Consider the following 72089-nt stretch of genomic DNA (forward strand, 5'->3'; position numbering starts at 1 on the left):
ATAGACATGTCTATTTTAGCCTACATCTCTCCAATCATTGGTTTTTTGACCAATAAACAACTGACACATCACCGAAGCCGGCTAAGCATTAGCCTCAACTTTATGGACCCGGAATTTTATGAAAAGTAAACGGGTCCCACCTTTAACCAATAAAAATTCGACACATGTCAAAGGCGGCTAAACTTAGCCTACATCTATGGTTATTTAGCTGGCATCTTTGACTCTTAGCCGGCTTTGAGATACGTGTCTATTTAGTTAGCCGGCTCCAAATATTCCTTCTTAGCCGGCTCCAACTCGGCTTGTAGGCTAAGGCTTCACTTAGCCACCTTCTTTTTTTCATTTAGCCGTCTAGTTTTAACCGCCAAAATTGAATATTTTACCAACCTTATTAAATATTTAGCCGGCTTCATGTAACACCCCGACCGATGGCGGATTATACATCGGGGCGCCACGTATTGTTTCATTACTCGCGACACTATTTGGGTGTCAATATTTAATAAATACATTTCATTGCGCACGCGCAGAACATGACATAAAGTAACATAAATCATATAATAACTTAAAATATTCAAATAACATAATATATCTTGTTACATTTTAATCTAGGTCCAAAGAAAAAGAAAACATCCTACGCGTCCAAGTGATTCCCAAAAGCAGCTACAGCGAACCTGAACATGTGTTAAAATAAAACGTCAACACTTGCGTGTCGGTGAGAAATCAAGTTTAATAGATATAAATAGATAATAATAAACACTGCGCGCAACATGTGCTTAACTGGTGTTTAACATAGGGTGTAATCAGATTGTGATCAAGCCTTAGATCATAGCTCATAGTTCAATCCGTGCTCCCAATTGAGCACAAAAACGAGAAAACATTCGTGCATGAGTAATAAAACAAGAAAACCGTAAACGATAGGTCTCCCGTGTTCATCTAATAGATCCATGAAAACTTCGGAATAGGCCGAACAAAGCGGTTAATGATTCACACATACAAATAAACAGCCAAGTAAACGTCCTTAACACATGGGGTTTTGCGCACATAAATTTCATAAACAAGTTTAAGACTCAAGTTGTACGAACACATGAACATCCCAAAACGTTAAAAATAAAAAGGGATTAAGTACGAGATTACTCACCTGAAAAAGGTATGTTGAAAGATAATGCAAGAATCAACTTTTAAACAAGCACAAGTTAACCTATAAATAAGAGGTTATTGGTTTAACGATTGATTTTATGTCTTTAATATATGCAGTAAGTATCGATTTCTGTTAGTTAAACAAATTAAAATATATATATATATTTATAATTACCGAGATCTGGGCAGAACAGAAGAGAAGATAGAGGCAAAGAGAGTGGTGGCGGCAGAGGAACTAGGGCAGAGAGCAAAGGGAGAGATTTAGGGAGTGTTTAAGTGTAGTGTGTGTAGTGTTAAGAAAACAAGAAAATAGTTTAATTTATAGGAAAACCCTAGGGAACACAATCCCTTAAAAGGAGGAAAAGATCTTATCAAATCAAGCAAAAGATATAAAAAGTACAAGAAAACAAAAGCAAAAGATATTAAAAGATATGCCGGCAGCTGCAGGGAAAGGGGAAAAGCTGACAGATTATAGGTCAAAGCATGGAAGGAGTCAGGGAAAACACTGTTCAAGACATGCAAAAGAAGATTTCAAAAGATAATGTCAGTCACTTTTTCTGTCAACCAATAGGATTGGTGCGCATGCTGCGCCGAAAGTGGCTTTTCGGACAGATGTCGGAACTGACCTAAAGCTCAAACAAAAGATAAGATATCTCAAAAGCATACGCTGACCTAAACAGAAGAAAAGACTTAAGGTCTAGCGCGAGAATATTCGAGCGCACGCGCGAGGGCGAAGGCAGACAGAGAACAGTCCACAGCGCGCCGCGGGAAGAACTAAAATCCTTAGCGCGCCGCGGGAAGAACTACCATTCTTAGCGCGCCGCGGGAAGAACTACAAATCCTTAGCGCGTCGCGGGAAGAACTACCATTCTTAGCGCGCTGCGAGAAGAACTACAATTCTTAGCGCGTCGCGGGAAGAACTACCGTTCTTAGCGCGCTGCGAGAAGAACTACAATTCTTAGCGCGCTGCGAGAACAGTTCGCCTCGCGTATCGCAGGAACAACTGGTCTTCACGCAGGCTTCCTTGTAAGGAGTCTGGCGCGTGGAGCTGCGCAGACATCCTTAGGCGGGAAGAACCAAAGGACAAGCAAAGAGTTAAGAGGAAAAGGGGGTTCAGAGTTAAGGGTTAGGCAGAGGGGCGGGACGGCGACAAGAGAGAGAAAAAGGGCGGGACGGCGACAAGAGAGAAAAGAGGCGGGATGGCGGAAAGGAAAATTATTATTATTAATAAGTAATATAAAAAAATATATATATATAATTTATTTAATGTTAAATTTACAAAGATTAATAATCAAATTTTTTAAATCATAAAAAGAATCGGATTCGAAAACGGGTACCTGGGTCGGGTCGGATAGGGCAGTTGTCACAGTCTCCCCTACTTTAAGAAATTTCGTCCCGAAATTTATCTCGAAGTAGGTTGCGCAGAGAAAAGGTGCGGGTACTTGATCTTCATCTGATCTTCCCTTTCCCAAGTGAACTCGGCTCCGCGCTTGGACTGCCAACGAACTTTAACAATAGGGATGCGACTGCGCTTGGTTTGCTTTACCTCGCGATCCATAATCTCAACAGGCTTCTCAACGAAGTGCATAGACTCATCAACTTGAACTTCATCAAGTGGTATGTGAAGGTTCTCGTCAGCTAAACATTTCTTGAGATTGGATACATGGAAAGTTGGGTGCACATTGTTGAGCGCGGGCGGCAGGTCAAGCTTGTAGGCAACTTTTCCCACCCTCGCACGAATCTTGAACGGTCCAACATAACGAGGTGCAAGCTTACCTTTCTTCCCAAAGCGGACAACACCCTTCCAGGGCGACACTTTGAGGAGAACAAGATCACCAACTAGAAATTCGAGAGGCTTCCGCCTGCGATCTGCGTAACTCTTCTGTCGGCTTCTGGCAGTCAGCAGATGATCACGGATCTTGGCGATTTTATCGGTTGTCTCTTGAACTAGTTCGGGTCCTGTGATTTGAACTTCACCCACTTCGTTCCAACAAATCGGGGAACGGCACTTTCGACCGTAAAGTGCTTCAAATGGGGCCATACCGATGCTGGAATGATAGCTGTTATTATAAGAGAACTCGATCAGAGGTAGGTGTGAATCCCAATTACCTCCAAAATCAAGAACACAAGATCGAAGCATATCCTCAAGGGTTTGGATGGTTCGCTCAGACTGTCCGTCAGTCTGAGGATGATATGCAGTACTCATGTCCAAACGAGTTCCTAACGCAGATTGGAGAGATTTCCAAAAGCGAGATATAAAACGGCCATCGCGATCGGATATGATGCTCAAGGGAGTACCATGACGGCAGACAATTTCCTTGACATAAAGATGCGCAAGTTGTTCAACACGGTAGGTTTCACGAATGGGCAGAAAGTGAGCAGACTTGGTCAATCGATCCACTATTACCCAAATGCTATCATGTTTGCTTGCGGTCAAGGGTAACTTGGTGATAAAGTCCATTGCTATACTTTCCCATTTCCACGTAGGAATTTCAGGTTGTTCGAGCAAACCAGATGGGCGTTGATGTTCAGCTTTTACCTTAGAACAAGTTAGGCACTTAGCTACGAACACAGCAATATCCTTTTTCATACCAGGCCACCAATAAGAAAGGCGCAAATCTTTGTACATTTTGTCAGCACCAGGATGAACGGAATACCGGGTTTTGTGCGCTTCACTCAGTATGACAGAGCGAAGATTCTCATCATTGGGAATCCAGATACGATTGAGATAACAAAGAATTTCATTCAGGTTAGGGACTAGATGTACTTCTGCACCACACGCTAACTCGGCGCGTAGGTTGCCTTTGCTGATCGCCGCGCGCTGCGCGTCGCGAATGCGCGATTCAAGATCGTTTTGGATCGGCGCGAAGCGAAGCTGCGTGCGTGGCAAGATACAGTTAAGCTGGCTGGGTTTACGGCTGAGCGCATCGGCTACCACATTAGCCTTACCAGGGTGATACCGGATCTCACAATCGTAATCGCTGATGAGTTCCCATCGGCGTTGTCTCATGTTAAGTTCCTTTTGATCAAAAATGTGCTGAAGGCTTTTATGGTCGGTGTAAATGATGCACTTAGTCCCATAGAGGTAGTGTCTCCAGATTTTTAAGGCAAATACAACTGCACCAAGTTCGAGGTCGTGAGTCGTATAATTCTTTTCATGAATTTTGAGTTGCCTAGACGCGTAAGCGATAACCTTGCCTCGTTGCATAAGTACACAACCGAGACCTTGGTTGGAGGCATCGCAATAAACGACAAAGTCGTCAGTACCCTCAGGTAACGCTAGAACAGGAGCTTCGCACAACAATTGCTTGAGCGTTTGAAAAGCTTCTTCTTGCTTAGAGCCCCAAATATACGGTTTGCCTTTGTGCGTTAAAGCTGTTAAAGGCAGGGCGATTTTCGAGAAGTTCGCAATGAATCGCCGGTAGTAACCAGCTAAGCCCAGAAAGGAACGGATTTCGGTAGGAGTAGACGGCGTAACCCAGTTCTTGATTGCTTCAATTTTGGATGGGTCGACATGAATACCCATCTTGTTTACAACATGACCAAGAAACTGTACTTCATCCGACCAGAATTCACACTTGGAGAGTTTGGCATAGAGTTGCTTGGTTCGAAGCTTTTGCAACACCAACTGAAGATGTTGCTCATGCTCGGCCTTGGTTTTGGAATACACCAGAACATCATCGATAAACACGATCACGAATCGGTCCAAGAAAGGCCTACACACCCGGTTCATTAGATCCATGAAGACAGCGGGTGCGTTGGTTAAACCGAAGGGCATGACCAAGAATTCAAAATGACCATAGCGGGTTCGAAAAGCAGTCTTGGGAATATCCTCTTCGCGGATACGCAACTGGTGATAGCCCGAACGGAGATCGATTTTGGAGAAACAAGAGGCACCTTGGAGTTGGTCAAAGAGGTCGTCAATACGCGGTAAGGGATACCGGTTCTTAATGGTGAGCTTGTTCAGCTCGCGGTAATCGATACACATGCGAAACGAACCGTCTTTCTTTTTAACGAACAACACCGGAGCACCCCATGGCGAAGAGCTAGGGCGAATGAATCCTTTATCGGTCAACTCTTGAAGTTGACTTGTCAATTCTTGCATTTCAGCGGGTGCAAGTCGATAAGGAGATTTGGCTACGGGGGATGCACCAGGGACAAGATCAACACGAAACTCGACTTCCCGAGCGGGAGGTAAACCAGAAAGATCATCGGGAAAAACTTCAGGAAAGTCACGCACGATGGGGATTTCAGAAAGTTTCTTCTTTCCTTCATCGGGTTTGACCACATGAGCTAGGAATGCGACACATTTCTTCCGCAAAAGTCTCCGGGCTTCAGAGCACGACATCAGTTTAAGACCGTTAGATGGTTTCTCGCCGTAGATATGAAGATTTTCACCATTTTCCCGAGGAATGCGAATCAACTTCTTGGCGCAGATTACTTCGGCGCGATTATGCGAGAGCCAGTCCATTCCAATAATCACATCAAAACTTCCAAGAGGCATGGGAATGAGGTCGATTAGAAAATCATGTTCATTAAGATTAAGCGTGCAATCTTTGATCACGGAGTTTATTAAAATAGTTTCACCATTAGCCAATTCAACTGAAAAGTTTTCGTTTAAGTTTACTCGCGGTCGCGCGAGTTTTTGTTCAAATGCGCGAGAAATAAAACTTCTATCGGCGCCAGTATCAAAAAGTATAGATGCATATTGTCCGTTAAGTAAAAATGTACCATTAACCACATCATTATTCGCTTGCGCTTGGTGCGCGGTTATATTAAAAGCTCGGCCACGCGCCACTTGGTTCGAAATTTGGTTAACCGGATTAGCTTGCGTAATTTGTACTTGCAGTCTCGGGCACGCGTTCCGGAAATGACTGGGGTCACCGCAGTTATAGCACGACCTGGGTCGTGGATTAGGGTATGTTGGTTGTGGGTTTAGCGGGTAAGCTGGTGGTGTTTGCGCGATTGGGTTGGCGGGAAGGACTCTACAGTACTCAGCAGTGTGACCATTACGGCCACATCGGTTGCATTGTCGACACGGGGTTTGAGTTGGGTGATGAAGTCTACAGGTTGGGCAAAAAGGTTGGTTTCCTGTGTAAGGTTTCTTAGTTGACGGGGCAGGGAGTGCGGGATTGGTCAAGGCATAGTTATGGACTACAGGGGGTGTTGGGTAAGTTGACAGTGGGTTAGGAGCGTGTACTGGAGGTTGGTAGGCGGGTTGCTGGACAACAAGCGGGTTGGTAAGCGCGTAGGCTTTGCGCTTGCGCTTGAGGTTGTTACGGTTTGAGGGTTCTGGCTTGGTTTCTGTTGGTTCTGGGACAGTCTTGGTGAGTTTGGTCTTTTCGGTTCCCCGCAGGAACAGGGTTCCGGCCCTGACATGGTTGTCGCTGAGCACAGCGGCCAACTCGATGGCGTCAGAGAGGGTTGCTGGGTTCCTGGCCCATACAGAGTCTTGAATTTCTATGGGGAGACCCCCAAGAAACTTCTCGATGGCTCGGCGGGAAGGGGTAACTAGGTGTGGGACAAGCAAACTAAGTTCGTGGAAGCGCATAGCGTACTCGCGCGCTTCGCCACTGTATTGCTTCAAGTTCCAAAATTCCTCCTCAAGGCGCTTTATTTCGTTGGGAGGGCAGAATTCTCTAGTCAAAAGTTCTTTGAATTCCTCCCAGAGCATGCTAGAAGCAGCCTCTGCGCCACGCGCATGAGCTACTCCGTTCCACCAAGTAAGCGCCCTTGATTCTAGGACACTTGAGGCGTATAAGGTTCGTCGGTCTGGAGGGCATTGGGTATGGAGGAAGGTGTTCTCAATTTTCTCGAGCCATTGGAGCATTACGGTGGCTCCTTCAAGTCCTGTGAATTTCGGAGGGTTACCCGCATTAAAGGATTTAATATTGTATCCGGAGGGGTTGGGATTATTTTGGTTTAAGGCTTGGGCTATCGCGGCGGCCATTTCCTGGGAACGTTGCTGCCTACGTCTGCGCGAGGCTTCTCTCCTCTGATGACGGCGAGATAGCGGAGGCATTCTATAAAAGTTTTAATTTTTGTTAATATCTTGGTATGGGAAATCGTTTTAGCGCAAAGTATATCGTCGTAAAGCTTGTTTCGCGGAGTTAAATGCTATCAAATTTTGAAGTAAAATATGAATTTAAATGCAAACTTATCACAGGTAAAGAATTCGAATTGAAAATCGACAATTCATGTATCACCATGACTTTTCGAATTCTCAATTCAAAATATCGAGTAAATGAGCATTGAAGGTTGACAATTCATGTATCACCATGACTTTTCAAATCTTCAATTTAAAACATAAAGTTAATGGTAATTGAAAATCAACTATTCATGTACCACCATGACTTCTCGGATTTTCAATCCCCACAACAAACGAATATGTAAGTAAAGAAATAAAATTGAAATTTAACAATGAAAATCGAAAGATCGCGAAATAAACATGAAATCAAGTGCTGCGTAAGCGCAAGCATATTTTATAAATATCGAGTAATTAACAATTAGCGCGCAAACATGAGATATTTCTCATGCGCGAGAAGGGACTCTTAGGTATTCTAGGTCGTTACGTCTAACCACCTATCCTAAAGTCACGGAGCTCTGATACCAATCTGTAACACCCCGACCGATGGCGGATTATACATCGGGGCGCCACGTATTGTTTCATTACTCGCGACACTATTTGGGTGTCAATATTTAATAAATACATTTCATTGCGCACGCGCAGAACATGACATAAAGTAACATAAATCATATAATAACTTAAAATATTCAAATAACATAATATATCTTGTTACATTTTAATCTAGGTCCAAAGAAAAAGAAAACATCCTACGCGTCCAAGTGATTCCCAAAAGCAGCTACAGCGAACCTGAACATGTGTTAAAATAAAACGTCAACACTTGCGTGTCGGTGAGAAATCAAGTTTAATAGATATAAATAGATAATAATAAACACTGCGCGCAACATGTGCTTAACTGGGGTTTAACATAGGGTGTAATCAGATTGTGATCAAGCCTTAGATCATAGCTCATAGTTCAATCCGTGCTCCCAATTGAGCACAAAAACGAGAAAACATTCGTGCATGAGTAATAAAACAAGAAAACCGTAAACGATAGGTCTCCCGTGTTCATCTAATGGATCCATGAAAACTTCGGAATAGGCCGAACAAAGCGGTTAATGATTCACACATACAAATAAACAGCCAAGTAAACGTCCTTAACACATGGGGTTTTGCGCACATAAATTTCATAAACAAGTTTAAGACTCAAGTTGTACGAACACATGAACATCCCAAAACGTTAAAAATAAAAGGGGATTAAGTACGAGATTACTCACCTGAAAAAGGTATGTTGAAAGATAATGCAAGAATCAACTTTTAAACAAGCACAAGTTAACCTATAAATAAGAGGTTATTGGTTTAACGATTGATTTTATGTCTTTAATATATGCAGTAAGTATCGATTTCTGTTAGTTAAACAAATTAAAATATATATATATATTTATAATTACCGAGATCTGGGCAGAACAGAAGAGAAGATAGAGGCAAAGAGAGTGGTGGCGGCAGAGGAACTAGGGCAGAGAGCAAAGGGAGAGATTTGGGGAGTGTTTAAGTGTAGTGTGTGTAGTGTTAAGAAAACAAGAAAATAGTTTAATTTATAGGAAAACCCTAGGGAACACAATCCCTTAAAAGGAGGAAAAGATCTTATCAAATCAAGCAAAAGATATAAAAAGTACAAGAAAACAAAAGCAAAAGATATTAAAAGATATGCCGGCAGCTGCAGGGAAAGGGGAAAAGCTGACAGATTATAGGTCAAAGCATGGAAGGAGTCAGGGAAAACACTGTTCAAGACATGCAAAAGAAGATTTCAAAAGATAATGTCAGTCACTTTTTCTGTCAACCAATAGGATTGGTGCGCATGCTGCGCCGAAAGTGGCTTTTCGGACAGATGTCGGAACTGACCTAAAGCTCAAACAAAAGATAAGATATCTCAAAAGCATACGCTGACCTAAACAGAAGAAAAGACTTAAGGTCTAGCGCGAGAATATTCGAGCGCACGCGCGAGGGCGAAGGCAGACAGAGAACAGTCCACAGCGCGCCGCGGGAAGAACTAAAATCCTTAGCGCGCCGCGGGAAGAACTACCATTCTTAGCGCGCCGCGGGAAGAACTACAAATCCTTAGCGCGTCGCGGGAAGAACTACCATTCTTAGCGCGCTGCGAGAAGAACTACAATTCTTAGCGCGTCGCGGGAAGAACTACCGTTCTTAGCGCGCTGCGAGAAGAACTACAATTCTTAGCGCGCTGCGAGAACAGTTCGCCTCGCGTATCGCAGGAACAACTGGTCTTCACGCAGGCTTCCTTGTAAGGAGTCTGGCGCGTGGAGCTGCGCAGACATCCTTAGGCGGGAAGAACCAAAGGACAAGCAAAGAGTTAAGAGGAGAAGGGGGTTCAGAGTTAAGGGTTAGGCAGAGGGGCGGGACGGCGACAAGAGAGAGAAAAAGGGCGGGACGGCGACAAGAGAGAAAAGAGGCGGGATGGCGGAAAGGAAAATTATTATTATTAATAAGTAATATAAAAAAATATATATATATAATTTATTTAATGTTAAATTTACAAAGATTAATAATCAAATTTTTTAAATCATAAAAAGAATCGGATTCGAAAACGGGTACCTGGGTCGGGTCGGATAGGGCAGTTGTCACAGTCTCCCCTACTTTAAGAAATTTCGTCCCGAAATTTATCTCGAAGTAGGTTGCGCAGAGAAAAGGTGCGGGTACTTGATCTTCATCTGATCTTCCCTTTCCCAAGTGAACTCGGCTCCGCGCTTGGACTGCCAACGAACTTTAACAATAGGGATGCGACTGCGCTTGGTTTGCTTTACCTCGCGATCCATAATCTCAACAGGCTTCTCAACGAAGTGCATAGACTCATCAACTTGAACTTCATCAAGTGGTATGTGAAGGTTCTCGTCAGCTAAACATTTCTTGAGATTGGATACATGGAAAGTTGGGTGCACATTGTTGAGCGCGGGCGGCAGGTCAAGCTTGTAGGCAACTTTTCCCACCCTCGCACGAATCTTGAACGGTCCAACATAACGAGGTGCAAGCTTACCTTTCTTCCCAAAGCGGACAACACCCTTCCAGGGCGACACTTTGAGGAGAACAAGATCACCAACTAGAAATTCGAGAGGCTTCCGCCTGCGATCTGCGTAACTCTTCTGTCGGCTTCTGGCAGTCAGCAGATGATCACGGATCTTGGCGATTTTATCGGTTGTCTCTTGAACTAGTTCGGGTCCTGTGATTTGAACTTCACCCACTTCGTTCCAACAAATCGGGGAACGGCACTTTCGACCGTAAAGTGCTTCAAATGGGGCCATACCGATGCTGGAATGATAGCTGTTATTATAAGAGAACTCGATCAGAGGTAGGTGTGAATCCCAATTACCTCCAAAATCAAGAACACAAGATCGAAGCATATCCTCAAGGGTTTGGATGGTTCGCTCAGACTGTCCGTCAGTCTGAGGATGATATGCAGTACTCATGTCCAAACGAGTTCCTAACGCAGATTGGAGAGATTTCCAAAAGCGAGATATAAAACGGCCATCGCGATCGGATATGATGCTCAAGGGAGTACCATGACGGCAGACAATTTCCTTGACATAAAGATGCGCAAGTTGTTCAACACGGTAGGTTTCACGAATGGGCAGAAAGTGAGCAGACTTGGTCAATCGATCCACTATTACCCAAATGCTATCATGTTTGCTTGCGGTCAAGGGTAACTTGGTGATAAAGTCCATTGCTATACTTTCCCATTTCCACGTAGGAATTTCAGGTTGTTCGAGCAAACCAGATGGGCGTTGATGTTCAGCTTTTACCTTAGAACAAGTTAGGCACTTAGCTACGAACACAGCAATATCCTTTTTCATACCAGGCCACCAATAAGAAAGGCGCAAATCTTTGTACATTTTGTCAGCACCAGGATGAACGGAATACCGGGTTTTGTGCGCTTCACTCAGTATGACAGAGCGAAGATTCTCATCATTGGGAATCCAGATACGATTGAGATAACAAAGAATTTCATTCAGGTTAGGGACTAGATGTACTTCTGCACCACACGCTAACTCGGCGCGTAGGTTGCCTTTGCTGATCGCCGCGCGCTGCGCGTCGCGAATGCGCGATTCAAGATCGTTTTGGATCGGCGCGAAGCGAAGCTGCGTGCGCGGCAAGATACAGTTAAGCTGGCTGGGTTTACGGCTGAGCGCATCGGCTACCACATTAGCCTTACCAGGGTGATACCGGATCTCACAATCGTAATCGCTGATGAGTTCCCATCGGCGTTGTCTCATGTTAAGTTCCTTTTGATCAAAAATGTGCTGAAGGCTTTTATGGTCGGTGTAAATGATGCACTTAGTCCCATAGAGGTAGTGTCTCCAGATTTTTAAGGCAAATACAACTGCACCAAGTTCGAGGTCGTGAGTCGTATAATTCTTTTCATGAATTTTGAGTTGCCTAGACGCGTAAGCGATAACCTTGCCTCGTTGCATAAGTACACAACCGAGACCTTGGTTGGAGGCATCGCAATAAACGACAAAGTCGTCAGTACCCTCAGGTAACGCTAGAACAGGAGCTTCGCACAACAATTGCTTGAGCGTTTGAAAAGCTTCTTCTTGCTTAGAGCCCCAAATATACGGTTTGCCTTTGTGCGTTAAAGCTGTTAAAGGCAGGGCGATTTTCGAGAAGTTCGCAATGAATCGCCGGTAGTAACCAGCTAAGCCCAGAAAGGAACGGATTTCGGTAGGAGTAGACGGCGTAACCCAGTTCTTGATTGCTTCAATTTTGGATGGGTCGACATGAATACCCATCTTGTTTACAACATGACCAAGAAACTGTACTTCATCCGACCAGAATTCACACTTGGAGAGTTTGGCATAGAGTTGCTTGGTTCGAAGCTTTTGCAACACCAACTGAAGATGTTGCTCATGCTCGGCCTTGGTTTTGGAATACACCAGAACGTCATCGATAAACACGATCACGAATCGGTCCAAGAAAGGCCTACACACCCGGTTCATTAGATCCATGAAGACAGCGGGTGCGTTGGTTAAACCGAAGGGCATGACCAAGAATTCAAAATGACCATAGCGGGTTCGAAAAGCAGTCTTGGGAATATCCTCTTCGCGGATACGCAACTGGTGATAGCCCGAACGGAGATCGATTTTGGAGAAACAAGAGGCACCTTGGAGTTGGTCAAAGAGGTCGTCAATACGCGGTAAGGGATACCGGTTCTTAATGGTGAGCTTGTTCAGCTCGCGGTAATCGATACACATGCGAAACGAACCGTCTTTCTTTTTAACGAACAACACCGGAGCACCCCATGGCGAAGAGCTAGGGCGAATGAATCCTTTATCGGTCAACTCTTGAAGTTGACTTGTCAATTCTTGCATTTCAGCGGGTGCAAGTCGATAAGGAGATTTGGCTACGGGGGATGCACCAGGGACAAGATCAACACGAAACTCGACTTCCCGAGCGGGAGGTAAACCAGAAAGATCATCGGGAAAAACTTCAGGAAAGTCACGCACGATGGGGATTTCAGAAAGTTTCTTCTTTCCTTCATCGGGTTTGACCACATGAGCTAGGAATGCGACACATTTCTTCCGCAAAAGTCTCCGGGCTTCAGAGCACGACATCAGTTTAAGACCGTTAGATGGTTTCTCGCCGTAGATATGAAGATTTTCACCATTTTCCCGAGGAATGCGAATCAACTTCTTGGCGCAGATTACTTCGGCGCGATTATGCGAGAGCCAGTCCATTCCAATAATCACATCAAAACTTCCAAGAGGCATGGGAATGAGGTCGATTAGAAAATCATGTTCATTAAGATTAAGCGTGCAATCTTTGATCACGGAGTTTATTAAAATAGTTTCACCATTAGCCAATTCAACTGAAAAGTTTTCGTTTAAGTTTACTCGCGGTCGCGCGAGTTTTTGTTCAAATGCGCGAGAAATAAAACTTCTATCGGCGCCAGTATCAAAAAGTATAGATGCATATTGTCCGTTAAGTAAAAATGTACCATTAACCACATCATTATTCGCTTGCGCTTGGTGCGCGGTTATATTAAAAGCTCGGCCACGCGCCACTTGGTTCGAAATTTGGTTAACCGGATTAGCTTGCGTAATTTGTACTTGCAGTCTCGGGCACGCGTTCCGGAAATGACTGGGGTCACCGCAGTTATAGCACGACCTGGGTCGTGGATTAGGGTATGTTGGTTGTGGGTTTAGCGGGTAAGCTGGTGGTGTTTGCGCGATTGGGTTGGCGGGAAGGACTCTACAGTACTCAGCAGTGTGACCATTACGGCCACATCGGTTGCATTGTCGACACGGGGTTTGAGTTGGGTGATGAAGTCTACAGGTTGGGCAAAAAGGTTGGTTTCCTGTGTAAGGTTTCTTAGTTGACGGGGCAGGGAGTGCGGGATTGGTCAAGGCATAGTTATGGACTACAGGGGGTGTTGGGTAAGTTGACAGTGGGTTAGGAGCGTGTACTGGAGGTTGGTAGGCGGGTTGCTGGACAACAAGCGGGTTGGTAAGCGCGTAGGCTTTGCGCTTGCGCTTGAGGTTGTTACGGTTTGAGGGTTCTGGCTTGGTTTCTGTTGGTTCTGGGACAGTCTTGGTGAGTTTGGTCTTTTCGGTTCCCCGCAGGAACAGGGTTCCGGCCCTGACATGGTTGTCGCTGAGCACAGCGGCCAACTCGATGGCGTCAGAGAGGGTTGCTGGGTTCCTGGCCCATACAGAGTCTTGAATTTCTATGGGGAGACCCCCAAGAAACTTCTCGATGGCTCGGCGGGAAGGGGTAACTAGGTGTGGGACAAGCAAACTAAGTTCGTGGAAGCGCATAGCGTACTCGCGCGCTTCGCCACTGTATTGCTTCAAGTTCCAAAATTCCTCCTCAAGGCGCTTTATTTCGTTGGGAGGGCAGAATTCTCTAGTCAAAAGTTCTTTGAATTCCTCCCAGAGCATGCTAGAAGCAGCCTCTGCGCCACGCGCATGAGCTACTCCGTTCCACCAAGTAAGCGCCCTTGATTCTAGGACACTTGAGGCGTATAAGGTTCGTCGGTCTGGAGGGCATTGGGTATGGAGGAAGGTGTTCTCAATTTTCTCGAGCCATTGGAGCATTACGGTGGCTCCTTCAAGTCCTGTGAATTTCGGAGGGTTACCCGCATTAAAGGATTTAATATTGTATCCGGAGGGGTTGGGATTATTTTGGTTTAAGGCTTGGGCTATCGCGGCGGCCATTTCCTGGGAACGTTGCTGCCTACGTCTGCGCGAGGCTTCTCTCCTCTGATGACGGCGAGATAGCGGAGGCATTCTATAAAAGTTTTAATTTTTGTTAATATCTTGGTATGGGAAATCGTTTTAGCGCAAAGTATATCGTCGTAAAGCTTGTTTCGCGGAGTTAAATGCTATCAAATTTTGAAGTAAAATATGAATTTAAATGCAAACTTATCACAGGTAAAGAATTCGAATTGAAAATCGACAATTCATGTATCACCATGACTTTTCGAATTCTCAATTCAAAATATCGAGTAAATGAGCATTGAAGGTTGACAATTCATGTATCACCATGACTTTTCAAATCTTCAATTTAAAACATAAAGTTAATGGTAATTGAAAATCAACTATTCATGTACCACCATGACTTCTCGGATTTTCAATCCCCACAACAAACGAATATGTAAGTAAAGAAATAAAATTGAAATTTAACAATGAAAATCGAAAGATCGCGAAATAAACATGAAATCAAGTGCTGCGTAAGCGCAAGCATATTTTATAAATATCGAGTAATTAACAATTAGCGCGCAAACATGAGATATTTCTCATGCGCGAGAAGGGACTCTTAGGTATTCTAGGTCGTTACGTCTAACCACCTATCCTAAAGTCACGGAGCTCTGATACCAATCTGTAACACCCCGACCGATGGCGGATTATACATCGGGGCGCCACGTATTGTTTCATTACTCGCGACACTATTTGGGTGTCAATATTTAATAAATACATTTCATTGCGCACGCGCAGAACATGACATAAAGTAACATAAATCATATAATAACTTAAAATATTCAAATAACATAATATATCTTGTTACATTTTAATCTAGGTCCAAAGAAAAAGAAAACATCCTACGCGTCCAAGTGATTCCCAAAAGCAGCTACAGCGAACCTGAACATGTGTTAAAATAAAACGTCAACACTTGCGTGTCGGTGAGAAATCAAGTTTAATAGATATAAATAGATAATAATAAACACTGCGCGCAACATGTGCTTAACTGGGGTTTAACATAGGGTGTAATCAGATTGTGATCAAGCCTTAGATCATAGCTCATAGTTCAATCCGTGCTCCCAATTGAGCACAAAAACGAGAAAACATTCGTGCATGAGTAATAAAACAAGAAAACCGTAAACGATAGGTCTCCCGTGTTCATCTAATGGATCCATGAAAACTTCGGAATAGGCCGAACAAAGCGGTTAATGATTCACACATACAAATAAACAGCCAAGTAAACGTCCTTAACACATGGGGTTTTGCGCACATAAATTTCATAAACAAGTTTAAGACTCAAGTTGTACGAACACATGAACATCCCAAAACGTTAAAAATAAAAGGGGATTAAGTACGAGATTACTCACCTGAAAAAGGTATGTTGAAAGATAATGCAAGAATCAACTTTTAAACAAGCACAAGTTAACCTATAAATAAGAGGTTATTGGTTTAACGATTGATTTTATGTCTTTAATATATGCAGTAAGTATCGATTTCTGTTAGTTAAACAAATTAAAATATATATATATATTTATAATTACCGAGATCTGGGCAGAACAGAAGAGAAGATAGAGGCAAAGAGAGTGGTGGCGGCAGAGGAACTAGGGCAGAGAGCAAAGGGAGAGATTTGGGGAGTGTTTAAGTGTAGTGTGTGTAGTGTTAAGAAAACAAGAAAATAGTTTAATTTATAGGAAAACCCTAGGGAACACAATCCCTTAAAAGGAGGAAAAGATCTTATCAAATCAAGCAAAAGATATAAAAAGTACAAGAAAACAAAAGCAAAAGATATTAAAAGATATGCCGGCAGCTGCAGGGAAAGGGGAAAAGCTGACAGATTATAGGTCAAAGCATGGAAGGAGTCAGGGAAAACACTGTTCAAGACATGCAAAAGAAGATTTCAAAAGATAATGTCAGTCACTTTTTCTGTCAACCAATAGGATTGGTGCGCATGCTGCGCCGAAAGTGGCTTTTCGGACAGATGTCGGAACTGACCTAAAGCTCAAACAAAAGATAAGATATCTCAAAAGCATACGCTGACCTAAACAGAAGAAAAGACTTAAGGTCTAGCGCGAGAATATTCGAGCGCACGCGCGAGGGCGAAGGCAGACAGAGAACAGTCCACAGCGCGCCGCGGGAAGAACTAAAATCCTTAGCGCGCCGCGGGAAGAACTACCATTCTTAGCGCGCCGCGGGAAGAACTACAAATCCTTAGCGCGTCGCGGGAAGAACTACCATTCTTAGCGCGCTGCGAGAAGAACTACAATTCTTAGCGCGTCGCGGGAAGAACTACCGTTCTTAGCGCGCTGCGAGAAGAACTACAATTCTTAGCGCGCTGCGAGAACAGTTCGCCTCGCGTATCGCAGGAACAACTGGTCTTCACGCAGGCTTCCTTGTAAGGAGTCTGGCGCGTGGAGCTGCTCAGACATCCTTAGGCGGGAAGAACCAAAGGACAAGCAAAGAGTTAAGAGGAGAAGGGGGTTCAGAGTTAAGGGTTAGGCAGAGGGGCGGGACGGCGACAAGAGAGAGAAAAAGGGCGGGACGGCGACAAGAGAGAAAAGAGGCGGGATGGCGGAAAGGAAAATTATTATTATTAATAAGTAATATAAAAAAATATATATATATAATTTATTTAATGTTAAATTTACAAAGATTAATAATCAAATTTTTTAAATCATAAAAAGAATCGGATTCGAAAACGGGTACCTGGGTCGGGTCGGATAGGGCAGTTGTCACACTTCACTTAGCCATCTTCTTAGCCGGTGTAAATTTAGCCGCCAAAATTGAATATTTTACCAACCTTACCAACTCTATTAAATATTTAGCCGTCTTCTTAGCCGGTGTAAATTAGCCGGCTTAGAAGACGGCTAAATATTTAATAAGGTTGGTAAAATACTCAATTTTGGCGGCTAAAATTAGACGGCTAAATGAAAAAAAGAAGGCGGCTAAGTGAAGCGTTAGCCTACAAGCCGAGTTGGAGCCGGCTAAGAATGAATATTTGGAGCCGGCTAACTAAATAGACACGTATCCCGAAGCCAGCTAAGAGTCAAAGATGCCGGCTAAATAACATAGATGTTGGCTAAGTTTAGCCGCCTTTGACACATGTCGAATTTTTATTGGTTAAAGGTGAGACCTGTTTACTTTTCATAAAATTCTGTGTCCATAAAGTAGTGGCTAAGGCTTAGCCGGCTTCGGTGATGTGTTGTTGTTTATTGGTCAAAAAACCAATGATTGGAGAGATGTAGGCTAAAATAGACATGTCTATTTTGGTAAAATATTGGTCAAACATGTATATTTCTTTAATTTTCCCATCTATCTATTCTAATAAAAGACTACAACTTTTGCCACTTGTCAAGCTCATAGCCCTTCTCACATTTTTATAACAAATTTCCATATATGGTCCTTATCTTTTAAGTTATTTCAATATATGAATTCAAGTTTATGTTTATTAAATGTAAATACTAACTGATTCATTCATTAGCATTAATGGTGAAATAAGAAAATATCAATATTGAAGTTGTAGACCTGTTAGAATAAAATTTGAAAATCACAAGTAATTGCAAATTTAAAAAAAAATAAAGGTGCATTATTGACGAAGAATTTGGATTTGTATGGTATACAACAAATTGTTTAATTGTTTTTAAGCAGAGATTCAAACAACCGTGTATAATTTTTTATATAATATTGGTTTCAAATTTGAATTTAAAATTTTCTCATATGCAGTTGAACTCACGAAATGTGTATTTTCTTAATTTTCTACAAACATTTTGTATAAATATTACAAATATGGAGAATACCTATCATATATATATATATATAGAAAAATGTTCAAATAAAAATAAAGAGTTTCCTGAGAATGGTAAGAACCAATAGAATTTTGACATGTGGCATTACAACCTATGGTAAAAGAACAATTCTAGGAAACTATGTCGATTATAGTGGTGAAAGAGTATTTCTAGGAAACAATGACGGTTTTTGTAATTTTAAATCTCAACCATTGATTAACATGATCCAATGGTTAAGATTTATTCGTAGTCTTCCTAGGAAACTACTTCTTTTTAGAATAACACTCCCCTATATATATAGACACACACACACACACACACACACACATATATATATATATATATATATATAACTTAGTGTTTAGCATTAAATCATTGAAGTTGAATAGTATAATTATAATCTATATGTATAACGATTAATTCTATGAATTATCTATCATCTATTTATATGACTTTTATGTGTAGTATAAAAGGTTTTATGAATAAGAAGATCAATATTTTGTTTTTAATATTTTCTTCCATAACTTAGATCAAAATGTTTTAGAAACATATGTTTTATGACTTGATTTATACTTTTTCTATACATTCAAATATATTTAATTAATATGCCTTTATAAGATAACTTACTTAATTAAAAGCATTTGATATTTTAAACCAAAAAATTTGTTTCAATCCCCTTCCATTATTTTCGTTTTCAAAAAATCATTAAGGATATTGAAACCTAGAATATAGTTTTCATCAATTATTTACATAATTCCTATATTATATTAACTTATTAATTTTATATTTATACAAATACAACGAATTGAGGTTATGTTAGTGTTACATGTTGGTTAGTACATAATTAAATTGGTTATTATGGTTTATATTCAAAATAATGTAAAAAAAACAATCGATTCATTATATGTGGAATGAGAACAATCGACTTGGACTAAATCCTGATAACCTCAGCGACTAAGGCTTAGCTTTTAATACCTAAAAATATATATTATTTAAAAACTAAAAGTTTATTTTTGTTGACCCGAAACCAATAATTACTTTGGTTCAGGTTCGGGTTAGTATTTTATTGGGTTCGAGTTTCTCGGGTCGGGTTAGTTTGGGTTCGGGTACAGTTTTCTTGGGTTGGGCTTCAGGTTACGGGTAAAAGTTGCAGTCATACTCCCAACTATTATATATAAAAAGCACGACATTCACTTTATGCAACTTTAAATCTTCTAAAATTCTTCTAACTCGGAATAATCACTATTATTTGAACATGGTTATAAGGTTAATTGTATTTGTCATTTTTCTGGAAATTACATTCATATGTAATGAACAAATTATTTTGTTATAGTTTAATTTTCGGTTTTTATGTTGCTTAATTATATAATTTTTAATTGTAAAATATAAAATCAATTAAAAATTTGACAACAAATTTATCGTGATCAATCAATTTAAAATTCTAAAGATTACCAAAGATGATTATAACATCAAAGTGTATATATATAATTTCTGGGATAATCATGTTTTTTTTTTATAAACATAGTTCGTATACGTTTTAGAGAGAAAAAAGTCTATATACCTTTAAAATTTCCTATGTTTGTTACAAATTATTTTTGCATTTGGTTTTATGATTGTATGTTAAAAGGTTTAATCAATTAAAGTGCAGTGTTTAAATAATGTACACATAAAATAACAAATACAAATATTAATAATACAATATAGTATTTAAAACCACAAATAAATTGTATAATAAAAAGACAAATAGAAGATGAAATCCAAATATAAAAGGATGTAATTTCACTCCATCCACTCCTCCCACCCTCTCTTTAAAATACACACACAACTACACAAGGTATGCATCCTCCTACCTTAGGCTAAAGCTTTCTCCTTTCCTGTCTAAACTTTATAAATTAATTTAAGTATATATATTTTTTCTGTATTGTTTTTATTATTTAATGTTTAGGGCAAGCATGGTTTTTGCAAGATTGATGGTGTCACTAAAGATAAAATTCAAGGCGTTAAAGATATGGAAAGCAGTTGATGATTCGTACAACAAGATCGAGAAGAGTGATAGCATGAGGGTGGAAATACGGAGCAGGAAAGCGCGAAAGCTTATCGAGGAAACGCTCAAAGTCGCTGACTCTCCCAAGTGCACCAAAGCATACTCGTTCTGATGTTGTACGTGGTAATAAGAACATTAATAATAGTAATTCCACTAATGTGTTTTTGTATGTGATTACCAATAGTATTTATGTCGCAGTCGTAATGTAGTTATAGTAACAGTAATAATAATTATTATATTTTTTTTTGTTTTCCTATGTAGATATTGATTTAATAACCAATTTTCAACTTTTATTAAAAAAAATGTTTGAAGGTTTCACTTATCTTATTCCGTTTGCTGTTGATACATTTGGTTTTTTAACTTCAGAGGTTGTGGACTTTCTAAACAAGGTTTGCATAGTAATTTTTTGACACCTAAGATTCAGAACTTTATTTTTAGTAAGGATTTGGTTTGCTATCTAAAAGATGTTGCAGCACAGCTTATTGTTTATTTACCTGTCACTTAATCGTTTGAATGTCCTTTTATATATGAAATGTGTATTCTTCCATAAAAAACGGGCTGGTTTTATTAATTTAGAATTTGGAGCAAAGGTTCGATGATAGAGATGCTTTTAGTGACAGCGTTTCAACCTTTAGTGACGAATTACATGAATCAACATATATAAATGAATATGTGGTGGATATAAGGCAATTGATCGAGAACAAAAATCCGTAGATAATACGTGCAATATCTTTAGTACAATATAGTAGATATGATACAAGTATAATTAAAGTGATGAGTGAAACTTTTCTAAATGGCTCATAACTTGAAACTTACTCGAAAAATACTCATATAAAATTGGCTTAGTTTATAAACAAGTTAAACTCAAGCCAAGGTTGCTTAAGTAACCCCACCTTTTAATATTCATATTAAAATAAAATTATCCGATCAACTTTGCATCAATAACTTCTCTTTCTTTCTATGTTCTAACAATCTACCACAAAAAACCGAGCCACAAGCCGAATGAACCAATTGTTTATTATTATTATTTTTTGAAAAGCAAGAGCGATGTTCAAAAGTTGAACCGAGTTAAGCTAGCTCAGTTTAAAATTCAAGTTGTGCTTCATCTGACGTGCGTATTCTCGTGATGAACCCTAGCGATGGACATGCAGATATTATTACATGGTGAATTGGTGACTATGTAATTATTTTTGTGTTTCTTTTACCAAAAGTAAGAAGTTTATTTTACTCATAATACAAATGAAAATTTAACGTATACTTTCCAAAATTTAATAAAGATGAATTCAAGATTTGATGGTTAGAATTAATATCATATTTATACTTAATAATGAGCTAGTGATGTTAAATGAATTTAAGTACTTTGCATCGACGAGAAAATCCTAGCTAATTAAGTGTATGGTTGGCATAGGTCTTGTGTGGTTATTGACTTCTTCAAGAAGTAATATTTGGTTTTGTTCAAGGGTGGGGAAAGGGTCGTATTTTGACCTCTTCCCAAGTCAGGCGCGCTACCAACGAAGTTGGTTAACATTTTGTTTAATCTCTTTTCGCCCATTGAAAATAAATATGCTATTGGATATGTGACAAAAGCTTGAGTGAAATAGGCATTATTCATGAGATGGTTTTAGAAATACCTTGTGTTAGGTTTGAGTTTGTTATCTGATCCATCAACTCTTGTTCTTTCGGATGGTATCTTGTCCGAATTGTTTCCTTTGTATGACGATATCTTATTTAGGATCAAGTCTTTAGTTCCTTCGGATGTTGATATGTTACTTCGGATATTTTGCTTTGTATGTATATAAATACAAAACTTTGTATTAGTATTCATGGTGCGTTCTCATTCATCATTGGTTCAAGTTTTTCGTAGTTCATTAATTTGTTTATTTTCGCTTTAGAAATCATTATGTAATGACATGGTGTTTTCTCAGATTCCAAACAATTTGTCACGAGAAATTAGTAACATATGTGATTAACATGTGTATGTTGGAAGTTGAAACTACACATCAACTTTAGAGTGAGTTAACATACGTGATTAAAGTAATGCAACTATCTGGTATGCGCTTGATATTATTCCACCATGTACATGTACAAATGCTCACATGTTACCCCAACTTGAATTGGATCAACGTTTAATGCATGCAATTCCTAATGGGTGGAACGATTACCTGAATCTAGCTACCTTCGTTCCTTCGGATGGTCTGTTGTTCGAATCATTTCCTTCATGATATGTTACTTCGGATGTAGATACTAGATATGTTACCTTGGATATATATAACTTCGGATTTTCTTTTGTTTGTATATAAATACAAAACCTGTAAAACGTATTTTAAATTTATGTGAAATCAAAAAATTTGTCCATGTTCATCACTATTTTTCCAGTGTTAGAAATGGAACGGTGGCCAACGTTAAGTTAGTGATGGATAATGATGACAGCTGGTGATGTATGAAGATAACAATAGGTGGTGCTGGATGATGGTTGCCAACAGGGCCGACTCAATCATTCTAGAAGCCTAAATCGAAACAAAACTTCAAGGCCCTTCTTCGAATATTATTTTTTTAAAAATACATGACAAAAAGAACGACCCCTTAGGTTATGCCATTTTATAAAAATAGTTAGTTTTGTGGTAATATGCCATAGTAATACAAAAGGTGTACAATAGATAAGATAAAACTCCTTAACCATAAACAAGAACATATGCTGATTATAAAATATATATAACATTGAGTTGTTTTAAAATTTGTCCAACCAACTCAAAAGAGGTAAAATTGGGTCTAAGTTAATATACCTATGTAGAAGAGATTTTTATAAATGGAGGCCTAAGGAATGTGAAGGCCTAAGGTAAAGGCTTGAGTTGACTTATACCCTAGAGTCGGCAGTGGTTGCCAACTGTGACATAACTTTACGACAGTAAAACATGAATTCACAAAATCAAGTCTAAGCAATATCTATCCAAATTCTCGTCTCTTAGTGAAAGGACCTGAGTTTTAACGTACTCACGCATTAGATGTATTTGTGTGTGTGCGTGTGTGTGTTCAAGGAGTGTATTAGGACTTTGTCGTTCAAAAAACAAAATTACATATTGCATATTCAAAGGTCAAGATCAGGATGATATACTACATCATTACTAAAGTAGATCATATAATCGTAAGATTTATATGATTATACCCATTCTTTATCAAGTAAAGATTCATCCTATCTAAATTAGATGACAATGGAGATCCACAAGTACACAACACGTTTATTCACGTACAAAAATGATTTATGACTATAAAAACAAAAGACTTGCAGTAGGCCCACAACAAATTGAAGTTATCAAGAATATGCGTCCTTTTGTTTGAGCCCATATTTCAATGGGCCAGTTACAATCATGGTATTAGTTTATGATGCAACCAACTTGTGCAAGTTGACGTGACTACGTACCACTACCATTTGATTTACAACTTATATTGGTTACTAACACAATGGTCTCAGTTGTTTCTAGCTAGGGGCGTAAAAAGGTAGAAACACTCACGAGTCATGAGCTAACTCGGATCAGTTTGTCAAACGTCTAAACCAAGCCGCCTATATTATAGGAGTTGAGCTCAAGCTTAAATTGAAGCTAGCCTTTGTATATCAAATTTAGTTAGGCTAGTGAGGATAAGAACATATTATTATATTTAAGTATAGTTTAGTTAATATAATAAATGTATTGCATGATAAATATATATATCATATACATAAGTATTATGATAAAAATAACAAAATAATATATTTATAATACATATTAAACTTATTTATAATGTTTACATATAACTATTTTATCAATTTTTCATAGCCTTTATGTAGTTAATTTATTTAATGTTATAGTTTTATAATTTATGTAATTTGTAATTTATAAATATATTCTATCGTTTATATACAATGATGAAAAAAATAGTTTATTATATATAAAACAGTTTGATGATAAATATAAATCTAAAAAGGGTGATGATGTGAAGATAAAAGGATGCTCTAAAAATGATGTAGTCTTGAAAAGAAATTTGTGTTTTTAAGGGTTGGTAAAAATCTAAGATGCCACCAAAAGTGACACATTTATTAACATTTGGAATCCCTAACCTTAGGAATAAACATGAGATGAAAACATGAGCAATCGTCTCCGGAATAGACTTTCATAGGGTGGTCAGAAGAATAGTCTCTAAACATTAGGTAGACAAACATTAATAAGTTGGCTTAAAACAATTATTTGGGAAATGTGTAACATTGCAATAAATGTAGGTGAATGAGCATAAACATAAGAGAAAAAAGTGCAATAAACAATTATTTGAGAAATGCGTTACAGCATTCTTAAGTTTGGATTGGAACTGCAACATGTAAAAGAGCATAAACATAAGAGAAAAGATATAGAAAAATAAATAGAGTTGGTGCAATGGGTGGTGGATGATGTGCTTCAAAAAAGATATAGATATTATATTCCTTAAAACAAAATTTTCTTTTACTTTTGAAGCTTGAATAAATAACTTTTGAACGTTTAAGAGGCTTTGTATTTTTCACTAGACCATCAAAGCACCAATCTCAAAACTGAATTGGAAGTCGCATGTTTATGAGTAATAGACTTATTATTGTCATATGTTTAGAGGGTGTTTGGGATTCCTTATTTTAATTTGTCTCTTTATAACTTATTGAAAAGTTGAAAGAGTGTTTAAGATTGCTTAACGTATGAGTGAAAAAGTTTCATAAATTACAAGGTTGTGACTTATGGCTTATGAAACATAAGGAATCCCATAAAAGGAGCGGTTTATCGACCATATTGCATTTAAGGTTGCTCTTATCTTATCGTAGAAGATTATATGTAAATACTTCATATGTGATAACAATAGAGAGGAGTGGTTTATCGACCATATTGCATCTCTTTACTAATTCTATCAATGAGTGTAATCGGTAATGTATTTGTTTGTTGCTCTTATTTCTCTTGAATGAATCATCTCTTTCTCCCCCGTTTTCTTTTATAAAATGATTGTAATATGTTTATGCTTTTAATTTTCTTAAAATAAACCTAAATCATCAAACCATTTTACCCAACGACATTTGATTATATTGACATAAATTCTAACCAAAGGTTACTAATAAATTATTTCCAAGTTTCAGAAAAAAAAAAACTATTTCCAAATATTATGGCTAAACCATCTCAACTGTCCTTGAACACCAAATGAACTCAAAATTCCAAAAGATTAACAAAGGGAAAACATGAATTCACTTCAAGTTCTTATTAAAGAGGAAAAAAAAACTTTTGCCCCTATATATATGTTAACTTGTGACAGCAAAAAGTGGCTCCATCCAAATATATACACGTTTATGTCGATATAAATTGCTTAGTTTGTCATGGAGTTAGCTTCTTGTTTGATCAATTGGTTTTCGCTTTCGGTTAGGCCTTGGCCGAAATATGCTTTGGTTCTCCTCTTCAATTCTTTCCTGTTAAAGAACACCATGAAACAATCATCAAATTATTAAGCATTCAAGAACAAGTTTTAATACATAAACTACAAGTGTGCACACCCTTTCAGGGTTACTTACATCGTGAGTTGCCTGTCAAGATTAGAAGAAGACAGCAACCCTTTATTCTCTTCCGCTCGTCGTAGAAGATAAGGCATGATTTGATCGACAGGCCCAAATGGCAAATACTTGCTAACATTAAAGCCTGCATTCCTCAAACCAAAAGTCATCGCGTCCGCCATGCCATAGAGTGAAGCAAACTCGAGCTTCTTACTATCTTTAGTTATTCCATATTCGCGCGCCTTTTGTGCCACCAATTTTCCTGTTATTTTATATTGACTTAGATCAAAATCTTGAATCTTTTGGTACCTTTTTCACTTGGAAATATCATGAAAAACATCCCATATGAAGTACCAAAAATCTTGAATGTTTTGAATTTTTTTCACATTAAGATTGAAATACTCATTGGCATGCATTAAAGATCAAAAAGCTTGAATCTTTTTATACCTTTTCACTTAAAAAATGATCAAGGAAAAACAACCCATATATGATGGTACCAAATGAGTAAAAAGATCAAAATGTTTTACGCTTTTACCTGAATCAAGATTGTGGGTGGCAAGAATAAGTCCACCCGCGCAATTAGAAACCTCATCAAGCATGAATGTAGCACAACCATTGAAACAATCATGTGTATCATTGATGGTATTATGAATAGGAGACTCCACGCCGAGTGAACGAGCCAACTTTCGTTCACTCGACATATAAGCCCCGCGAACCAACTTAAACCCAACAGGCAAGCCCATTTTATCAGCTGCCCTTTTGGTCAAACACATCCTCTCACCAGCGTCCTTCAAGTAGGCTTGAATGGTGCCATAAATCATCGGTCTTTGGGCCTCGTTGTACTTAACAGAAGCCCAATACGTCATGTAATCGATAGCGGGCTGGATCGAAGTGTCCTCAGCATCAATAACAATAAGTACATTGCCTTCAAAGCTTTTTTCACAAATGGTTTGTAGTCTTTGGTGAGCTAACTCAAGATCATGTTCTTCCTCAGCTGTCAAATTAGCAGGCTGTTGTAGTGTATGATAAAATGGGCTGTTTTCAGATAGTGTTGGCAAAGTTTGCTTCTTCCATGGTAGCTTGAATGATGGATTCTTGTACTCCCATCGAAGAAGATCACTCATCCTCTTGAGTAAATACACTGGACAGATTGCGGTAACCTTAACAACCACAAAAGTTACCTGTTTTTTGCATAGATTTAGATTAAATCAGATCTGGGTTGTTTGAATAACATAAAACTCAAACACAATGATCATCTTTTAGGTGAATTTGTTGTAAATCACGAAATGTCCAAAATATACATTTTGTCATGAGAAATTAACAAAATAAATATGACTTTTTTGAAATTACAAAAATATTTGTTCGACTATTATACTTTTAGTTTCTACCAATAAAAGGAGGAGATGTGTCACCGGTCATTGACGAATTAAACCATCAATGAAAATCTCATGTGCCACATTTTTTTCTCCCAAACCACATTTGAATTTATAAATAAGAAAACAAACAAACCATTTTTCTAATTCCAAAATGATCGAATCTGCTACGTCATTTTGAACATGCTGCGTCAAAGGATCCAATGTGTTGCGCTAGATTGAAATCCGTTGCGCGAAGAGACACTTGTCTAGTTGATTAATAATTTTAAAAGGTCAATAAAAATTTTGTTAATTTTCTTGGTTAAATTGAAAATGTACATTTTCTTGATTCTCTCTTTATATTAACTTACAGAAGAAAGAGGAAGAGATTGAGCAGATTCAGCAGTTTTAATCAACTGTTGAGTAGCATTATCACAAGACTCATTATCAATAGCATGCTCCAGCCCATAATCCAACATTCCTCTCAACCCCGAATCCCACAGCCGCCTAACAGTCCGACCCGTCTCAACAGTATCACCACCAGCCACAAAATGACTATAGGCCGTATGTTTAATCATACCCATCACTGCATGTCGGAACAACCCCACCTCCATCAACCGTGAATTCATAACCCAAAGGCTTAAATCCACCGCCGGCTCCACTGCGGTGACGGTTAATATGGCTGCTGAATGCATCAGTTTTCCCGTTGGAACTGATGAGAACAGGCTCTTGGTGTCCTCAAGTTCGAATATTTTGTCACCATTAGTATTATTATCTGTTGCGGTTGCAGTTGCGGTGGTGGCCGCGTTAAAGGTGGTTCTTTGTACGCGGTGGACTATAGATTTGAGTAGTTTGTTGGGCATGTTCTTGTTTATCATTGCCATGATATGGCAAGAATATCAGTTTAAGTTATAAGCAGGAAACAAATAATATAGAAAGATGTTTCTTGGCACAAGATAATATTATTTCTGGTGAATGTTTTTGAGGTTATGTGAAAGGTATTTATAGGCAAGAAATGTTAACGGGTCAAAGACGGATCCGATGACAAGACCCGTGTACGGATCGGGTTGTTGTATGAAGTATTTTTGTTCTTATGAGACTTTATTGGGGAGACGTATTAAAAGCAAACACATACCCTTCATTTGTTTTGGTTAAATCGTTTTAAACATGATCTTTTGAAATTTGATAGTCTAATTTCCATAACTATATGCCTTTAGAAGAATGGGTATTGATGGAAATGGAAAGAGTTTGTAATTGTATTTTAGTGTTTAAAAGCATATTAGCTTGAACTTATATACTTGTATACGTTAGTATAACATTTGAGTGCCTTATCACATAAGAAGTAAATGCTACTCGTGCATCTTGCATTTTGAGTTTCATGTGCGTCCAACTGAAATAAAGTTAATTTCATTTAACACGCAATTTTAATTGGTTAGTAAAACATAAAACATTAGGGTTTATTTAAAATTAAAGAAAGCATCTAATTATATGAAAACTTCTATTAAATAAATAAAATGGGTAAAAAAAACTTTAATATTTTATTATAATGTGACTATTTTTAAATTTTTATTTTTTCTATTTTTTATTTACATTATATTTATTTTCTTACAAATATATAAATAATGTTGCACGTATATAAATTCAAATATGTTGAAATTACTAGACCATCACCATCTCATATGACATTTTTCCCTTAAATCAATGTCTAGCTCTAGTAACTACTCTTCTCAGTTCTCACAAGCTTCATAATATGGTGTACTGATTGAATATAGACCACAGATGCTGGAAAACCAATGTCTAAGATGGGGTGTTGACAATTTCATTTGCAATTTGACTTGCCCCGACTATCTAGGCCACGCTTTGACCCACCATGAATCTTTTGCCCGTTTAACACCCGATACCTCCATGGGTGAGACCATGTCATGTTCCGACATTTACTCCATCTAACCCGGGACAACATCATGGACATTTGCTACCCCGCAACATGTTCCGAACATGAGTATAAATACTCAACAATCAAGAGAAAATTAGGTTTAAACGTATCATCCAACTTGTAATGACACTACCGCTCTTTTACACACAAATATTTACTCTCATATCAATTCCTCTTAAAAGGATGAGACTAACGGTGCTTAGTTTCACACAAGTATAGCTCGCCTAGGATGATATTTTATTCCCGAATACCCGTACCAGTATCTGTTTAGTACTCATATTTGTACCCGTACATGTACTTGTACGTGTCTATTGGGTACGGGTATGAGTACTCAAATTTATTGATTATAGGTACATGTACTTTCGGGTACAAGTACAGGTATTACGGGTACTGGTACCCATTTAGAATACGTGAGAGCTTTTATTAGGTTTCCAACACTCATAACTTAGCTTTCAAACAGGATTTTCAAAACATAATATATATTAGTTGACTAAGTTCATTCTCAATATATATGTGTATATTCATATATTTTGTATTCGTATATTTTTTTTTCATGTATGTGTAGTTGTGTATATCATTTAATAACATGTAATAGCTTTCTCTCTTGTTTTTCTATAGAAATTAAGGAAACAATAAACAAAGAATAAGAAAAGGGAAAATGAAAAGATAATTAGCGAAGAATAAACGAATGTTGACTTTATTTGTATAAGTTAATTTTGTTTTAAACAATGAAGCAGATGATGCAAGCCATGAAAGCACAAGCCGTGCTCGACAACCAAGACGCCCAAAAAAATGTGAATCTCAATATCACCAAAGATGAAGCAGCGAAAAAATGATAACAAATGTTTTATGCCAGTGATTCCAATGTTCGCCTTTTTTATGGTAACTTATTTGTGTTTGTCAGGTCTCGTTTCCCTTGTTTTGTGTAATAATATAATCGATACCATCGTTTGGATGGAACTGTTTATGCTGATTAGATATCGGCTCCGAAAATATGGATTTGGATCGTGCATACTGTCGATCCAACCAACACTAAACCAACCAAATTAAAAAAAATTAACATTATGATAATTATTTTTTGGATACTTTGTATTTGGTATTCATTACTTATTTTTGAATGGATTTTATATTATGATTGATTTCTTTCATTTTTAGTTTTGGTATTATGTTTTGGTTACAGTATTACGGTTTTGGTTGTGGTATTACGGTTTCAGTATTATAGATAATTGATTGTCGGTACCGTACCGTCACCGATAACCAGTTTAGTAGCGGTTTTTAAATGGGAAAATTACAAAAAATAGACATGTTTGACCAAGATTTTACCAAAATAGACATGTCTATTTTAGCCTACATCTCTCCAATCATTGGTTTTTTGACCAATAAACAACTGACACATCACCGAAGCCGGCTAAGCATTAGCCTCCACTTTATGGACACGGAATTTTATGAAAAGTAAACGGGTCCCACCTTTAACCAATAAAAATTCGACACATGTCAAAGGCGGCTAAACTTAGCCTACATCTATGGTTATTTAGCCGGCATCTTTGACTCTTAGCCGGCTTTGAGATACGTGTCTATTTAGTTAGCCGGCTCCAAATATTCCTTCTTAGCCAGTTCCAACTCGGCTTGTAGGCTAAGGCTTCACTTAGCCGCCTTCTTTTTTTCATTTAGCCGTCTAGTTTTAACCGCCAAAATTGAATATTTTACCAACCTTATTAAATATTTAGCCGGCTTCACTTAGCCATCTTCTTAGCCGGTGTAAATTTAGCCGCCAAAATTGAATATTTTACCAACCTTACCAACTCTATTAAATATTTAGCCGTCTTCTTAGCCGGTGTAAATTAGCCGGCTTAGAAGACGGCTAAATATTTAATAAGGTTGGTAAAATACTCAATTTTGGCGGCTAAAATTAGACGGCTAAATGAAAAAAAGAAGGCGGCTAAGTGAAGCGTTAGCCTACAAGCCGAGTTGGAGCCGGCTAAGAATGAATATTTGGAGCCGGCTAACTAAATAGACACGTATCCCGAAGCCAGCTAAAAGTCAAAGATGCCGGCTAAATAACATAGATGTTGGCTAAGTTTAGCCGCCTTTGACACATGTCGAATTTTTATTGGTTAAAGGTGAGACCTGTTTACTTTTCATAAAATTCTGTGTCCATAAAGTAGTGGCTAAGGCTTAGCCGGCTTCGGTGATGTGTTGTTGTTTATTGGTCAAAAAACCAATGATTGGAGAGATGTAGGCTAAAATAGACATGTTTATTTTGGTAAAATATTGGTCAAACATGTATATTTCTTTAATTTTCCCATCTATCTATTCTAATAAAAGACTACAACTTTTGCCACTTGTCAAGCTCATAGCCCTTCTCACATTTTTATAACAAATTTCCATATATGGTCCTTATCTTTTAAGTTATTTCAATATATGAATTCAAGTTTATGTTTATTAAATGTAAATACTAACTGATTCATTCATTAGCATTAATGGTGAAATAAGAAAATATCAATATTGAAGTTGTAGACCTGTTAGAATAAAATTTGAAAATCACAAGTAATTGCAAATTTAAAAAAAATAAAGGTGCATTATTGACGAAGAATTTGGATTTGTATGGTATACAACAAATTGTTTAATTGTTTTTAAGTAGAGATTCAAACAACCGTGTATAATTTTTTATATAATATTGGTTTCAAATTTGAATTTAAAATTTTCTCATATGCAGTTGAACTCACGAAATGTGTATTTTCTTAATTTTCTACAAACATTTTGTATAAATATTACAAATATGGAGAATACCTATCATATATATATATAGAAAAATGTTCAAATAAAAATAAAGAGTTTCCTGAGAATGGTAAGAACCAATAGAATTTTGACATGTGGCATTACAACCTATGGTAAAAGAACAATTCTAGGAAACTATGTCGATTATAGTGGTGAAAGAGTATTTCTAGGAAACAATGACGGTTTTTGTAATTTTAAATCTCAACCATTGATTAACATGATCCAATGGTTAAGATTTATTCGTAGTCTTCCTAGGAAACTACTTCTTTTTAGAATAACACTCCCCTATATATATAGACACACACACACACACACACATATATATATATATATATATATATAACTTAGTGTTTAGCATTAAATCATTGAAGTTGAATAGTATAATTATAATCTATATGTATAACGATTAATTCTATGAATTATCTATCATCTATTTATATGACTTTTATGTGTAGTATAAAGGGTTTTATGAATAAAAAGATCAATATTTAGTTTTTAATATTTTCTTCCATAACTCAGATCAAAATGTTTTAGAAACATATGTTTTATGACTTGATTTATACTTTTTCTATACATTCAAATATATTTAATTAATATGCCTTTATAAGATAACTTACTTAATTAAAAGCATTTGATATTTTAAACCAAAAAATTTGTTTCAATCCCCTTCCATTATTTTCGTTTTCAAAAAATCATTAAGGATATTGAAACCTAGAATATAGTTTTCATCAATTATTTACATAATTCCTATATTATATTAACTTATTAATTTTATATTTATACAAATACAACGAATTGAGGTTATGTTAGTGTTACATGTTGGTTAGTACATAATTAAATTGGTTATTATGGTTTATATTCAAAATAATGTAAAAAAACAATCGATTCATTATATGTGGAATGAGAACAATCGACTTGGACTAAATCCTGATAACCTCAGCGACTAAGGCTTAGCTTTTAATACCTAAAAATATATATTATTTAAAAACTAAAAGTTTATTTTTGTTGACCCGAAACCAATAATTACTTTGGTTAAGGTTCGGGTTAGTATTTTCTTGGGTTCGAGTTTCTCGGGTCGGGTTAGTTTGGGTTCGGGTACAGTTTTCTTGGGTTGGGCTTCAGGTTACGGGTAAAAGTTGCAGTCATACTCCCAACTATTATATATAAAAAGCACGACATTCACTTTATGCAACTTTAAATCTTCTAAAATTCTTCTAACTCGGAATAATCACTATTATTTGAACATGGTTATAAGGTTAATTGTATTTGTCATTTTTCTGGAAATTACATTCATATGTAATGAACAAATTATTTTGTTATAGTTTAATTTTCGGTTTTTATGTTGCTTGATTATATAATTTTTAATTGTAAAATATAAAATCAATTAAAAATTTGACAACAAATTTATCGTGATCAATCAATTTCAAATTCTAAAGATTACCAAAGATGATTATAACATCAAAGTGTAGATATATAATTTCTGGGATAATCATGTTTTTTTTGGATAAACATGAGTAGATGTTATCAAATGACATCATATTAATTGATTAAAATCTATGATATTTTATGTGTATGAATATTTTTTTAATAATTTCATGGATGTGATGTATTATCATTTATCTAGAGTTGGTATGTATTTGGAGAACCTTTTTTGTCGCACGGACAGCTATACGTGGCTATATCAAGAGTTATAAGCAGACATATATTTTATCTTATTAAGAGTTACAAACAGACATGGACTAAAGATTTTGATTTTTGATAAACAATGTATACCTACTAATTATACAATCACAAATGTAGTTTAAAAGGAAGTTTTTACTTATTTGTAACATATTTGTGTAATCTTAATTATCTAATTTCTGTAATTTTAATGTTAATTGTAATTGTATTAACAATATATGATCAATTTGTTAAATGTATTTCACTTAATGGTTAAAGTTTAAATTTTTCATCAATTACCCGTGTAATACACGGGGCTCAAACTAGTTTTTAAAAATAAAAACAACAAAGAGGTACTAAACCGAGTACCATACCCAAAGTACATGTACTCGTATCCGTACCCGTACCATAAAAGTTAGGTACGAGTACGGGTACCAAGATTTATTGATTTTAAGTACGGGTACGGTCCCGATCTCATCCCTAAGCTCACCTAACGTGTATAAAATTCCAGAAACCATCTACTGAAACCTCAAGTAAGATACTTTGATTCAACAATCGACATCAGAATCAATCACATCATTATGTTTTCTTTTTCCTTTGATTGGAAAAATGGGTAAATTGATTTTTGAATCTAATAAAATAAAGTTTGGTACTCAAGAAATTAAGTAAATTAGTTAAGGCTAATTAATCCACGTTGTTTTCTTGGTACCGTATCCCAACCACATGTGGTCGGTATAGATGTTGCAAAAACATTTTCGTGCGGTTAAGGATTGATAAAAATTCAAAATAGAAGATATTTTTTTTCCGACCATAAGTGGCCGGATCAGGCTCCAAAATTCCCGCTAAATCTATTCTGGCCACATGTGATCAGTAAAGGGTTGGTCAGAAATGAAATCTGGCCAGACCCTATACTGACCACATGCATGTGGTCGACATTAGAAGAGTGGTCGGGTTAGAACAGTTTTCTTGTAGTGCATCCATAACACAAAATTAAGGAGTTAATCAACATAAACCTCTTTACTTGCAACATTTTGTTGTCTATATACTGGTTGAGTTTCGCTTACACCTTTTCATGGTTTGATCACGATGTTATAGCTTCATTATGATCAAATAAATGTACTTAAAATTTTATAATCTCAAATAAAATGGGAAAGTAACATTAACGTAATGCTAGCTAGATTGGAAATTCTAATATTTTAATGGTTGCTAGCCAGGTACCCGCGCGATGCAGCGGATTACGTACAGAAATATTGCCGAGCGCATAACTAGTTAGGTTACGTGCGTTCCGTGGCCTGATTACATATTTATTGTCCTGGTATATGTAAAAATGTAATCTGCTTAACTGATGCATTAACACATGTAACATGTGGAGAAAACAAAGAAGCAAAGCTGAGATATACAACAATCTAAATAAAATATTTTTTAAACCGGCCTAGTTTGATCCGAATCTCATTCCAACCCGACATCGTTCTAACCTGAAACCTGCTATGATCTGACCTCTATCAAATCGGACCTGTACCAACCCTACTTGAACCAAACTAACCATATTTTTGTATCGACCCGTTTCGACCATAATCCAGTCTGACATATGACTCAAGCCCGCTTGATTTTTGCCGGTCCCAACTGATAATCACGTAATATGTAAACTTGCTAAGTATAACAATACCATACTCAAATTAAAGAGAATTAAATGCTTGTTTTTTTGATGTAATATATTTTTTTAAAATATTAACGTATAAAAAAGTTATGACTGTTGAAAAATCGTAGGGGTAGTTGGTTATAGAAAAAGGTGTAAATGTGTAAGTATTTAGTAATTTACAAAAATTAATTAATGTTTAAGGACCATTATTATTGTAATTATTTTTTTGAAATTAAGTTATATAACCATATAGTATGTTTGCAAAGACAATCTTACACCTAAATTTTCAAAATTATATACATTGTTAATTGTACTTAAGGTAATCATATTTATACCTTTTAAAATTTAAGAGGTCCTTCACTCACTCTTTATACTTTATATATGGTAGAGATAAGTCGTATAGTATGTTTTATAACATAAAAGAAAAAAATATGGACAAGTCGAAAAATGTGGGGACAAAGCCATGATGGAGTGATGTGTAAATGAATGGGAGTACATAAGTAGGCAGTGTCTTTATAAGGCTACAACAAATCCAAGATAATATATTTTAGTTACAATCTTACCAACCTATATATTTTTTATTATCTTCGTTTTATTACATAGTTGCTATCATAGCTGTGAATATTGTACTTGTTTTATCTGAACCGTCTATTAACGAACATGTCCATGTCGCTACAATTTATAAACTCACAATCTATAAATCAAATAAGAAATTTATTTATTCAAGCTTGCAAGTTGCAATATAAAAATGTACAAACCCGACCAATGCGTGAACAATCCAACATTTATTTATTAGAATCTTCTAAGTAACATTAATTTTTTAAGGATGGGTTTGGTATTAGCCAATGGAAATATAAACTTAAAAAACTGACTATTTTTGGTTGTATAGTACTAAAAAACAGACCTTTAATGATGCATAATATGTTTCATAAAAGAGTATAGGATATAGATGACACTTAAAAACACGTCAAGAAAGCCCCCGTTATAAATAAAGATGATAGGCATTTATGTGTCATCTGTTTATGGCACGCATTTACGACAAGCAATGTGCGCCAAGAAAGCCCTTATTATTAGTGAAGATGAAACTCGTAAAATTAACCAGTATCTAATATACACATGTTCATATGTGCATATACTTCGGAATCTTTCTAAGTTTTGTTGGTAAATAAATAAAAGCATTATTATTGATACAGTGTCTATATAAAGGATTTAAATGTATTATAATATTAAAAGAGTGTCACGATGATTTGAAAAATGAAAATCATTGTAGCCAAATGTATAAAAGATGACTGGATTATATAACGTGAGAGGTGGACCAGACCAGACCAGACCACATATCACCTATTGCAAATTGAGGCACCATACCGGACCCACTAGGGTTCTCCACATAGTACCATGCATTGTCCAGAAGGACCAGAATACAAGTCATCCACCACATCCTTAATCCAGCTTGTACGGTATGTATCCATCTGTAGTTTTATTATTGGTAAGATAAAGAAAAATATAGAATTAGACAATGTGTTGTGGTGCCGTCAAAGTGGCACAAAACAAGCCATTTCAGCAACGTTAGCGCCCACCACCATAACGCATTGAACCACATGGGGTGTCGCCCCTTCCATCGCCATCTCCTTTGCCCAATTTTAATTTCAATTAGTTACTCACTTCACAATTTTTTTTTTTTTCAAAATGCCCATTTTACGTAGTCTATTTCATCCCTACCACAACATATAGCATTATGTTTTTATTTTGTTAGTGTAATACTGCAATCAAGTGGTCAGACTCCCACGCACGACCACAACAATTTTATTGTCCGAAACTAACCCATGGACCTAATGCCATATCTATGTACTAAGGTTGTCTGTGGTGGTTCATTTACCAACGAGGGGTCCAAATCATATCTAAAAATAAGAATGATATTCTTCCAAAATAGCAACTCAGCATCAATCAAACTAAAAACGGTATTAATCCATCATTTTTGTTTGATGCCTATAACTGCGACAACTTTCCTTTGTCCTATGGCCAAACTTGTTTTTCTTATACACCTTTTATGAAGTTTGAGATAGCTAAAATGTTGAAATGAGCATTCTCAGAACTAAAACATGACAAAGTTGGCCTTGGAAGTATCTTTGGTGTATAGAAAATTGATTACATATGTCAATTTATCAGTTTGCATCAAATAAGTATAGAAAATTAAGGTAATCTTAATCATATACGTCAATTACCGTCGCCCCCAAATCAGGTAAAGGTTATAATAAATCAAAACAAAATAAAATAAATAAAAATAGCTTGTTATAACCATATTAAAAAAAAAGTATCAAAATAATTCATATTGCAGAGCCGTATTTTGGTGTTGTTCTGTAAGCAGGACAAACTAGACATTATGTCTCCAACAACATCCGTCTAATTATTTCCTTAATTGATCATCATGGTTTATAGATCAAACACCTCAAAATAAAAACTTCCAAATACAGAACAAATTTAAAAATCCTACAAATGCATTATACTTACTATACACACATGAACCCAACTCCATCAATTCGCCATCCCAAAACCCATAGACCCACCCGGTGCACGATCCCGAGTCCCTGGTCCAAATGGAAACGGTTTACCCGCAGCCACATGATCATAAACTTTCCCTTTAGCTCTATCCACAGCTTGAAATATATCATCTTCAGTAACAACATCCCCACCTGAAAAAACAACATTAATATTATCAAAACTAATAATTTAATTTAACATAGTTCAGGTCGAGTTTAGACTTTAGATTTAACCTCTTCTAGCAGCAAGAAGAACCGATTCCCGAACAATATTTTCAAGATCAGCCCCTACTAAGCCCGGTGTGAGCGATGCAACCTCCTTGCAAATCTCTTCCTTATCATCCTCAAACGGCACATTTTTCATATAAAGGGCAAAAATGTCTTGTCTGCCTCTCTCATTTGGTGCATCCACACGCACTTTTCTTGAAAACCGACCCGGTCTCATCAAAGCCGAGTCCAGTGTTTCGGGTCGATTGGTAGCAGCTATAACTACCACACTTTCCTCTTTCTCAAACCCATCCATTTCGGTCAAAAGCTAAAAAAATGCCACACACCCGATTAAAATTAATGAATGTTAAGAAAAAAAAAACGTTTTCAACAAACAAATTAACAGTATGACTATTAACACATTGACGCTTGTCCCTTTTTGTCAAATTCTGCAGCAACTCAGCGCCAGATTAAGAAATCACGTGCCAACTCAGCGCAAAATTATTTTACTTTCTTTCGCTGAATTTTAAAATAAATATTGTTATGATAAATTAGAAAATAAAATTAAAATTTTTAATTTTTTATCTTTAGTAAAAAGAAATTTCAAAACACTTAACATCATTAAAACTTCAACTTTAAAACTAAAAACTGTTGATGATTAAAATTAGAACATTACTAAATCAAATAAAATTAACAAAAAGATTTTAAAGAATGTTTAAAACTAAATTTTAGAAAATATCCTAAAAGTTTAAACTATTAAAAATTAAGTTTTTAAAAGTTGCCACATGACAAAATATTGACACGTTGGCGCGTAAAATAAGCAACTCATGCACCACTTCGGCATCATTACATCAAACTCTACTTTGATAAAAAAAATAAAAAGTCAAAGATCAATTTTGTAATGTTTTTGGTCAATTGGGCCAATTTGGTAATTTTTTCTTAGAATTAACATGACGTTTGACCACAAAAGTCAAAGTATGGAACTTGATGTTACCTGGTTTAGTGTCTGATCCCGTTCACAATTTAAAGTTCTGCCACGTTGACCGCCCACAGCATCTATCTCATCTATAAAGATAATTGACGGCGAGTTTTTTCTCGCCTCACGAAACAGATCTCTAACTCTAGCAGCACCTCGGCCCACAAAAACCTCCACCAATTCACTACCAGAAATTGAAAAAAACGACATTCCCGCTTCTCCAGCTACCGCACGGGCCAATAATGTTTTCCCAGTTCCTGGTGGGCCCGATAACAAGACACCTTTAGGAGGTTTGGCACCAAGTTTAATGTACTTGCTGTCTCCTTTCATGCACAACACAATCTACAAAAGTCAAAGTTCAAGTTTCATCAAGTCAAAATTTAATCTAATGTAAGAAAGTTGGTTGGTTTGGATAAGGATATAAATTTCTGACATGACAAGGACTTAACACAAAATTTGTGGGTTTGAGTTTGATACTTTGATATAAACAGGTTTGGGTCGAACCAGTGAATTCGTTTAGAAAAACGGGTCTTATTTCAGGATCGCTGTTTTGGGTTTTGTATAAACAGGTTTGTGTCGGTTTAAGGTCAAACCTGCAAATGCGTTCAGCTAAACGGGTCTTGTTGGTGCCAACCCAGTGTATTCACGGGCTGACCCATTATATCAATTTATTCTTTATTTTATTTTCTAAAATGTGCTTTATGCAATAAATCTTAGGCCAAAAATTAAAACTAGAAAGGAATTGAGAATAAGTTTTTCAAGTAAACCATAATTGTCTTATATAAATTAGTATTCTTTATGTAAAAATGTAAATTTAAAGTATTAACATGCGAATATAATACAAAAAACCTTTTAGGTCAAACAGGTTGTGTTAGTGTTAACCCACAAATACATGTATCGTGTTTGCATTCACATATCTGACACGATTTTTGAATTTGGGTCATTTTTGGGCCTAAACAATTAACCGTTTAGCTAATGCTGTAAAGATATCGGCATAAGCTTTTAAAACTAAATTTAAATTGTAATTGTTTTATATAAAATCATGTATTCTGATAAAAATATGTAAAATTATAAACTTGCAGATCAAATGGGTCGTGTTCGGGTAAAACCCGCCAACCCACGAGCACGACCATTTAGCACCCTTAGTTTTAGACATTAGTACAACAATATTACCTCTAAAAGTTCAGTCTTGGCAGCATCAACGCCTTTAACATCATCAAACGTTACTACCGACTGTTTCTTACTCGGTTTCTTCTTTGTCATTTTCCCTAGGTCATGTTGAAGATTAAGCTGGTAAAAAGTAAGCATCACCATGATCCAAAACGGCGCCACTTGAAAGAAAACAAACAAAAAATTCCTTGTTGACGCAGAGAGAAGCGCACGGTTAGATCCATATGTAATCCCCTTATCTTTCAGCAACCTAAACAGCTCATACTTATCATCTTCCACATTTCTTGTATGATACTGCCAATGTGGAAAGTACTTGTTAATAGCCACTTGCAACTGTGCTGTTAGTGAACCAGAATCAGACTCGGCCTCTGCAGTTTGAACATTCTGGTCTTCTAGAAGTTCCTTGTTGAAGTATATTTGACGGGAATTTTCAACAAACTGAACGTGTGTGACACTTCCTTCTTGTATGCCATCAACTAAATGTGAATATGGAACCTCAATGTAGTTTGAACTGGGTAGCTTTTGAAGCCCAATAGAGCATAAGGTTATTGCAAAACAAAAGGAGGCTCCAACCACAACTGTATAAAGCTTTCGGCTTGAACTTCCATTAGTGTTTGGTCTTTTCACCTGTTTCTCTGTAAATTGAGTTGTAGAACAAGTATAAATGATATTAATTAACAACTGTTGGACTTACACAAACTTCTAAATTTGATAGCCAAACAACTTGTTTACAGATTACATAATAAATTAATTTACAGTAAGCAAACCAAAGTTTGCATAATGCATACCTTCTTTTACATCTGCAACAGCATCGGATTTCTTCCAACGGCATTTTAACTTCAAAACGAAAATCAAATTAAAAAATGAGCAATATTAATAATATATGCATACACAGAAGCATAAGCAGATCTAGCATACAATGAGGTGTATCCCAGGATACCCCTCGACTTTCTTGCAAAGTGTAAATCAGTGCAATTTTTTTCTTCTTCGTTTTATATATTTAGATACCCCTAAGCAACTAAGCCCAAAATTTTTTTCGGGACACCCCTGATATTTTCTTCTAGATCCGCCGCTGCATAGAAGAGTTCTAGGCATAACACTTTTTTTTACGAGAACAAAATAGATCATTTATTTTCCAATCTTAATAAAATTAACAGGCGGTTGACATGTAATGTTTATTGATCTTTCTAATATTCTAAAATACATATAAACAATATTCGATTATTTATAGAACCTACACTGTGCAAATCATGAGTGGGGGGTATATATGTTTTTCACATTTGTTCGTAAGAAGCAAACGTTTATAAAGGTTTGTTCTTTTTGTTCACGCAATAATAATAAACCTATGGCCCTATGTATATCCACAATGCAAAATCAAGCTACTAAAACAACTTGACAAACCTTATCATTCTTGTTATTGTGATCATCACATAACGGATCGAAACCGAAGCAATTTCCCCAACTCATCTTCCCTATTGGACCACACCTTTCCTAAACAATATAAAACACACATTAACAACCGATAACTAATTAAATACAACAGTACAACACATAAACAAACAAATCCTAACCTTAACAAGAGCAGATACAGGTTTAACAGCATTAACAATCGAAGGTATACGACGGTTAAGAAAACGGTTTGAGCCAACGATGCATGAAGAGTTTCGAGAGTAATAATAAGACGCGTGTGATCGATCTGCCGATACTTTTGTGGGTTTTAGAGTGATCAATCGTGAGGTGTTCGACAGCATATCGGTAGACATATGGGTTCACCGGTAGTATGTAAATGCAAGTCGATTAGTTCATAAAACCCTTGATTGTTACAGAATATTAGGGTTTGGATCAGTGACGGTGAAGCAGAGTCGGCTACTACACGCAGTTACGTGGTGAACAAGTTTCTAAACGAAAATGGTTATATAGTGTGCACTGTAGGGCTTGATTTATATGTGGGCCAACTGGCCCAAGGTTTTAAATTATATTAGGATTTGAGGTGGGCATAAAACTCTTATCTACCTAACCTGATATATTTAAAATCGGTTTCTACCTTACCCATATTTTAACCTTTGTTAACGAAACCCGAAACCAGTTCCTACTTGGTTCCGTCTCTTAAAATAACTCGATTTGTCCGCCTCTAATTTGGATTATTTTAATCATTTTTTTGCTCACAATGTCGTTAAATTTAAAGGAATTCATAGATGAACAATGTTTTTTTTATTAGAGAAAATAAGAATTTTTTTAAAAAATGGTGCTTGTTTCAAAAAATTAATCAACAAACTTGACATTAAATAATTTGTTAAACATTCAGTTCGTTTACAACTTATTTCACTAAAATAGTGAGAATTTTTTATGACTGACAAAAAGAATCACTCAACGAATGACATAAGCTGTTTAATGATTGAAATTATTCTCAAGAATTCCTGGAAACAAAATTTAAATCTTTGCAAATGTTGGACCAAAATGCAACGTGACTATAAATGTTTGGTTGTCACATGCCATTTATCCTATGACAACTTTTATTACTCGTCTAGGTTTAGCTTTAGATTCTAAAGGTCTAAGCCATATATTGTGGCAAGTGCGAGAGCGCAGTGCCTAGTCACGTCAGTAAACTAGGTGCGAAACACCGCTGCATAGGTGTGTCGAAGGGCGCAAAAGGAGCATAAGTGAGGCCGATACCTAGCATGAGAGAGATGGTGGTTTGCCTTTAGCTTTTATAAAGATTAAATAATATATAATCCAATCTTTACATCAATCTTTTTCTATCATTATACCTCACATTTAACCCCATCATAACACATGTGCTTAGGTGTGAAATATGAAACGCTCCAATGCTTATGTGACGTGCTTCTATTCCACTCAAGATTCAGGTTCTCGTTGAAGTTGCACTCGTCTTAAGACTGTCATCTTCTAACATAGGTGTAGCTCAAGCTAAACTCTCCGCCTAAGAATGGCTTTTGTTCAAATCGACCTATTTAGGCAACCCTTGATACTCGGTTAAAAAAGAGGACGCTTCATATTCTTAGGATAAGTAAAACAATGTTAAAAGCATCTTAGTTTGGTTTTAGCAAGCTCTCTTAATTGCTCATCGAGTATCATCTAAAAGCTATAAATATGGTGGTTAGCGTGAGAAATTTTCTAACACGCAATTTTCATTCTATATTTGCAAAGATGTACTCTAAGGAAGCTACGACGGTGTATGCAGTGGCGGATCTACTAATATTGGATCGTTGTCAAGCAACTTTTTGAAAATGTGTATGTTACGTGTGCTATCAAAATTATAATGGTCTTTGTCACAACGAGTAGTATATGTGGTTAGTTAAAACTATAGTTAAATCATTTAATATGATCTTTATTTGGGAAAATTCTCAAAATAACCCTTTTGAGGAGAGAGAAATGGGAAAATAGCCCAAACTAGCGATGGGCAGAATCGGTACCGGTATCGATACCGAAATCGGTACCGATTTGGTACCGTTGGTATCGCATTTGTACCAAAGTAATAAGTTTCGGGATCGGTACGGTGCCGGTACCGGTACCAAGAATTTCCGATTTTTGGGATCGGTATTTTCGGGACCGGTATCTGTCGGTATTGTTATGGTACCATGTTCATCCCTAGCCTAAACTCCCTAAATATTCCCAAAATAGCCCACTAATTTTGGACTGAGGCGACGGGATCCGACGAGATCTTAAATCCAATAGAAATTTGACAAGTGTAATGGTTTTTGAAAATCCGACGAGTTATTTGAAAATGTTGGGAGACCAGTCCGTATTTTCCACTAAATCTTCTTCTAATAAAGCATCTTGTCCGACGGTTTAATAATGCTTCCTACCAGATCCTTCAAATTCCAAAAACTTAGGAAATTGTTCATTTAAACTCAGTCTTTCAAGGCGCAATTGTAGTGAATTTGTACCAAGGAGACGGGCTAGTAGTTTATTTCTTATGAGTTGAAATCTACTCCACACCTACGATATTTATTTCTAATCCGTCTACACCGACAAGATTTTATGTAATTCCATCTACTCCGACATGATTGTCCAATGAATATAACTTACATTATTTTTCATCTTCATATTCCTACTTCATCTTCTAAATAATCCGGCTCATACCACCCTAAAGTCCTAAACCTTCATCTTCCATGGAATTTGATAATGTTGTTTGTTATGTGGTAATTGGCAAACAAGTAATGGAAACTATAATTATGTTCCAATAAACTGTAAACATGGAGATTTTAGTCTTGCTTCAAACATCAACCATTCCAAGCTAATTAATTTATTGAAGCTCGGTTTAAGGTAACACACATTTCACGATTATCATAGAAGTTCTACATATAATGTAAAATATGGATGAACCCGTAAGAATTTAACTAAAATATCGTCTCCTTAGTACAAATTTAACAAATATGTGTCTTGAAAAACAAAGTTAAAAGACACATTTTTCTATGTGTTAAAACTTGTAGGGGTCAGGCAGGAAACCTTAATAAACCGTCTGGCACGACAACTTTTAAGAATAAGATTTAGTGAAGAAATATGGACGGGTCCCTCAATATTTCAAAATTATGGACCCCTAGTACAAATTTAACAAATATGTGTCTTGAAAGACAAAGTTGAAAGACACATTTTTTCATGTGTTTAAAACTTGTAGGGGTCAAGTATGAAACCTTAATAAACCGTCTGGCAAGACAGCTTTTGAGAATAAGATCGATTTAGTGAAGAAATATGGACGGGTCTCTAAATGTTTTCAAAATTACGGTCTCTTTGGTATAAATTCACCATAAATACGTCTTGGAAGATTGAGTTTAAATGCACAATTTCCCAAGTATTTGGAATTTGAAGGGATCTGGTATGAAACATTATTAAACCGTCGGGCAAGACTGTTTTATTAGAAGAAGATTTAGTGGAAAATTTGGACTGGTCCCCCAACATTTTCAAATAACTTGTCGGATTTTCAAAAAACATTACACTTGTCAAAATTTCTATTGGTTTAAAGATCTCGTCGGCTCAGTCCAAATTTAGTGGGTTATTTTGAGAATATTTATGGATTTTGGGTTATTTTCTCATCTCTCTCTTCTCAAGAGAGTTATATTGAAGCCGAGTTATTTTTGGCTTCTCGGTTAGAGACCTTATAGAGCTCCACAAGACCATCAATCTCGGTCCTATAGAAAAAGAGGTGTTTCATGGAATTATCATAATTGCTTGCTGGAGACTTTGGAAAGCGAGAAACGAAAAAGTTTTTGGAGAAAAAGAGGTTATTTTGGAAGAGATTATAGGAGACATAAAGGCTTGTGGTTTCCTTTGATTCAAGTATAGGTCTAAATTTATATCTTTAGCTTGGGTGAATTGGTGTAATTTTGATTTCATGTAATTTTTTTTCTCTTTTTTTTGGCTGCTCTCCGGCTTGTGGTTGCGGCCTTTGGGTGTTGTTTTTTTTTTTGATGTTGGTGTTTATAAAAGTTAATCTTTAAACAAAAAAGAGTTATTTTGGAAATTTTCCCTCTTAATTTTCTCTCAACTAAAGATCAGTGTTCAGTGTTCAATCCCCCAATCATTTTGGGTTAATGAGCTCTGGTTTCTAGTCCTTTTAACACATTTCCTTAAAACAGTCATATAGCCCACTAATTTAAGAAAAAATGAACCAACAGAACGCCGGATTTCAAGCTGGTCAGGCCGAAGGCCAAGCCGAGGTTACTAATTTCCCTCTAGAAGTTTATTATTCGTTACATCATCCTATATCAAACCTCACATCATGAGTAAATGGTCTGTATGTATTGTAATTTCATGTATGATGTCTGTGTGACATTAATTTAATACGCGTAACTCAAATTTCGTATAATAATATAATCATATTAAAGGAGTTGATAAAGTGATATTTTATTCTCCTTTTTTATCGACGTAAACTTGTGTCACATCTCTTAAATCAATAAGTTATACTTATATTGTCTCGTGTGTTTGTACGGTTCACCTATTTTGGGCTTACATAATTTTTTGAGTCAATCTTTAAATAGTTTATATCGTGAAAGTATTATATAACATGTTATCAGGAAAAAGGTAACCAATTGATGGACCAAGCTAGCAATGCTGCCCAGGCTGCCAAAGAATCAGTGCAACAGGTATTACTTCAAATATTGTTTTTATGATTCGTACTAATTAAAGTAAATTAGGACTAAACCTTTATACGAGACATTTAATTACTTAATAATCAAAATTTTGTAGGCTGGTCAGCAAATACAAGAAAAGGCTCGGCAAGCAACTGAGGCAGTGAAGGATGCAACTGGAATGAACAAATGAACGGACATATTTCTTCGACATTGTTTTTTCTTTATATTTTATTTGAGTTTGGCAATATTTTAGTTGCTATCTTTGTTTCAAAACTGTGTAGCGAAAAAAGAATCTAGATGCATCAGATTATTTAACATTTGTGTTTCAATAAAATAATAAAATAGTTTTAAGGGTGCTGGCTTAGCACCTTAACACTATTTTGGTTGCAATATCTTATTTACATAATGCTTTCTTGTTACTTTTCAATTTTTAAATTGTATCATTTTGTTGTCAATGCAACAAATACATTCATTAATTTGACACAGCATAATAAACTATTTTGCTTTTACTTTTTTGAAAAAAAAATATATAAGGGTGTTTTCTTTTATGTTATTGATTTTGTGTCGAGTTTCATGGGCCAGGGCCTTTACAAAGGGAGGGAGGCCCACTAACATATAGCCTATTAAAAACCCATTATTGGCTGTCTAATTAAATTTATAGTAATGCCCCTCTTAAGATTAATGCATTCTACTATTAAATCAACCCATTTTTAACCTGGACTGTCTTCTGCTCTCACTAAAAAAGATAACTTGATCCGTCACTAACGTTAGCTTGTTTGACTAGTCATGTCCTAAACATATGTTGTATATAATTGTTCGGTTAAATATGCATATGAATAAATTTGATGATGAAATTATACGAAATACTTTGAAGTAGTTTAAGACGTGTGCTGTGCCGATTAGTGTGGTTCATTAGTATGTGAAAGAGATGATCGGGTTATGTTAGTAAGCTCACACTCACTAACATACGTGATATATATTAGTTATTACCAACAAATCGATGATGAATCCCATTAGAAAAAAAAATGTTAGTAATCACCAACAACTCAACGAGGGATAACATAACCCAAAAAGTAGAGACCATATCCAACGGATTACCACATGACCACTGATGCAGGTCAATCCAAATCTGGTCTTTATATGTAGGAATATCTTTTGACGGACGATCCATAGTAATACTAAGAATAAGCTTTTTGCCCACATTTTTGTTGGACGGGAAGTTTTTCGACGGGTGTTACCTGGTAATACTAAAGATAATTTTTCAAATTATATTTTCTATTTTTTTTCATTTCATTGTTGCGGACTATTTTGCGATAGGTAAACCTGCCAGTAATATAATTTACTTCGAATATAGCAAGGTAAACTTACCATTTATGATAACCGATGATCAACCAATTCAAACCTGTAAACAGGGGCGGACCCACATAGGTCCGATCGGGGTCCCGGGACACCGATGTTTTTTAAAAATTACTTAGAGACGGTATATTAAATTTTGTAAGGACCCCATAAAAATTAATACTTGAAACCCATACTATTAGGATTGAACTGGTATAGTGGAAAGTCCCTTGTTTTACTTGTGAGAGGTTGTAGGTTCAAGCCTCACCATACTCCTTTTTTGTTGTTTTCTTAAAATCCTAGTCTTAGTTATTCAGTTAGGGTATTTGTGCTTTTTGTTAGTTTCTCTCATATAATCATTATCACCATGCAACATATATAATGTTAACATGGATTTTGCATATTCTTTTATTATTTAACTTGTGTATGTATATTATAATTAATCATTTATTTGTGTTAGAGTTATTTTTCATGTTTTGGTCAATTATGTAAGACCATATATATAGATTACGTTCATGTTTTTCGGGTATGAATTAAAAGTGTATGTTTCATCTAGTTTCTAATTTAGATTCTTTCTACTTACTCGTTTCCAATGACACCATAGTTCCGTGTTTTATTATGTTCCTCGCCTCGACCCGACCCGAATAACGACCGACCCGAAAAATTTTGTAAACCGAAAAAATTGGGACCCCATTGACAAAAAATCCTGGGTCCGCCACTGCCTGTAAAGGTAATCAAAAAATGAGTTTCATTTCGGTCAATGCCTATTCGAATTCATAGTTTTTGAAACTAACTTAATAATTCGGTTTCGTTTTAACACATTTTTAAAACTAAAGTTAGTTTTGTTTTAATCACTTTTGGTTTGGTTTGAATTTTTTTTTTTTTTTTTTGCATATAACGCTAAAATGGTATCTGATTAGTAAATAAGTTTTAAATTTCTTTTGTTATTATCAAATTAAATCAAGGTTTGGACAAGAAATAAGTATTGGTTATTATTCGAAATCAAGGTTTCTTTAATTCTTTTGCTAGATTTGCATTTCTTTCTATTATCTAAAATAGTAGAAAAATATTTGTACTTTTTTTTTTACTATTGAAAATGCAAGTATTTTATTACTGGATAAATTATTTGTACAAGAATGTATTAATGGGGTATAAACACTCATTTTTTCTAGAACATAAGATGGTAGCATACCTGCGATTAGGGCTGTTCAAAACCGGATATCCGAACTTTCAGATAATCGAAACCGGATATCCGAACCTTTCGGATAATGAAAATCACTATCTGAATCCGAATCCGAAACTTCGGATATTTGAACTTCGGATATCCGAATATCTGAAAAAGAAATAAAAAAAATTGTGAGGGTGGGACTGACGGAGACGGACGATGGTGGTGTTGGAGCTGTCGTGAGGGTGGGACGGACGACGGTGGTGTTGGTGCTGCCGTGATGGTGAGACAGACGGTGGTGCAGCTGCTGCGGCTGCCGTGAGGAGTGAGGACGGAGTGAGTGAGGGTTAATGTGTGAACATTGGAAGAGAAGAAAGAGGCGCTTGTGTGCTGCTTGTGTTATGTGTTTGTGTTGTGTGTGTTATAAGAGAGAGGGTTTTATATTATATAATAATATAAAATAAAATTAAAATTAAAATACCGAATAATTCGGATAATTCGGATTTCCGAAAAATCTGAAAACAGCTATCTGAATCCGAATCCGAATATTTGGATATCCGGGGTTCGGATATCCGAATTTTCGGATATCTGAAAATTCAGATAGTTCAGATACAGATAGTCGGGATAATTCGGCTATGGATTTGAATTCGGATAATTTTAAACACCCCTACCTGCGATCACAAACGTTTAAGTTCGTCTTAAACAAAGAAGGTTTTATATTTCCTTAAAAATAAACTATTTATATATTTAAAGATTTAAAATAATTGTATTATTTACTGAGCACACACTATCCAGTCATCAAGAACCATAAACCCTAAATCGTATCAGAACCTCATTCATTTTCAGCAGCCGAAATCATGAGAAATCAATGGCGTCTTCTTCTCCAACGTTGCAAACCTGTTTCAGAGCTTCAATACAACAAGGTAACATCATCATCATCAACCCATTATTATTATTATTATTATCCTAATCGCACTTCCATTCCACTCATTCCCACTCACAATACCCATTTCCATAACCCTAATTTCCGAAGATTATTCTCTTCATCATCATCACCCGAACCCATTATCACCTCCACATTAATCGAACTGTATTCAGATCCAATTAAAACCAACGAAGATGTTATCCAAGAATTAAATTCCAAACCTGACCTGGGTATTGATAATCATGTAATTGAGCTTTTTAAGACCCGCGGGTCACCGGGTTCCGGTAAAATGTTTTTCGATTGGGTTATGTCTAAAGAAACTGGTGATTTGAGATCCAATTTGAGCTCTAATTCGTGTAATAGGTTATTGGGAATGTTGGGTGGAAATGGGTTAGTGAAGGAGTTTTGGGATTTGGTCGAGACGATGAAGACGAAAGGGTTCGGAGTGAAGAAAGGCGCCTCGGTTAGAACTATGGTCAAGTTTCAGGAAGACGGGTTGGAAGGAGACGTGGAAAAGTTGAAGGATTTGTTTGCTTCCGGGTCGGTGGATGCTTCGGTTGATAGCGTTAGCTCGAGGGCTTGTAAGGTTATTAGGCAAGGGCCGTGGGGGGACGATGTGGAAACGAAGTTGCGGGATATGGGGGTTGAGTTTACTAGTGAGCTGGTTAAGTCTGTGTTGGAGAATCTTGGAACCGAGGTTAATAAAGCGGTTATTTTTTTTCGGTGGGTTGAGGAGAGCGGTTTGTGTAAGCATGATGAAGTGACTTATAATGCTATTGCGAGAGAGGTTGTTAGAGAGGAGTATATGGATAAGTTTTGGAGGTTGATTGATGAGATGAGAGCTAAAGGGTTTGATATTGAAAAAGCTAATTATGTTAAAGTTTTGAATAAGTTAGTTAGGAAGAAGATGTTGAAAGACGCGGTTGAGTTATACGCGTTTGCTATGAGTGGAAATACAAAGCCCTCGGTTCAAGATTGCCCGTTTTTGTTGAGAAAGATAGTGACGAGTGAGAAGTTAGATATGGATTTGTTTTCAAAGGTTTTAAAGATTTATAAAGATGGCGGGAATAAGTTAACAAACGCTGCGTTAGATAGCGTTCTGAAGTCTTTAACGAGTTTCGGTAGGTTTAACGAGTGCAACAAGATTTTAAGAGCAATGGAGGAGGTGGGTTTCTTTCCTAACGAAAATTTGCAAAGCAAAATCGGTTTCCACCTCAGCAAGAACGACGAAACAGAGGAGGCAAGTAAGTTTCTTGATTTCGTGGAAGATTCTAGAACAGTTCCGAGTTATAAAATGTTCGGCTCACTGATTGAAGGATACTGTCTTTCGGGTCATTTAGATAAAGCGTGTGATTGTTTCTCAAAACTGATTGAAAATGGCGGGAGTGCGTATGCCGGATACGCATTAGAAACATTGACAAATGCTTACTGTTCTAAGAACCAGTCACTCGACGCGTATAAACTTGTTTTAAAAGTGGTTAACGAGAATGAAGTTAAGCCATGGCATACGACCTATAAATTATTAATAAGTAAGTTATTGGATCAAGGGCTGTTTAAAGAAGCTACCGATCTTTTTGCTCCGATGAAAGCTCACGGGTACCCGCCTTACGTTGACCCGTTTGTTAAATACGTTTCAAAAACTGGTACTACTGATGAAACGGTTATGTTTTTGAAAGCAATGAGCTGCAAGAAAGTACCTTCAACAGCGGTTTACCTGCGGGTTTTCAAAGCTTATTTTAAGGCAGGAAGGCATAATGATGCACAAGATTTTCTTTCAAAATGTCCGCGGTTTATTAGAAACCAAGTGGATGTTTTGACTCTGTTTTCTTCCATGAAATGCGGTAAAGATACAAATGTGCGCGCACATGTGGCTGCGTAAGGGTCGAGAATTATTTTTTGGTATTAGAAGAAAGTGAAGTGTGATTCTCTTTGGTTTTTGGTAAGTTGGTAGCATTTATATTTTGAATAATTTTTTTCTTGGACTCATTTATAGTTTGTAACATTCACGAATGGTGCATCTTGATGCTTTGAAATGCAATGCTATAAACTGACAAGTAATGCTAGTGGATTTTATATTTCTTGGTATTAACCGAGTATGTATCATGGTTACATAGTTAAAACAATATCCATTGTTTGTTAGAATGTGTTACTTGTGTAGGGTTGACTGATTGAATAGGCGACCCGAACCGAACTCATGTATTATTTGTGTCGTGTCATATCGTGTTGTGTTTTGAGTAGGCGACTAGGGATATTTAATATTAGTATTTAAAATTGAGTATGTAACTAGCGAGTTCTTACAAGCAAGCAACTCAAGCAAATGAACATTTTCGTGATCAGTTTCATTTTACTAGTTTATTTCGTCTCATTTGGAAATAGCAATTTTTAGTTCTATATATTTAGTTTGAGATTAGACGAGCTGAATGGAAAATATGAGACGATCGCCATGTGAAGTTACAACTACATCAACCACCATATCAGCATATTCAGTACAACTTCCACCAATAGCAATAGCAGGGCTATCACTAGCATGGCTTGAGATTAGTGAGATGTAACCAAATTATACCTCTATCTCAAGGAATAGAAAGGTGAAAGGTTGCTCTTAGAGAAATTCATTGCTCTAAAACCATGTGTGAAACCATATAAAAAAATCACAGAGAACAACACTAGACTTCCACAACATAGGAAAAACAAATTAAGAAATTCATTGCTCTAAAACCATGTGTATGAACTATGAAGCCATATAAAAAAATCACAAAGAACACTAGACTTCCCTAGGAAAAACAAATTAATAGAAAGTAACATCATGTTAATAACATGATGCAAGCCGCAACATGATGTAGCGCAGAAATGATAAGACAAAACATAGAAAGTAAGGGGCTGATTGGGTTTTCTTATTTTTACTCCTTATAACTTATAACTTATGGGTTATAAGTTATAAGGTGTTTGAAAAAGTTAGGTTTTGTGAGTGTACACGGTATAAGTTACAACATTGTAACTTATACCTTATGCCTTAAATAAGATATAAGGAGGTAAAATAAGGAATCCCAAACACCCTCTAATTCTTAAAAACTTCATCAATATTTTTGAAGGAAAACCATTAAAAGATGACCTTTTATAAAGGGAATTCTAGTTTTGTAGGTATGTCAAAAATTTTAAATTACAAAATAACTAATGTAAACAGAAATATAAAATATTAAATGTTGGCCTAAATTACTAGTGACAGAGAAAATACATCAACTTATTTATTTAGAAGTTTGAATGTTGCGAATCTTGAACGAAAAGACTTCTTGAACAAAAAGACTTCTTATGTGAAATCAAAGGCTTAAAAGATGGTTTTTGGACTGACGGTTGGGTCGTTTGCCACAAGGTTTGGCTTGTCGAGACCCTTTCGTTTACCGGTCATGGTCCCTGTAATTCCACCGCCGCCCAAGTTCGTCCTTTTTGAGTTTTGACGATTTCGGCACTGTTTACCCCGTCAAATTAGTTCACGTAAGAGTGCTAATTCTTGGATCGGCTCATCATTATTTAAACTTAAAGCCAATATTACCTAGCATTTATATATTTGAAAGAATTAAGATATGATAAGAAGGTTTTAGTGAAAAAAGAATTGAAGTTTCGAGGGAGACAGATTTAAAAGACTATATATCAAGTTTAATGAAAGAAACAAAATATTGAGTTTAAAGGAAATGAAACAGAATTTTTTACTTCTACAACAAAATATATTCTGAAAACGTTGGACCTTCAAAAGGCATCATTTGTTTTAAAAAATGTAAGCAACATGTTGGGCCAATCTGGAGTAATGAATTGGTTCAAGTTAGGCGGTTTCGAGTTATAAAATTGGGTCAGTTAATTATATGAATTACGGATAAGTTAAATGAGTTTGATTTAATTTGTGATATCTAATTAGATTAGTAGATAAACACAGGGTGGGCATAAAACCGAATCGAACCGAATTAACCGAAAAAGCTGCACCGAAAAAAACCGAACCAAAGCATTAACTGACGATTAATTTTGTTTCCTGACAAACTGAATGTTTGGTTTCAATTCAGTTATCCATTTTTATAAAACCGAAAAAACCCGAAACAAACCGATTGATGGTGAAAAAGATTATCAAGATGATGAGGAATGGACTAAACTTTGAAGATAAATAAGATAATGAATGAAGATTGAGACTAAACTTAATATTGCTTTTTATTTAAGAACTTTGTTAAATTTTAAATTATATTAAGCAACTTTTTGTTCGTATAGTTCCACGTAACACATGTATATTTTTGTTTTTTGAATTCAATATATATGTGGTACTCTAATACGTTCTTATACAAGCTTAAAATATGTTTTTTCATTTTATTTTTTGTATTGCATTGTCTACACAGAATTAAAAAACCCCAAAAATAACCGAACCGAAACCGAAAATAACCAGAAACCCGAAAAACTAAACGATTTGTAATATTTAAATAACCGATTACTTCGGTTTCAGTTTGGGTTTTGCCTAATAACTTAACCGAACCGAACGTGCTCAGCCCTTGATAAACATGACAGTTTTATTAATTAATTAATTAGTTAATTAATTGATTAATTAGGAGTTCGAGTCCATCTTTAATTGTACCGAGTCATGAGATATCTAACGTAATCATACTTGTGATTATTGTTAGATGATTTTGTAATCAGTTTTATGGTTATAAAAGATCGAGATTTATTCGATCCAAATTCATTGTTTACGTTTTAGTTAGTTATATCAATTCGTTCGTAACCACATGTAAAAAGTTAACCTCTAATGTGAAGAAATCAAGTTTAACTGCAGTATAGTTCGATGTATAGGAATTGGTTTTTTCATATTAATCTTTCAAGAGAATTACATCATAAATAGAAAAGAGATCCCTTAAACATGGAAGGGATTACATAATAATAATAATAATAATAATAATAATAATAATAATAATAATAATAATAATAATAATAATAATAGAGAATAAACTAAATAAAAACATTATCATATCCAATATTCTCTCTCAAGATGGAGCATGTAAGTTTGCAATGCCAGTCTTGCCAAGAAGAAAGTGAAGTTGTTGTGACGAGAGACCCTTTGTAAGGAGATAGCGACTTGCATTTTGCTGCTAATGTTCTTGGGAGTTATTTGTGTAAAAGTAACTCGTTCACGAACGAAATAACAATCTATTTCCACATGCTTGGTACGTTCGTGAAAGACTGGATTATTGGCAATATGACGAGCAGCCTAATTGTCACAAAACAAAACCGTAGGAGATGACGTGGGAATTTTGAGTTTTGCAAGCAACCAACGGACCCATATTATTTCACTAACAGTAGAGGCCATTGCTCTATACTCTGCTTCAGCAGATGAGCAAGAAACAACATATTGTTTTTTTGTTTTCCAAGAAATAGGCGATCCACCTAATAAAAGAATATATCCGGTACGTGAGCGTCTGGTGTAGGGGCAACCTAGCCAGTCAGAATCACAATAGGCTGTTAAAACAGGATCCCCTGCCCGAGAAAGCAGAATGCCTTGTCCGGGTGTGGCCTTCAAGTATCTGAGAACCCGATGAGCAGCTTCTAAATGATTAACTCTGGGATCAGCTACAAACTGACTCAAGATATTTACCGAGTACGTGATATCGGGTCTGGTGGCCTGGAGATAAAGAAGTCGTCCAACCAAACGACGATATTGGTTAGCATCTACCCTTGGTTCGCTCTCACCTTTTTCCAATTTCAAGCCTTGTTAGATAGGAAAGGAGCACGGTTTGCAATTCAGCTTTCCACCATCCTTTAAAATATCCAAGGTGTATTTTTGTTGACAAAGAACGAGACCTTCATTCGTTTTAGCCACCTTGATGCCGAGAAAGTACTTTAGCTGACCGAGATCCTTGACACTAAATTCCTTGTCAAGTTTTTCTTTGACTTCTTGAATCTTCTTAAGACAGTTTCCAGTAATAATAACGTCATCAACATAAATTAAAACAACCATTGTGATACCGTCGGACTCAAGGGAGAACAAAGAGTGATCAGCATGAGACTGTTTAAAACTCAGGGTCAAGAGAAAGGCAGTGAATTTGTGATACCAGTTGCGCGAAGTTTGCTTCAATCCGTATAACGACTTTCTCAAACGACGAACTCAGGTTTCATTTTCTTTGGAGAAGCCTTGAGGAATCTTCATGTATACCTCCTCGTCGAGGTCTCAATGCAAGAAAGCGTTGTTGACGTCAAGTTGATGAATTATCCAATTTCTTTTTACGGCCATAGCCAACAATGTTCTAACCGTAACTAATTTAGCTACGCACGCAAAAGTATCATGATAATCAACTCCTTCCATTTGAGTGAATCCCTTCGCAACAAGGCGAGCTTTAAGCCTTTCAACTTCGCCATTTGGTTTGAATTTGATTTTGTAGACCCACTTTGAGTCAATGGCCTTCTTCCCCTTTGGTAGTTGTTCCAAGGTCCAAGTACCATTTTTCTCCAAGGCTTTGATCTCCTTTTGCATAGCTTCACACCAACGAGGATCCTGTGCAGCTTGTTTAAAGTGTTTAGGCTCATCATTTTATAGCTGTCAAAAAGGCCTTATGATTAGTGGAAAATTTGTCATAAGAAATAAAATTCGAGATCGGGTAGTCTACCTTGGAGGTACCTTGATTGGATGTGGATGCTGGGTAGTTGACCGAAAGGGGAACTTGTAAGATGAAGTCTTTGAATCTGGATGGTTGAGTCTTCGTCCGGTTGGGTCTGGTGTCAGTTGGGACTTCTGTTTCTTCATTAGGACCATTTTGTTCATGACTTTGTTGATTCTCATCACTTTCTTGATCCTCCTCATTTTCAATAAGATTTTCATGTTTGGTGTTTGGTTCAATATCATTGGGTTGAGGTATTGGGGTTTCACTTTGGTCATGTCCCTGGTTCAAATAAGCTTCAGTTTGGCCCATTTCAGTATCGTCCATCTGGGCCTCTGAAGAGGTAGGTCCCAGCAGAGCCCAGTTGGACCCGCAAGACTCACCTTGAACAGGGACGTCTGCGCAATGACCAACTGCTCCAGCAGGACCCACCAGGCTCAGAGAACCTTACGCACAGTACGCCAGCTGTACCCGCAGGGAAAGCCTCCCAATGGTGAAGTACCCCGCCTGTTCCCGCAGCTGCGGATACAAGCTATCAGGGAAGGCTACCCGCACTAACAGCAAGGCTACACGCACAAGGCATTAGCTACTTCAGTAGTCACATGAAGGAATGAGCAAGGCGGGAATACTCCCGCCTAAATGAGCCAGTCCGTATGCTTCTGGAAGGTCTTTCGTACTATACCTACTAAGGTATGGGCAGAACAGACGATTTGACCAGAACAGCCCATGAACCAATCACAGGGTGACAGCTCACCGACAACAGTACGAGGAGGAGCACCCTCTAGTACTGTTTGTCACTATTAGCCGCTGCCTACTCACCAACCCTTACAATGGGACGTGCGCAGCCTACAGTTGGTGGAACAGTGTATAGCCGGCAGTAAAAGAACAGTGTACAGCCGACCTTGTTACTGTTGGCCGTAGCCTATCCACCAACCAGCATGGCCTGTGCGTAGTCCACTGTTGGTAGAACAGGAATACTATTCAGCCGGCTGTACCTTCTAGGAAACCTACCTTCGGCTATAAATACTCCAACACCTTGGAATGGTAAGGACATCATCTGATATCTCATCTTATCTAGCAATCTCTTAATATACACTTATATTCAGAGCAATCTAGTCTGATTCTCACGCCAGAGGGTGGTCACAAGGAGGAACCCCCCCTTCTCAGTGACGAGCTTACGGTGTCTGTTTTGCAGGTCATTTGAAGAACAATCTTCTCTGCTGAACCTCATCCTCGTGGGAAACATTACTTAACCCCCAGATTATCTATAATCTGCCCAGGGTTCACTTAGTGTTTCTTCATTGGCGCCATCCGTGCATAAAAGCTAGAACTAATTCTTAGTTTTTTCAAAGTTTCTGAAGAAATGGTTAACGTTACTCCGGTCCCAAGGCCAGTAAGTGACCAAGAAACCCCGGTGACCACAACCCCAGTAACTGGGAACACCGGCGGTTATACAAATCTTACGAACACTACCCCGGCTACCCAAGCCGGGGCAAGTGCAGTAAATATTCCACTGGGGTTCACTGATGCCCAGTTGGAGAAACGAACGAGGGTCCCTCGCCAAACACTAGATCAAGTTAAGGCGAGGGCCGAAGCACGTCAGAAAGAGTTCCAGGCTGAGTTGGATGAACGCTTGCGTTCAGTTCAACAGGCTGACGAATTCGGCAGTACTCGCCAACATCTCAATATGAACAGTGAGTGCGAGTACTCAGACGATGAGCGGGAAGAGTCCGATACCGACGCAAACCCTCGCCATAAGGTAAAAGGGAAGCGTAAGGAAACGGACTTTCAGCCAAGGAATTTTGGGGAAGCCTTTAAACCAACAAATGCGGAGAGAAACCCGCGTGACTTCTCTAAAACCTTTAGACCAACTGCTGCAAATGCAGGAAAGTCTAAGTTCGCAAGGGACATTGCGGAAGCAATCGCCCCGAGAAGTGCCAAACATATGTCCAACATCGGCACTTATGATGGTCTATCCGACCCAGACGACCACTTGAACAGATTCATTGCGGGGGCAACCGTCAGTAACTGGACGGAACCCACGTGGTGTTATATGTTCCAGATGATTCTGGTTGGAGCGGCCAGGGCATGGTTCGATCGTTTACCGGTCCACCACATTTATGATTGGGCGGACTTTCAGAACAAGTTCAGCCAGCACTTCAGCCAGCAGAGGAAATATACCGAAGAACAGTGGACGATCCTCAACTGCGTTAGAGAGGAGGATGAATCTTTACTAGACTTCATCACCCGCTTCAACTCCAAAAAGCTAAGTCTCGGCAACATAAGTGAAGATCTTGTTCGCGCCGCTTTCATCCAAGGCGCCGAATACCCAGAGCTTATCCGCACATTGACGGGTAAGGATGGCATGCCATCAACATGGGATGCCATCATGACGGCGGCCAAGCGCTTTGTCGAGACGGAGAAGCAACTGGGAAGGGATCTTCCCCAGAGTACACACCTCTATACGCAGAGGACAAGAGAGAACAATGTTCGGATCACCCGGCAGAACAAAAAGAGGAAGCTAGGTATCTGGCAGTCAAGGGTAAACTTTGACACCTCATCCAGCTCTCACCCTCTTGTTGGCGGAAGAAATCACACACACCCTTCAAGCCAAAAGCACCGGTGGACGCCACTCACCAAAAGCGTCACGGAGATATTTGCCACTGAAAAGCTACCATGGCCAAAAGCTCCAATGATCCGGCAGCGACCTAATGCGGATCAGAGTAAATCCTGTGACTTCCACGGGACAAAAGGTCATAGTACGGAAGAGTGTACATCCTTGAAGGATATTATTGAAGCATTCGTCAAGGATGGAAGACTGGCACACCTGGTGGCATCAATCAAGAAGGGAGGAAGGAACGACAACCGGTACCGAGGCAACGGACGAAAGCTCGTTGACATCAGCATCAACATGGTTCATGGTAAGATCAGAGGAAGAAAAAGGCGAACGACAGAACCATGTGCGTGGAAGGAAGCTGAGGTGCGCTTCCCGCGAGTGCCAGGAGGACCCAGCAAAGAAGGCCCTATCGTCATCAAAAGCCAGCTGGGGCACTACATCACTTCTCGCACTCTTGTTGACAACGGCGCCTCGTCAACGGTGATGTACAGGCAGTTCTTCGACAAGCTAGATAACGAAGACAAAGAACGCATGGAAACGATCTGCGCCTCGATGGAAGGGTTTGATGGCAACACAAACACCCCCTGGGTATCCTATCTTTCCCCGTCACTCTTACGGATGGGAAACACTCCCGCACAGAAGATGTGGACTTTGTCGTGACGAGGAAGCCACACCACACATACGACATTCTCTTCGGGAGAGACGGGATGGCAAGATTCAACGCCGTGGTATCCTCAGTCCACGGCATGATGGGATGGCCAACAGCTGAGGGTGTAGCGATGATCACCGGCATTCCCCAGGTATGCATCGCATCTGTCTCATCTAAACCCAAATCAAAGATGGCTAAACCAACCATCACCGAACCAGAAAGATGGGCCTTCAACGGCAAGTACCCTGACCAGGCCGTCTCCATTGGCCCAACAATTGTTGATCCCACACGCACCTTACTCAAGCGCTTATTACAAAAAAACGCTGACATCTTCGCGTGGACACCAGCTGACATGACTGGTGTACCCCGAAGCAAGGCAGAGCATAAGCTCAAATGCGATCCGGCTGTTACACCGATCGTACAAAAGCGCAGAGTAATGGGGCCAGAACAAACTAACGCGTGTAGAACCCAAGTCAAGGAACTCCTTGACGCAGGCATCGTACGCGTTAGTAGATATCAAACTTGGGTTGCAAATCCCGTTATGATACCGAAGAATAACAAACAATGGCGCATGTGCATAGATTTCAAAGACTTGAACAAAGCATGCCCCAAAGATTGTTATCCGTTACCCGAAATTGATCTTAAGGTGGATTCGTTGGCACCCTTCCGCCTTAAATGCTTCCTAGACGCGTATAAGGGGTACCATCAAATCCACATGGCCGTTGATGATCAGGACAAAACCGCTTTTCGGACGCCCGATGGCACATTTTGTTACCAAATGATGCCATTCGGACTTAAGAATGCCGGGTCCACATACCAACGCCTGATGGACAACCAGTTTCATGCCCAAATTGGGAGGAACTTGGAAGTCTACATGGATGACTTGGTCATCAAAAGCCCTGACCCAGAAGCGATGTTGAAAGACATCGAAGAGACTTTCAACACGCTCAGGAAGATAAACATGAAGCTCAACCCGAGCAAGTGTGCCTTTGGAATGGAAGAAGGGAAGTTCTTGGGGGTCATCGTCACTAAAGATGGCTTCAGAGCGAACCCTGAAAAGGTCGAAGCCATTATCAAAATGGAATCACCTACTACCATCAAACAGGCTCAGACACTGAATGGACGACTAGTGGCACTCAATCGCTTTTTGGCAAACCACGCGGATAAGTCGTTTCCCTTTGTGTCAACGTTGAGAAACTGTTTAAAGAAAACGTACTTCCGCTGGACACCAGAAGCGGAAGCAGCTTTTCAGGAGATTCGGTCACGCTTGATCGAACTCTCAACGCTCACAGCACCAAAAGCGGGAGAGGAGTTAATCCTATACCTTTCCGCAACAGATAGAGCAACGAGGGCAGTCCTGCTACTAGAGCGAAAAGGCATTCAGATGCCAATCTATTATGTCAGTCGTATCCTAACAGACGTAGAAACCCGGTACTCTACCCTCGAAAAATTAGTCTTAGCACTTATACACGCTTCACGCAGGTTAAGACGATATTTCCAGGGTCACCCAATCACCATTCTCTCTAACTTCAAACTTGCAAACGTTCTAGGCAAACCCGAGTTATCGGGACGCCTAGCCAAATGGGCAATTGAGTTGGGGGAGTACGCGATAAAGTATAAGCCAAGACCAGCCATAAAAGGCCAGGTTTTGGCCGACTTTATTGCAGAAGTGCCTGCATCGCGGGAAAAAGAGTGCCAGGAAGAGGCTCAACCCTCTCCAGCACAAGACATCAATGATGTCTGGCGACTCTACACTGATGGAGCAGCCAGTAACGAGGGTTCAGGCGCAGGGCTGAAACTAACCAACCCAGCAGGCCAAGACTGCAGACAGACAGATACGAATTCTACCCTCCGGCTATTACACATGACCAGAGGAAGGAAAGGCTAACCTATACCTATATGACTCCTACTCTTATTGATGAATGTGGGTGTTGATACCTCTTCCAGCCACTATTCCCTCCAAGCGTAGGTCGAGATTGAAAGGCAAGAAGGAGTGTTCAAGCCGTAGATGGTTCCCGGTTATGCCTGTTTCCTCTCTTCCATTAATACACTTACGCTATTCGACTGGACTTTCCAAGTACGAATAACGAAGCCGAGTATGAGGCATTCTTGGCGGGGCTGAGAATTACGCGTAAGATGGGAGTGAAAAACTTGGAAGCCCACGTGGATTCCATGTTAGTAGCCAATCAAATCAACGGGACGTACACGGCCGTGAACGACACAATGGCCCTGTACCTCGCACAAGAAAAATCCCTTATGCGCGATTTCAACGACTGCAAAGTCATACACGTCAAGCGAAGTGAAAACAAATCTGCGGATGCGTTAAGCAAGCTTGCATCATTAGCCTTCACCCACTTAGGAAAGGATATCCGCATTGAACTCCTCGAGGCACCTTCGGTCCCGCACAAGGAAATTTGTGTCATCCAAACTGGCATGGAAACGTGGATGACACCAATAATAAAATACCTTGCGGCAGGCACACTACCAGAGTCAAAAGCACAGGCAAGAAAACTACACTGTAAAGCGCTGAATTATCAACTCATTGATGACATCCTTTACAGACGTAACTTTCTTGGCCCACTCTTGAGATGCGTGGACAATCAAGATGCTGACTACCTCCTAAGGGAAGTACACGAAGGCATCTGTGGAGTACACGCAGGTCCCCGCGCTGTTGTAGCTAAGCTAAACAACGCGGGATACTTTTGGCCGGGGATGCATACGGATGCGCTGGCATACATCAGAAAATGCAGGTCTTGCCAGCTCTACGCACCCAACACGCACCGCCCGAAGAATGAACTTGTTCCAGTCACCTCTTCATGGCCATTTCAGAAGTGGGCCATCGATGTGACAGGCCCATTTCCTACAGCAGCAGGAAATGTTCAGTTCCTAGTGGTAGCCATCGACTACTTCACCAAGTGGATAGAAGCAAAACCCTTAGCCCAAACAACCGCAAAACATATTAAAAATTTTATTTGGGAATTTATTATTTGTCGTTTTGGACTTCCACAGAATTTGGTGAGCGATAACGGCACCAACTTTGCTGACAAGAAGCTACAACAGTGGCTGAAAGAACTTCAAATCACCCACACCTTTACCTCAGTGGCACACCCGCAAGGTAATGGTGAGGTGGAAAGAGCAAATAAGAGCATCGTCGAAGGCATCAAGAAAAGACTCTTGGAACACAGATCCGGCTGGGTGGACGAGCTTCCGCACGTCCTTTGGGCAAACAGAACGCTAAAGAATGCCAGTACGGGAGAAACCCCGTTCAGTCTCACTTATGACACAGAAGCCATGGTCCCGGTCGAAATTGGTTTACCCTCACCAAGGGTCTTGATTCAGCCAGAAGACGATGATGCGGAAAGACGGTTGGACCTTATGCTAACTGAGGAACGCAGAGACTTAGCCGCAGTGCGTGAAGAGAACTACAAGCGACAAATGCAAAAGTACTACAACACGCGGGTAAAACTCTGCAACTTCAATATAGGAGACTACATACTGCGTAACAACGAGGCTTCGAACCAAGAACGCCGGGGGAAAGCTGGCCCCGGTCTGGGAAGGGCCATACATTATCAAAGAAGTCCTGGGAAAGGGCGCATACCGGCTCGAAAGGCTCGATGGCACTCCCATCCCAAGAACATGGAATGGAGCTCAATTACGCAAATGTTATATGTAGATCAATTCCAAACTTGTAAAGAAAAGGCCTAGAGCCACTTCTAATGGAAATGATTCTCCTTTCACAATGTGTTGATAGCCTTACCTTTATACTTATGAACTTCCCGCACTAATGTGCCGGTATTCACCGCATAAATGGGGGAAGAAGTAAGTCGTTACGTGTGGAAGGCGGCAAAACCCGCATAAACACAACGCTAGAAATCTCAAGTTTTAAGGAAAACCTACACGCAGGTCAGATGTAAGTAAAGTCTAGCCATCCTTGTAAGTGCAAGTGACGGTCTTACCCGCACAATCACGAACAAGGAAGCAAAACTTCAACCTACCATCTACCACGTTCAAAGGTTAACTTATTCTGAACACTTAGAAAATTTCAATGGAAAAGATGAGGAAAACTTCCACGCAGGTCAGATATAAGTAAAGTTAAGCCATCCTACTAAGTGTAAGTGACGGTCATACCCGCACAATCATGAAAGAGGAAGCGAAACAAACTTATAATTTACCACGTTAAAAAGTTAACTTATCTAAGTACTAAAGAAATTGCTAAGTTAGATCAAAACATGCGTAAAATAAACAAGGCAAAGAACTAACACAATCTTTATTCCATCAAATTCAAATATTACAAAGATAGCTATACAAAAGCAAAAATCTACGCTAATGGTGGAAAGGGATCTTCAGAATCAAGCTTCAGGACCACTTCCACTTGGACCCGCTCCATCAGTAGAGCGTGGTGGTTCAAGGAAAGCTTTGAGAATAGCTAGCCCATCAACAGCAGAAGGGACTTCGTTCACCTTCTCCACCACCGGATGCGGGAAGGCGGCATACTGGTTCACTGCTTGGTCGTAAATAGCTTCAGTATCCATATTATACAAAGGGAAGTTGGAAGGCGGGATGCCTTTCTCAACGAACCCTAGACCAAGCAGGAAGCCGGCCTTTTCCCCATCCTCATGAGAAGCGTTGAGGGCTGCGCTCATAGCATCGTCATAAGACGTCTCTGTGAAGACCCGATGCACAACCTACAAAGAAAAAAATACAAGTATCAGAACCTTTTCTATTTACAAAGAAAAGCGTAAAGACATGAAAAGCTTACCTGAGACAACGCTTCTCGAAGAAGCCATTCCTTGGCAACCAGAGCTTCTTGGAGGGCGGCTTGAGCTTGGGTACAGGCACGTTCGGCTTCACTTTTATTAAGGTTGGCAAGCAACACTTCCTTTGCAGCAGCCTCTTCGACGCCCTTTAGCTTCCGCTCAGTGTGGTCAAGCACGCCCCTCTGGTCCAGGATTTCTTGGAGCTTCTTCGCGTCCTCCATCGCCAAGGCATCATGAGCCTGCTGGAGAGCCTCTAATTTGGCTTTAAGCTCTTCATTCTCCAGGCGTAGAGGCTCAGCAACAGCTTCAGCCTTGGTAGCCCTTTCAGTTGCGTTCCTAGCAGTTTCCTTAGCCAGCCGAAGCTGTTCATTAACAACTTGGGCATCCTTGGAGCGAGCCTCGAGACGGGCCTGAACCTCAACTTCAAGGGCCTTGAACGCCTTCTCCTTCTCCGCCGCCGCGGCGGAAAGCCTCCTATTCTCCTCCCGGACAGCCCGCGCCTGAGCTACTTCCTGAAGGCGAGCTGCTTTTAACTTGTCGTTTTCACGACAAAGCAGATCAACGCGCGGCTGCATCCGGGCCAGGAGAACCCAAAGCTCATTGCTTAGCCTACCCTCCTGGTAGCTAGCCATGGCTTCCCCCAACGCACCACTAGGAGCAGCGTGACGAGCCCACTCCACGCACTCCACAGGGGTGCGAAGGGTTGTTCCTCGGCGAATGTTCCATCGTGGAACATACACTTCATTGGAATCCGACACTGCAAAAAACAAAGAGCAGTTAGGAAAAGGTGATTGAAAAATATAAAATAGGCCAAAAGAACCCTACGCACCTGTAGGGTCAATAACAGGCCGATAGCCGCCGAACCCATCACCTGAACCCAAGGGAAATCCATCCAAGAGGTCAGGCAGATGGGAAGGTGGCAGAGTTTGGCGATACGCCTCATGCATACCTGAAGGATCGGCCGTCGTTGCCGATGACGGAGGCATGGTAGCGGCCGCCGCTGTCGCCGCTGCGGAATCCGCAGCAATAGTAACCGCCGGCTCGGTGAAAGATGCTGTAAAAATAGCACTCACAGCCGGCGGTGACGTCATCACAGCTGGAACAGTCGGCTCAAAGGAGTGAGCAACTGAACCAGCGGAAGCAGGCGCAAGCGCCTGGGTCGACGCCTCAGGTAGGCTGACCAAGCCTACCGTCATTGGCGGAGAGGTACTCCTCTGTGCTCCACCCTGGAATGCGTCAACATCCACGCCTGCACAAAGAAGACAAGTATTAATGATGGAAAACTATGAAAAAGATAAAAGGAAGTTTGTACTTACGGGTTTTCTTGAGCCTAAAGGTACGGAGAGGCGGGGACGAACCCGATGGAGCCGGCCTCTTTACGCCGCTCACCGTCGTCTTCTTGGGTTCTCCGGAGGTGACAGTCGCAGCCTCCGGAGCGGTGGTCTTGTCACCACCGGGATTCCCCGCCACCTCGTCGCTCTCGGTCTCCGAATCAGACCGAGGCACCGGATCGGCAGTGGAGGCCACCTTCTTCTTCCCCTTCCCGCCGGCAGCCTTCTTCTTCCGCACCAACGGAGGACCATCTGCGGATTCCTCATCAGAACATACGATTAGAGGAATTCCAGCAGAGGTTTCAACATTGAGGGGTCGAGGGTTGAATAGCGCTTTACCTGGCCGCCTGGCGCTCAGGATCTCGTGGCCTAGCGGGTAGACCTCCACGAACCGATCCGCCGTTTGTTCTAGGATGGGCAACTCGTTCTCGTCTAGAGCGCGAGTACCCATCCGAGCGGGACCGTCAGCCTCCCGCGGGTTCAGGAGCGACTGCAAGTCGTTCCCCTCTGAAATAAACAGGAAAGAAGTTAGAAGAAATTCAAAATCAACAAAAAGAAACAAAGCATACCGTAAGGAACAGAATTCGAACCGTATTCAAGGACGATTGGGATCTTTTGCGCATCCGCCTCCTTCCACACCCGGCTCATCCCCAACATCACCATCCCGGACTCCGCAAACCGGTAAACCGGAGATTGGACCCGGGATATCTTCGAAAACCATTCCGCCTCCTCGTAGTTGGAGGCGTGAAGGCTGGGAAGTGCTTGCCCGTTCTTGAATTTCATGGCAAGTGGGATGGCGCGAGCGGAGATGTAGAAGAACTTCCGCTTCCACGAGCGAAGACTGCGCTCGGTTGCGCAGATTTTCAAACCCTTAATCCGGGTTATCAATGTATACCACCCCTGGATGCACCTCCAAGTGTAGAAGGTCATCAGGCGGTCAACATAGGGCTCAATGCCCAGGATCCGGCACACCCACTCGAAGTGCCGAATCTTGGCAATCGCCATCGGGTGCACCTCGGTCAGGTGCACACCGTGCCTCTCCAGGACACGGTAAACAAACTTTGTCAATGGGAACCTAAGATTCCCATAAACAAAGAATGCAGCATATACCCCGATCTTGCCTCTGGGGCATCGTACACCGTTTGATGGGGTTCAGGAACTCAGGCTCGAGAGGCTCGAGCATGAACTTCCTGACGACGTACTGGTACAGATCGACAGGCAGAGCACACTGGCACTCGCCAGCAGTACTCTTGTCATCGGCTGTAGATTCGAGATCACGAGACGACATCTTGAAAAAAAAGAAAGAAGAAAAGGATTTCAAGAGAATGCTCGGCTGAAAGATGAGTATTCGCCGGAAATCGTTCTGAAGATGAAGAGAAGAGTGAAAGTATGAATTACAAAGAACCCTCTCCCCCTTTATATACTAATCGCAATTAATGCGATGAATTTAATGCGGAGGAGAGAGAAATCGAAGGTGCAATGAAACTATGACACGTGGCAAAAAGCAAGCTGGCAACAGCTGTTGAAAGGACGCATACCATTAATTTCGCGGCCACGCGCCCGAAAAAACGGGCCCACGCGCCTGAAAAAGCGACTGGAATGACCAGGTACTGTCACGTTACCATAACTTCCTGCACGTCCTGACAGTCAGAAGAAACCGTCGCACGACGTTTCAGAGGTTTGGACTGTTCTTATCCTTTCACCAACTCTTCGAATTTCAAAAAAAAAAAAAAAATTTCAAAAAGATTCAAAAGTAAGCGGGAAAATACCCCTTACCTTGGCAACCAAGTAACCATAAGACGGGTGCGGGTACAGTGTCAAGGCAAAACCCTTCACATACTTAGCACCCGCAGGGAATTGACGCCAGGAATACCTTGGAAGTAAAGTAACCGTAAGACGAGTGCGGGTACAGTGTCAAGGCAAAACCTTTCACATACTTAGCACTCTGCAGGGAATTCAAACCAAGAAGGATCTTCTGGGCCATGCTTGCGGAAACGGGAATAACATCCCCGCACGACGGGAACGTCGAGAACTATATTGTTTGAAACTCCATGATGGGATTGGTGGTTTTAGCATAATTGATCAATATGTTGAAAATTACCAAAACCCCATGGAGAATCCACACAAGTGGGACTCAACGCTCCTGACGTGCGAGGAGGTTACAAACCTACCCGATTCACACCCAAAGATCAAGCAGAAAAGTCGGGAATTTCTGCGTGACATCAGGAAAACCGCGGGAAGAATCACCACGGAAAACCTAAAAACTAAACCCTTTTCAAAACCCCTTGCTAAGTCCAAAAGTTCACCTCACTTATTAATAATTCATGAGAAGAACATTGGACTGGGGGGACTTGAAGAGGTAGGTCCCAGCAGAGCCCAGTTGGACCCGCAAGACTCACCTTGAACAGGGACGTCTGCGCAATGACCAACTGCTCCAGCAGGACCCACCAGGCTCAGAGAACCTTACGCGCAGTACGCCAGCTGTACCCGCAGGGAAAGCCTCCCAATGGTGAAGTACCCCGCCTGTTCCCGCAGCTGCGGATACAAGCCATCAGGGAAGGCTACCCGCACTAACAGCAAGGCTACACGCACAAGGCATTAGCTACTTCAGTATTCACATGAAGGAATGAGCAAGGCGGGAATACTCCCGCCTAAATGAGCCAGTCCGTATGCTTCTGGAAGGTCTTTCGTACTATACCTACTAAGGTATGGGCAGAACAGACGATTTGACCAGAACAGCCCATGAACCAATCACAGGGTGACAGCTCACCGACAACAGTACGAGGAGGAGCACCCTCTAGTACTGTTTGTCACTATTAGCCGCTGCCTACTCACCAACCCTTACAATGGGACGTGCGCAGCCTACAGTTGGTGGAACAGTGCATAGCCGGCAGTAAAAGAACAGTGTACAGCCGACCTTGTTACTGTTGGCCGTAGCCTATCCACCAACCAGCATGGCCTGTGCGTAGTCCACTGTTGGTAGAACAGGAATACTATTCAGCCGGCTGTACCTTCTAGGAAACCTACCTTCGGCTATAAATACTCCAACACCTTGGAGTGGTAAGGACATCATCTGATATCTCATCTTATCTAGCAATCTCTTAATATACACTTATATTCAGAGCAATCTAGTCTGATTCTCACGCCGGAGGGTGGTCACAAGGAGGAACCCCCCCCCCCTTCTCAGTGACGAGCTTACGGTGTCTGTTTTGCAGGTCATTTGAAGAACAATCTTCTCTGCTGAACCTCATCCTCGTGGGAAACATTACTTAACCCCCAGATTATCTATAATCTGCCCAGGGTTCACTTAGTGTTTCTTCAGCCTCGATTTGGTCCACGGTATTTGGGTTGGTTTGCACCGTAGGCTAGATACAATTTTGTTCCTCAAAACAATGAGATTCATGAACAATAGTTGGTTCATCATTTTCAAAATCATTTATATTTTGGGTACCTTTAAAAGGAAAAAAATCCTCATGAAAACGAACGTCTCTACTGATTATAAGTTTCTTGGTTTCAATATCAAGGATTTTGTAACCTTTTGTCCCAACAAGATATCCAAGAAAGACCCCTGGTTTCCTCTTGTCTTCGAATTTATCTCCTTTTGTGTTGGTGTTTTTGAAATAAGCAAGACACCCAAAGACCTTTAGAAAATCATAATCTGGTTTTTCATTCCAAATTATCTCAAAAGGGGTTTTGTCCTTAATGACTTTGGAAGGAAGTCGGTTAATAACATATGTCGCGGTTAAAATACATTCGCCCTAAAATCTTTTAGGAAGACTTGCTCCAATTCTTAAGGCGCGAGCCGTATCAAGTAGGTGCCTATGCTTCCGTTCAACAACCCCATTTTGTTTAGGGGTATGAGGGCAGGAGGTTTCTAACAAAATTCCCTTTTCACAATAAAATTCTAACATATCGTTAGAAGTGAATTCCCCACCATTTTCACATCTTACCCTCTTAATTTGTTTTCCAAATTGAACTTCTACCATTTTATGAAAACGTTTGATACATTGGTTAGCTTCACTTTTATGTTTAAGAAGAAAAGTCCACACGGCCCTACTAAAATCGTCAACTATTGTAAGGAAATAGCTAGCCTTTGTGTAGGACGGTACCCGATAACCTCCCCAAACATCACAATGAATTAACTCAAAACAAGCAGTAGTCTTAATAAAAATGGAAGGAAAAGGTAATCTAGTGTGTTTAGCTCTAGAACAAGAGTCACAAAAATTACCAAAATCAAACGTACTACTTTTGAGAAAATGTATTCTAGCAAGTTTTTCCTTTGAAGCATGACCAAGTCTTCTATGCCATGTCTCAATCATGGTAGCCATTGCCTTTCTCTCTCGAATCATCTTCATCCGGTACAACCCCCCTTCGCATCTACCCGCTCCAATCAAGTTCCTCCTCTGGAGACCCTGCATAACACAAAAGTTAGGGACAAAGGATATGCAACATTGAAGGTCGCGGCAAAGACGACTAACAGAAAGAAGGTTGCATTTAAAATCGGGAATATAAAGAACCCCTTTCACTTTGGCTCCTCCCGGAAACATATATTCCCCTTTTCCTTTAACAGGAATGGAGTCGCCGTTTGGAATGATAACAGGCGGCTCAAGGGGAGTGTCTCTTTGGTTAGTGAGAATGTTTGATAAATAAGTAATATACTCCCGAATCAAGGATCCACTCACCTTCCTCGTCCTCCTTAAGAGCTATATTGACAACCGGTTTTTTGTACCTTCAGTCTCACCTTCTCCACTAAAGTGCCTCAAGAATAGTTGGTAGTCTTTGTTGCTCAAACCTGGAATTGGACTAGAATCGGTTTCGACACATGCAGCCTTAGACTTTGGTTTTTCTCCTTTCTTTCCGGGCCACCACTCCGGATATCCGACCAATTTAAAACAACCCTCAAGTTTATGACCCTCTTTATCACAAAAGGTGCAATGCTCGTTCACTTCCTTTGCGGTCTTCACATCCTCCTTTTATTTATTTCGACCCGTATAGAGTTTTTGAGTGGAGGCTGATCCACCTTTCTTCATGTGAGTTTAAAACGCAGCGGAATCTATACTTGTTATTTTACCCATGGAAACGACCCTTTGTTGTTCGTCCTCCGATACAAGACGGAATGCTTCTTTCAAGGTAGGAGTTGGTTTTATGGCTAAGATTTGAGTTCGGATTGTTGAAAACTCATTGTCAATCCCGAGAAGGAATTCATACAATTTCTCTTTGTCCTTCTGATCCGAAAATCGTTTGCTCATATCACATACACAACCGTTGCATGAACATATGGGCGTAGAAAAAACAGAACTCATCTCATCCCATAACGTCCTCAACCGTGTGTAGTATGTTGAGACCGAGGCATGGTCTTGCCTCGTGTTGGACAGCAGCTGCTTTATCTCATATGCTCTAGGCGCATTCTCCTTTCCGAAACGTTCTCGAAGATCGTTCCACATATCTTGTGCGGATTTGGCATATTTTATGGACACTCGAATCTCCTTTTCCATGGCTGCAGTCAGCCAACCTTTGATCATGGCGTCGCACCTCAACCACGCCATATGATTCGGGTGCGACTTTTCTGGTTTTTCAAGGGTTCCGTCAACAAACCCGATCTTGTTTTGGCGAACAGGAAGTTCTCCATCTCCTGTAACCAATCGAGATAGTTGCCATCATTTAGAGTTTCATTGACATGGACTTGTCGTGGGTAGTCTGATTGGTGAAGGTAGTAAGGGGAGGAATGGTCGTTTGTTTCGTTGTTTGTTTTGGTGTCTTGATCAACTGGTTTGTCGCCGGCCATGGTGAAGGAGGACGGCTGTGGTTGGTTTAGGGTTAAGATATAGGATTAAGCAAAGGCTCTGATGCCATATAGGAATTGGTTTTTTCATATTAATCTTTCAAGAGAATTACATCATAAATAGAAAAGAGATCCCTTAAACATGGAAGGGATTACATAACAATAATAGAGAATAAACTAAATAAAAACAATATCATATCCTATACGATGAACCTAAAAAGTTGAAAAAAGTATGTGTTTGGACTTTGGAGTGACCGAGTGAACATTAGAACATGAAAATAACATGACAACACAACATACCATCTAATCAGTAATCAGAATATAACATGGACATAAAAGTAGGACTGGACATAACAAAACTAAACATAATAGAGTATAGGTAACATGATAGCTAGACACATAACTGAAAATAACATATCACAGCATATTAGATCAAAAGAAATAATAAGTAAATCATTTCAAATACTCATCAAGCTGAGTATAATTAGTCACTAGCTTCCACATAAGGTTGCATCCCTATGTGATGTGATAAATATGCGAGCGGATGTGATCAAGATACACCGATACACATGTTCCATCCAACCGGAAACACATTCATTATATATATCTCGTGATGTAAGTATTGTTCTATATGCTCTCGAGACTATATCTAAACGGGTAAACACGGACATAGTTAGATAAAGTACTAACGGAAAAATCTAGGCCTCTAGGCCCAAGAGTCTTTATAAAAGACATTTTCGTAACTCAAATAAGAATTTAGGCTAGAAGTA

The 72089-nt window shown here is 38.9% G+C and overlaps 4 protein-coding genes across 4 annotated transcripts; 2 read left to right on the top strand and 2 right to left on the bottom strand.

Annotated features, from left to right (window-relative positions):
* Positions 1–25223: 25223 nt before the first annotated feature.
* Positions 25224–28202, bottom strand: LOC143595863 (proline dehydrogenase 2, mitochondrial-like). The gene is made up of 4 exons (XM_077074782.1): positions 27525–28202; positions 26337–26982; positions 25823–26063; positions 25224–25720 (listed from the first exon to the last, which is right to left on the bottom strand). The coding sequence occupies exons 1-4, from the start codon at positions 28035–28037 to the stop codon at positions 25621–25623; spliced, it is 1500 nt and encodes a 499-aa protein (XP_076930897.1). The 5' UTR covers positions 28038–28202; the 3' UTR covers positions 25224–25620.
* Positions 28203–37526: 9324 nt separating this feature from the next.
* Positions 37527–41947, bottom strand: LOC143595871 (putative inactive ATP-dependent zinc metalloprotease FTSHI 3, chloroplastic). The gene is made up of 7 exons (XM_077074791.1): positions 41624–41947; positions 41454–41543; positions 40841–40889; positions 40056–40687; positions 38901–39224; positions 37934–38234; positions 37527–37852 (listed from the first exon to the last, which is right to left on the bottom strand). The coding sequence occupies exons 1-7, from the start codon at positions 41813–41815 to the stop codon at positions 37695–37697; spliced, it is 1746 nt and encodes a 581-aa protein (XP_076930906.1). The 5' UTR covers positions 41816–41947; the 3' UTR covers positions 37527–37694.
* Positions 41948–45671: 3724 nt separating this feature from the next.
* On the top strand, positions 45672–46507 carry LOC143595256 (stress-induced protein KIN2-like). Its single transcript, XM_077074321.1, has 3 exons — positions 45672–45727; positions 46085–46153; positions 46257–46507. Exons 1-3 carry the CDS (start codon positions 45674–45676, stop codon positions 46329–46331), a joined length of 198 nt encoding a protein of 65 aa, XP_076930436.1. The 5' UTR covers positions 45672–45673; the 3' UTR covers positions 46332–46507.
* Positions 46508–49423: 2916 nt separating this feature from the next.
* LOC143595881 (small ribosomal subunit protein mS81 (rPPR8)-like) lies at positions 49424–51654 on the top strand. The gene has a single exon (XM_077074796.1). The coding sequence runs from the start codon at positions 49499–49501 to the stop codon at positions 51443–51445; it is 1947 nt and encodes a 648-aa protein (XP_076930911.1). The 5' UTR covers positions 49424–49498; the 3' UTR covers positions 51446–51654.
* The last annotated feature ends 20435 nt before the right edge of the window (positions 51655–72089 follow it).

This window comes from Bidens hawaiensis, unplaced genomic scaffold, assembly GCF_021521415.1.
Source record: "Bidens hawaiensis isolate Kalapana, Puna unplaced genomic scaffold, B.hawaiensis_p1.1 tig00001721_1, whole genome shotgun sequence".
NCBI lineage: Eukaryota > Viridiplantae > Streptophyta > Magnoliopsida > Asterales > Asteraceae > Bidens > Bidens hawaiensis.

Coding starts and splice junctions, on each gene's coding strand:
- LOC143595256 (XM_077074321.1), top strand. CDS start 45,674: ATGAACCAACAGAACGCCGGATTTCAAGCTGGTCAGGCCGAAGGCCAA. Junction 45,728..46,084: donor AGGCCGAAGGCCAAGCCGAG/GTTACTAATTTC, acceptor ACATGTTATCAG/GAAAAAGGTAACCAATTGAT. Junction 46,154..46,256: donor CCAAAGAATCAGTGCAACAG/GTATTACTTCAA, acceptor AAAATTTTGTAG/GCTGGTCAGCAAATACAAGA.
- LOC143595881 (XM_077074796.1), top strand. CDS start 49,499: ATGAGAAATCAATGGCGTCTTCTTCTCCAACGTTGCAAACCTGTTTCA.
- LOC143595871 (XM_077074791.1), bottom strand. CDS start 41,815: ATGTCTACCGATATGCTGTCGAACACCTCACGATTGATCACTCTAAAA. Junction 39,225..40,055: donor CCAAGACTGAACTTTTAGAG/GTAATATTGTTG, acceptor TGACTTTTGTAG/ATTGTGTTGTGCATGAAAGG. Junction 37,853..37,933: donor TCTTCTTGCTGCTAGAAGAG/GTTAAATCTAAA, acceptor TTGTTTTTTCAG/GTGGGGATGTTGTTACTGAA.
- LOC143595863 (XM_077074782.1), bottom strand. CDS start 28,037: ATGGCAATGATAAACAAGAACATGCCCAACAAACTACTCAAATCTATA. Junction 26,064..26,336: donor CACCCACAATCTTGATTCAG/GTAAAAGCGTAA, acceptor ATAAAATAACAG/GAAAATTGGTGGCACAAAAG. Junction 25,721..25,822: donor CTTGACAGGCAACTCACGAT/GTAAGTAACCCT, acceptor GTTCTTTAACAG/GAAAGAATTGAAGAGGAGAA.